The sequence below is a fragment of the Lactuca serriola genome, chromosome 3, assembly GCF_051521515.1.
Source record: "Lactuca serriola cultivar US96UC23 chromosome 3, Lser_US96UC23_V15, whole genome shotgun sequence".
NCBI classification, from domain to species: domain Eukaryota; kingdom Viridiplantae; phylum Streptophyta; class Magnoliopsida; order Asterales; family Asteraceae; genus Lactuca; species Lactuca serriola.
Window position 1 is genome coordinate 295,087,088 of NC_136410.1, and position 72,089 is coordinate 295,159,176.

General features: G+C 39.0%; 2 protein-coding genes across 2 annotated transcripts in view; one reads left to right on the top strand and one right to left on the bottom strand.

Annotated features, from left to right (window-relative positions):
- Positions 1–10,043: 10,043 nt before the first annotated feature.
- On the bottom strand, positions 10,044–32,102 carry LOC145094086 (BEACH domain-containing protein C2-like). Its single transcript, XM_079032357.1, has 32 exons — positions 30,365–32,102; positions 28,066–28,850; positions 27,138–27,782; positions 26,778–26,912; positions 26,582–26,686; positions 25,839–25,952; positions 25,571–25,647; positions 25,382–25,463; positions 24,828–25,079; positions 23,498–24,129; positions 23,318–23,402; positions 22,993–23,187; positions 21,578–22,132; positions 20,493–20,636; positions 19,912–20,361; positions 19,228–19,346; positions 18,722–18,791; positions 18,541–18,624; positions 18,355–18,411; positions 18,180–18,248; positions 17,118–17,204; positions 16,930–17,046; positions 16,639–16,788; positions 16,137–16,221; positions 15,932–16,052; positions 15,761–15,857; positions 14,947–15,060; positions 13,411–13,777; positions 11,929–12,656; positions 11,728–11,850; positions 11,412–11,569; positions 10,044–10,317 (listed from the first exon to the last, which is right to left on the bottom strand). Exons 1-31 carry the CDS (start codon positions 32,067–32,069, stop codon positions 11,459–11,461), a joined length of 8,460 nt encoding a protein of 2,819 aa, XP_078888483.1. The 5' UTR covers positions 32,070–32,102; the 3' UTR covers positions 10,044–10,317; positions 11,412–11,458.
- Positions 32,103–68,596: 36,494 nt separating this feature from the next.
- LOC145096300 (calcium-dependent lipid-binding protein-like) overlaps positions 68,597–72,089 on the top strand; it is a 6,152-nt gene continuing 2,659 nt past the window's right edge. The window contains exons 1-8 of the mRNA XM_079034048.1: positions 68,597–68,786; positions 68,936–69,000; positions 70,128–70,253; positions 70,441–70,542; positions 70,720–70,770; positions 71,168–71,288; positions 71,364–71,485; positions 71,585–71,683. Coding sequence (XP_078890174.1) covers positions 68,597–68,786; positions 68,936–69,000; positions 70,128–70,253; positions 70,441–70,542; positions 70,720–70,770; positions 71,168–71,288; positions 71,364–71,485; positions 71,585–71,683 — 876 coding nt within the window. The remainder of the gene's footprint in view (positions 68,787–68,935; positions 69,001–70,127; positions 70,254–70,440; positions 70,543–70,719; positions 70,771–71,167; positions 71,289–71,363; positions 71,486–71,584; positions 71,684–72,089) is intronic.

Consider the following 72,089-nt stretch of genomic DNA (forward strand, 5'->3'; position numbering starts at 1 on the left):
CATAAAGGAAGATGACAGGCATTTGCGTGTCGTAAACTTATGACGCACATTTACGACTCGCATTGCGTATCATTAAAGCCCCTGTCATGAAAGGTCATGTCATAAATGAAGATGACACACATTTTTGCGTACCGTAATTTTAAATGTTTTAAAAAAAATATTTGTAACCGCCCGGATTCCCAGGTATGATTCATTTATTTATTTTGGTAATTTGTGAGGAGACTCGGCGAGTTGGAGCCTACACTCGCTGAGTATGATCGTGGATTTGGACGCGGGTTCGCGTCCGGACTCGGCGAGTCCATGCTGTTTAATGAAAACCTAATTTCTCGGGTTTGAGGCATATTTATAGGGCCTTATGGCCGTCATTTGCGCTCATCAGTCCCTAGAGTGAAACCCTAGAGCATTTGAGCGATTCAAGTGAGGGAAGGAGCCATTATTGATCTTGGAGTTGTTGCCTAGCAAGGAAAGAGGAGATCTAGCCAAGAGGAAGCAAGAGAGGGGTGGATTCCTGAAGAACTGAGGTCCAGGACATCACAACTGAGGTACAATCTCGAATTATTCTCTGTTATTGTGATGTTCATGTAGATTTAGGGCCTTTGAACCCATTTGTGGCTAGATCTAGTGTCCTCATGGTCCCTTAGAGAGTTAAGGTCCTGGATCTGGACCCATAGAGGTCCAGAGCACCTCTTTACCAAAGCTTTATATGCAACCATGGAAGTTTTGGCTTGGGATCAATGTATTTGAGGCTAAAACACCATTCATGAGCTATTAAATGCTTGATGAGCATCAAGACTTGGACTTTACGTGGTCAATAAGCTTAAGGAGACTGGATCTATGAGTTAGTGAAGCGGATCTGACCTCAGAAGGTCGTTTGGGTTTGTGCATGGAATGCACTCGCCGAGTCCATTCCCCAAGCTCGGCGAGTTGGTGCGGGTTGTTCAACGATTACGAACTAGGGGTTGAGTAACCGAGTCGGGTGAGTGACTCGGTGAGTCGAAAGAGATTCAGAGGGATCGGGTTCCTGTAGGAACTCGGTGAGTCCACGCCAGACTCGGCGAGTCGGGTTGACCGTTGACTGGTTTGACTTCGTGGTATTAGTCAGCCAGAGTCAAGGTAGTATTAAGTAGAAATATGCTTGTGTTGTAGGAGGACGATAGCTCGGGAGATCGAGCACTAGTGGTTAAGAGATTTACGAGTTACTGAGACACGCGAGGTGAGTCTTCTCACTATACATTACCTTGAGTGGTATTTCGAGTTGACCAGAGGGTCTTATGTGTTATGTATGAGATTATGTGTTGCCTTAGAGATTTCGTGCTATGTGTTATTTGTATGCTGTATGGTTATATAGACCGGGCCAGAGGGCCCAACGATTCTGACTGGGCCGGAGGGCCCAACGATTCTGACCGGGCCGAAGGGCCCAATGAGCTGTGACTGGACCGGAGGGTCCGACGAGCTACGGGACTGGAGGGTCCCGCTGAGACATCTAGACTAGAGGGTCGGATTTAGCCTTGAGTGGCGTATTTGTGGTATGTGGTATTTTGGGAACTCACTAAGCATTTATGCTTACAGTTGTTGTGTTTGATGTCTCAGGTACCAGCGAGGACCGTGGGAAGGCGACGGCTTGACACGTACACACACCGATGGAGTTTATTATGTGTAGAGATCTTGGGATTTGTTTTGAAAACAGTATTGATTATGGATTTGAAATTGTGATGTGATACATTATGTGATTTTGAAAAAGAAAAATTATTTTGAAAATTTACGGTGTTACAATATTATTTATAGATTTACTAATTTTCAAATTAAATTTGCATTTAATATCTCATAATAGAAAATAAAATATCATATACAAAAAATACAATCCATTGCATAAAATTTAATGTCATTCAAATAATCGTTGCATGGAAAGATAAAACAAATCAATAGAAGTTGTAACATAAATTTTCAAACTAATTAGATACAAGAAATATGAAAAACTTGAAATCCTTGAGATTAATAGTTCAAACAGAAGCTTCACGTGAGATACATACATTTGGACCAGTAAGCAAGGATGTTCCCGAATCCACAATAGCAACACAAGAACACGTACACTATATCATTTGCTAGAAGGTGTCGATCCAAAACTATTGTTGAAGGTTGCAATGATAGCTGTTAAGATTTAAGCATAACAAGAAACCAATCAGTTACTATAAGAAGTTAGATAGCGAGAAATCCAACTTCTCAAAATTATCACAATGATAAATAAAATATTCTTACATGTTAATCTTTGTGATGCAGAATACACTTTAGGTTGATGCATATAACTCAAAGAATTTGTCATTTTATAACTGATTGAAACATAGAAAAGATTCTTACCTGCTAATCTTTGTGATGCAGTTTTCATGAATGGCCTTGCTAAGCAGCTTTGCATAAGAATGTTTCCTGAAGTATCAAGTGTTACTCATGTTATAGAAGTGAATGATAGGATAGAACCTCTACAAATCAGGCATGAAACTTCAATGGAATAGTCATACTTGGAAAGGGAACATAGAGTATATGCATTTTTAGCAAGGGATTTAACCACTTCTATGAGAAAAGATTGCATATTGGAAGCCATTGTTGCATCAAGCACTGATAACTATCCTCAAGAAAGCATCCATCACACATTAGAACCAGGTGATGCTATTGGTCAAGTGAAGGGGCAATTGACCCTGCAGTTCCTGAAACATTAGTATATAAACTTGTTGCAAATCTTTTTATGATAACTGAGATCCACATACACCCATTTCAAGGTTATTCTTGTAATTTGTCAAGATAGTTGAGTTTTCTGCTTTTTTTTTTGTACCGATGAAATTTTGTTGGTCTACCAGATTCTTAAATCTTAGTAAAAAACGAATATATTTGTTAAATTGGCATTAGTTTGTGCATCAATTTAATTAGTTTTTTGTATAAGATCATCTAAGTTTATATAATTCATGTATATCAAGAGAAACTAACTAATTCTTGTTACCGTGAGATCCATCCATGAAGCATATGATGGTAGTCCTCGAACAACAGCTACACAAAACAAAAAACTACTGATTATGAAAAAGAAAAAGAGATAATTCAATAATTACAATATTACCCTTTGATTTCACTGAGATTGTCAGCGACTTCATAATTGAGAATCACCGAGCACAACCCTAAACATTACCTCTGGTTCTTGCAACAGAGTTGTTGTCGTTTTTTTTTCTGGTTTACACACAAGGCATTCTTTCTGTTTTACGTGCCCTGAACAATATATAGTAGACATTATGAGTGATAAAAGATAAGGATCAAAACCTCTACTAAACATTAACTTATATTTTACCCTAACTTACCTCTCCAGATTTTGGTGGATTGATATTGGATGGAGGCAAGAGCAAACAGATAGAAAACATGGTAAATTAGGGTAAAATGGAGAGGTAATTTGGAGAGGTAAGTTAGGGTAAAATGGTAAATAAGATGGAGAGGTAAGTTAGGGTAAAGCTAACAACATATCCTTAGGAAGCATCATGAGGTCACTAAATGCATTCATCAGGTCACTGAATGCATTCAGGAGATGAAAAGATTTGAATGATGAATCATCATCATCAATACCAAATAAATCAATCAGCCACCTCGACCAATTTCCAATCTACACATTGCCAAAAGAACAACATTTTAGAGTCTTGGTTGACATAATTTATTTATATATATGTATACAGACAAAGACTTACTACTTTTTTGAGTTTTGCACCAGCCCCAAAGCTTGGTTTCCCTGATGAAACAAGAAGAACTCTTGCATCACTAATTGGGTCTGATACAGGATCAGTTGGAGCCTCATCAACAGATTCCCGAAGAATAGCATTAAACATAGCCACATCTAATCTCCCCATGCACTCTTCCATTACCTAGTAAACATTATCAACCAAAAAACAAATTACTATTAAGCTCTATGTATATTGTATAATCTATACACATACATATAATGTAATCAGATGAAAAGTTACCAATCTAGAAAGCACAGGCAAGCAACCACAATCATGTCCAGCAACTCGAACAGTACAAATCCTTTCACAAGCATCCATGAAAGCAATCTTCCATAGCTCCATTGAGAAGTTTGCTTGTTCTTGCTCACGTGATGTTTTTTACTACATTCTGAATCTACAATTCTAACAATTGCCCTTGCAGCCGTTGATTGCATATGTGGAGTAAGTGTCTGCAACAACTCAATCACCACATACTTATACTCTTATATAATAAAAAAAGAAAAGTCATTAATATTTAATATTATGAACCAAACCTACCACCAGAGTGACTCGATAATTCGTGAAAAGATCCAAGATTCAACTTTTTCCAAAGCAGAAGTGAATTTACAAGGGCTCTCCCATTCGTTTCTACAAAGATTTGAGTGAATCATCATCATCATCAATACCAAATAAATCAGTCAGCCACCTTGGCCAATTTCCAATCTGTAAATTGAAGAAACAACATCATTATCAGTAGAGTTTTTTGTTTATATATATATATATATATATATATATATATATATACACACACACACACAGAGAGAGAGAGAGAGAGAATTACTTCATTTTTGAGTTGTGCACCAGCCCCAAATCTTGGTTTCCCTGATGAAACAGGAAGAACTCTTGCATCACTGATTGGGTATGATACAGGATCAGTTGGAGCCTCCTCAGCAGATTCACGAAGAATAGCATTAAATGAGATGCGACAAACTACTCCTATCTTTTAATAGAAATAAATAAGAACTATAATAACCATCTTGTTTGACTTTAGCAACTTGACATATGGAAAACCTGATTCTCGATAAGGATTACTGAAACATACCATATATGCACTGATAAAGAATAATAACCCACACAAAAGAAATAAAGTTACGTTGTAGTTTTAGAGAGGAAAGATCATACCTCTACTTTCATTCAACGACTACAATCTCATGACCAGACTCATTTTAGGAGACCAAAGGTTTACACTTTTGGCATCTTTGATCAAAAGAGATGTAACATCATCTTCTGACAAAGATTTTAAAAAAAAGCAATACTTGTAAAAATCTTTTAACATGGGAAACTAAACAATAGACGACACTTTTTTTGCTCTAAATGATTTTCAATTAGTTTATGACCATTGCAAATGAGTTGTTAGCAAAACAGAAAAAGATTTAAAGTTGGAGGTAAAAGTCAGACTGACTATATGAAGGGCAATCAAGTCATTTTACTTGGGACTAGGACAGGGGATAAAATTGTTATGAAAATCAAAAGTACAAACTGATTCCTTTAAGAATTCATTGGATGGAATAATCTTTTCGATTGATCTGTCAATTTCATATGTAATTCAATCATATTAAGAAAGGACCAAACATTGATCTCATCTAAAGTAGGAGCAGCAGGGCACGAGTACACGAGTATCTTCTACTTTCTAAACTCAAGCATGTGATCTGAAAGGATAAAAACAAGCTTTAGTTGGTTTACTATTTTTTATCTCATAAAGTAACTAGTTAGATATAGATAAAAAGGATTATGTGTTTGTTTAATAAGAGTTTTATGTGGAATCGTGATTTCTTAATCAAACGATAAATTTGATAAAAAAAAAACATTATACCTTCTAATACTGGCCAATAGTAATGGTTGTCACATGACAACAATAGAGACGTTGACTTTATCTCACACCACATTCATGTACCTCCAATCCACTGATCACAGCAATAGAGATGTTGACTAAGAATTGAGAAGCTAAACATAAAGATTTTATCGGATTCCCTACCGTGGGTGGTTCAAATACTTCCAATTTGATTCTTGACGAACTTTGTTTTTCCCCATCTCCTAATACCACTTGTGCCCTAATTTCTTCGGATGCTTTTTTTGCTGCGCGAAACTAACATAAAACTTGTCAATTAAGAGCATGAAAAGTTTGAAGATGGTTCTTGTAACGATCAATTGTCTAAACTGTATACCTCGTCACCAAAAGGGCAATTGATGTTTGAGGAAATCTTAGAAGGGCTAACAGTAGACGTAGTGCTAGAGCTGTTTGACCACCTGTTAGGCCGGAAAATATGGTGAATTTGGTTTTCAGTGAAGAAACAGATGAAATCGGATGTATATGGAGATGGAGATGGTTATCTAAGCTGATGCTGCGATTAATGGCGCCAAGGAACCCTGAACTGGATAAGGAAAACGAATTGGACTTTAGCCGTGGTTCGATCTGTGTGGGAACAGAGGGAGTGGTGATGAGAAGAGAGGGTTGGAGAACGCCATTGTTGATAGAAGTAGAACCTCTACTTTGGGACTTGGGTGTGGCTGCTTTGGACTTTTATCATTATTAAGGTTAAAATTCACCTTAATAAGATATGGCTTGTAAATTTGAGCAATAGAAGAAGTAAGCCTAAGGTCCGACAAGGGGAGGCGAGGTATCATGATTAGGGTTTGCAGAGAGAAAGGAAGAAGAGAATGAAGCGGTGTATTTAAAAATTTTAGAATTTTAGGAGGATTTCATTTCCCCCTTTTGAGATCGTGCGTTTTGAGAAAAATTATAAAGCGACATTCACAGAGGACGCACACTTAAAAAAAGTGCCCTCCGTGTTTGTAATTTTTTGTGGGACAATAATATTAGGGCACACACAAATGCGTGTCCTCTATTCTTCAAAATTTAGAAGTCTGACATTAATTTTTAGGGCACGCACAAATGCGCGTCTTCTATAAGTGAGTGTCATTATTTGCGTGTCGTAAAAGGCTTTTTTTTTTCTAGTAGTGTAGGTATCATTATACTAAGTATGGTAATTATACTTGTGCTTTTCGGTATTGGAACGATCAAGACTACAAATCGGTTTTATAGAAAATATAGGATTTTCTATGATAAACATCATATTTACAAAAGGTTCAACACTTATTTACAAACTAGTATAATATAAGGGACATGTAATGGTTAATTATATAATTCCTTAGTTTATACGTCAGAGTTATATATAAATAATATCTAATAGGCAGTGGAATGTGTGATTTCCGCCTTACTTCTTGTTCCTTGTTTGGTTGTGGGCTTAGGGCAGATTTACACATTCAACTGTCCATTCGATATTAGATTATATATAACTAGTATAAACTAAGTGATTGTAGAAGGAACTATTGTGGTCACCATTTTACCAAGAAAATATAGGATTTTCTGAAGGAAACGCTTTCATCATATTTAAAAGAATCATTAATGTTAACTTTGTGATTACTTAGTGAATATGTTAGAATTATATATAATGAAGATCCGATGGGCAGTGGAATGTGTGATTTCCGTCTTACTTCCTGTTCCTTGTTTGGTTGTGGGCTTAGGGCAAATCCACACATTCAATTGTTTATTCGATCTGTATTATATATAATTTGTATTCACTAAATAATTGCAGAAGGAACGGGCACAGTCATATTACTCATTAAGATAATATAGAATTTTCTGGAGAAACAAGCGAACTTTTCCAAAGAACAAAGAATATACTTTTTATAATAAAAATACTTATGAACTCACCAACTTTAATGTTGACACTTTTTCAAACCACTTGTATTCTCAGGAACGTTAGTAGATAGGTACCCTCTCAGGTGTTGCGAAGACGGAGCTCTACGTCTTAATTTTTGTTATAGTTTTAATGTAAATCATGAAATGTTTTGAAAATAATGTAAAATTTATATTATTAATACGATGGTAGCTGCTGCTTTGATTACTATTATACAATTGTTGTGATACTGTACATGACGTCCTCCGTCCCCAAACGTTTCCTCCGTTCCGGTTTGGGGGTGTGACAGGAGATACCATAACCTTGACTAACGATGTGATGATGTAGTCATCTACCAGAGTATATAGGTGGCGACCACAGACTATTCTAGACAGTCATGTGGAAATACCAGCAAGCTCATAACATGTAGGTGATGAATTACGAGTTCAGGCGATGTTGTAACTACGTATTCATGTAATGATACTCTAACCCTTACTATCAATTACGAGTTCAGGTGATGTTGTAGCTACGTATTCATGCGACGATACTCTAACTCTTACTATGAATTACGAGTTCAAGCAATGTTGTAACTACGTATTCATGTGATGATACTCTAAACCTTACCAGACACGTATCGAGGGAGTAACCCCCGAATCAGTACTGTCTATGCGATGTAGGCAGTGATCCTTTGGAACAAATATATAAGAAAATGCGATGTAAGGAAATGAGAGGTAAATACGATGTAGGAGATGACCCTTAGGATGAGTCTTTAGGGAAGTTTAAATGAAGAAAATGGGGATGGGTAATCGTGTTAATTATTTGACATAAATTATGTGAAGAAACAAATTAACTATATTATTGTGGGTTGAAAACCCTATGTACTCACCAGGTTTCCCAACCTGGCCCACTCAGTTTATTTGTATCATATGTGTCGATACGAAGCTACATTACACCGAGAGATTAAATGAGATGTAAATCACTAGTGTAAATGAATGTAAGGTTTGTTGAAGCTTATGTTTCTATATTGACGATGACATCCCAAAGTTTTAATATAAATAAAAAAAATGCATTTCTTCGGAAATGCTTTGATAATATATTTATCATGTTTTCTGGGAATAAATTCCGCAATATTATTCTTTAAAATGAATACTCTGATTTTCAAATACGCATAAATAATTTTTTTTTAAATGACCGTGAATTTGGGAATGTCACATTAAACTCCTAATCTCCATAAAATCAAACCATAGTTAACTTGTTGTGGGGATTAGTGCGAAAATTAAAGCTTACAAGCTCCATCTATGATGGAATATTAAGGGTTTAGGGTTGATCAATTGTAATAATCAAGTTAACTTAATTTAAATGATTTAAAAACAAATCACATGTTAAAATTGGAATACTTAATATTCATGGTTGGTTTTTTTTAAGGAATGAAATCTATTAGGAATTTAAACAGTATGTAATTTGTATGTTGGATTAATGATGAATAATTTGTTGAAAGTATTTTTTTTTAGAGGTTGAATGGAATTTGAAGTTCACAAACTCAAGGAATCATCAATTCTAACACATGAATCCAATGGAATTGGGCATTACAAGGTTTAATAAGAGATTTGAGAGGTTATTATGAGTTTATTAGTAGTTAGTAAAGTTTATTAAAAGAATGGAATGTTTGGTAATGAACTTGGAAACTATTAGGAGCTTATTTAGTAATGAAGATGTTGGATGTCTACATAGGCTTTCTTTTAGCTTTTATGATGTCTAAGTAACTTAACTATCAAGACTTACGGAATATAAAACTTAAATGAGATTAAATAATGGTTATGAAATTTATTGAGGTTGTTTAGACTCACTTGTAAAGTTTGATAAACATATAAAGAAAGTATAATAGTCAAACGGGGAAAAATGTTATTTGACTTTTTTCCCATATAATATTGAGCTTAAGCATTTAGGTTTTTTTTTTTTTTTTTTTTTTTAAAGAAATGTTTCTTTAGAATTATAAGGTGGCAGGGTAGCAGGTTTGAGTGGGGATGATGATTCCCAAACTTCTTTCATTTTAGGTTAATAAGTGGCTAGTTGGGGAGGAAATCTCAATGGAATCAAGGATATATTTCTATTTTAGAGAGGTGCTTACAGAAATAGTTGAACACTATGCTTATTTCTCTTCTTCTAATGTCCCTTGATAACACTATGCTTATTTCTCTTCTTCTAATGTCCCTTGATGCCAATTAGTTGCCTGAAACTTGACATGATGAAGGCACTTTGAAGCCAATCAGTTCCTACAACACAAGTACAAGCAGGCTAAATGGAGCCCTAAATGATCCCGGGTGGGCCTAAGTCCAATACCCACACATCTAACCCTCATTTTCAGGTTTTATCGTATTTGTCTAGCTAAAGATCGGTTTCAACAATATAATTAAGTCACCTTTTAGTAACCCCAGGTCACTTCACTTGAAGTTTACAAAATTCAAGAAAGAATCTAACGAAATCCATTAAGTGGTGTAAAGTTACCTTTTAGCCATGTCACCAATTGCTACCTAAATTCACATAGAAACAAAACTGAAGATTGGTGTTAGCACTTTTTCTTCTATTTCTAACATATGAGAATACATGTAGTATTGCATTAGAGTAAAAATGTACAATTTACAAGGTCAAAGTCAAAATTTACTCAAAAGCCCCTCTAGTGTACATCTAATACTCTGCAATTCATATATACGAAGCCGGGAGAAATATTTGTACACGATAACTCAAGTCAAGATACTGGCCAGCTTGCTCTTCCGGTCAATGGTCAAAAAGTTGACTTTCCCCAGAAATTTCATAAAATTAGCATCTCATCCACCATATTCAAGCTCAGCCTACATGCATTGAAGGTTAACTTTCAAATATTGAAGTTTCGTTCACATCATTCGAACAAAATACTCTTATTAGAAAAAAATTCCAGATAAATTACTCATTTTTCTATTATTGTTATTATCATAAAAAGGAGACCATGTTTACTATTAAGGGGTACTCTAGGCATTTTACTTGTAGGGAATTGTATGGTATCAATCAATAGAAATAGGATTAAACATACATTTTATGCAAAAACGTTTCAAATTTTGTTTTCCAATTTATGTAACCATGTGATTTTTTACATGAAATATGGAACGACATTCTATTTTAAGGCCAAAAGAATGTGAAACATCATTGTAAAAACTAGTAAAAATGTGACCGAAATTGGTAATATGTGAAACATCATTGTAAAATTCACAACAATGACCAAAATTGGTAATATGTGAAACATCATTGTAAAAACTAGTAAAAATGTGAAATGTTATTGCATAAATTTGTAAAATAAATAAATAACAAATTATTGCATAAATAAGGATAACCACATCATAAATTGATAAATAAAGTGAAATGTAATTGCATAAATTGGTAAAAGAGTAACACATTGTTGCATAAATATGCATTTAAAATGTTGCATATTTTGGTTCGTGAATAGAACTTACAACACATTGTATATTTCGTCTAAAAAAGCACTTTGTCGCATAAATTTGAAAAAAAAAAAAAAAAAGCGAAACTTTATTGCATAAAATGTGTATTTAACCCTAATCAATAAGGCTATGTCTGAGACGCCATAGTTAGCTTATTTTTTGAGTTTTTTTAAGTTGTCATTTTTTACAAACAAAAAAATAGCTTATAAGCTATCTTCTTAAAAAGCAACTCAGAGTGCGTTTCAACGAGCTTATTGAACTTTTTTTTTCCACATATACCCTTTAGCAATTATGAAAAACTTAATCTTCTGCATGCATTTTATGTCATTTTACATATTTCAGCTAGCTTATCTGCTAACATCTAATTCTCCAGCTAGCACTAGCAGCTAGCTTTTTAATTAGTCTTCCAAACATAGCTTTAACTGTTGCAAATTTATCATACAATAATTGTTTGATATAATTACGAAACGTACCTCTGACTTGGTCAAAGTAGTAAGAAACCTTCTTGATGTGACACTTGCTATTCATCATCACTGGAAACACTTGCCAAGCTCCTCCTTGATCTCCTCCTGCCCCTGGTCAATCCTATAAGACTGCTTCCTGCCCTCCGAACCACCGTTGTGAACTTCACCTGAAAGACCCCCGAATTAATTCTCTGGAATAATAACAGTAACACCAATCAACCACTAATCATGATACCACTGCATGTGTTTACGTTCAAATAAAGAAAGTTTTTTTCGGGAAAGAGAATAGTCTTTTGAAGATTCCGGATTGGAATTGTAAACTTACAGCAGGATCTGTGAAGATTATTAACTTTTTGTCAGATGTTGACACCAATAGATTAGTGTTGTCCTTGTTCATCGTGAGTGCTGTTATATCTTGCCCTTCTTCAAGTCTCATTGTGTGAAATACCTGTCAAAATACGTTAACAAACTCCAAATCCGAATGAAAAAGTATGTATCATGAATCAACAACATTCTCAATTTTTACCTTCAAAGTATGCAGATCGATGAAACAAACAGAAGGAGATGGGACATCTAATCTCTCGATTTTAGAACCTTCATTCAATTCAACATTTTCCGAGCAAGAATTTATTCCGATCAAACCACTCCGGCCATCGAAAGAAATCTCCATGCAATGAACGCTACACGAGAGAGGAAGACGTGATTGAGCAATTAAGATCCCGTTAAGCGTGAAGCTTGAGAGAACACGCAGTGAATTATTCCAGGTCACAATAACGCCATGTTTTGAAAGCCTGACAATATCAGCCTTCACACCATGAAGCTTTCGAAGCAATCGACCTCTAATCACCGAATGAAGCAAAACATCTGATAAATCAGAGCACGACGCAACAGCTCCAAGATCTGAGTTCACACAACAATCAATAACTTCTCCGAGATGGCCACGGATTATCTGTATGGGACCTTCGATACGTCTTCTTCTGTTTTTATCAATGAAGCTACTAGCGGCGGTGGTGGCGCTGACTGAAGTTGGTGTGACAGTGCCGGTGGGCGGCTCTGAGATGTTGCCTGACCGGAATCGTGGTGACCGGTGTATTCTCCAGATTAAAATGGTGGTGTCTCGGGAACCACTAACGAGGTATTTGCTATCGGGTGATAGAGATAAACAAGTCACCGGTGCGCAATGGCCTTTTGCTATCTCTAGGGTTTTTGCTCCATCCGGTGAAATCAAGCGTATACTGTTGTCCACGTGTCCACCTGGTATGAAAAACAATATATATATATATATATATATATATATATATATATATATATATATATATATAGAGAGAGAGAGAGAGAGAGAGAGAGAGAGAGAGAGAGAAAGTAAGAGCTTCTACAATGCATGGTTTAATAGGAGAATTGAAGATATGTCTAATTGACATTCAATGGATTAAACTTTATCAGGCGTTATGTTGGAGTTCAATGCATATGAAATTTAATAACCATTGAACTCTTGAACTCTTCAATGATAAAAATGAAATTCTCTAATAAACGATTTCTTTTTTTTTTTTTTAAATATGTCACATTTAACTGTAGAGTTCAATGCATTGTATGAAAAATTAGGCACAATTATATGAAGAATAAATAAATGATGTGACAATCCATTAAACTCTAAAGAATCCAATATATTGTGCCTTAATACAACTTTTAGCAACCCTAAACTATAGGAAAATCTTCATTTATAGTCTATAAAACATCTTAAACACTGAAACAAAATATTAGGAATATTGATTATTGACAATAAACTTACATATTTGGCTTTTAATTATCATTTAGGAGGTGTTTGGCATAGCTAATTTTAAAATAACTTATTTTTTTAAAGTTTCTTATTGGATTATGTGGTATCAAAACAATATAGTGGCTTAATCACTACAGAAAATAGTCAAGTGTCTAAACCATTAAGATTGTGAAAGTACGTTGTGTTTTTCCATATATTCCGAATTATCGACGTAAAAAAATTACTCCTTACCTGTGATAACTTCATTGTTATATGTGATGGAGACGATCGAAGAGCTTCTAATCCCGGAAGCTGCATAGGCATGAGCTTGGGGAAACGTCCGTGAGCGGGACCTACTTTTTCCTTTAAACATACGCAAAAAACCACCACCGCCACTTGAGCTTACACTACTTTTTCCATGTTGAAATATGAAGGGTAGTCCATGTTCATCAGGTGTATTTGGATGCCATTTATGTAATGCTATGTTTGCTGAGGGGGCATTAGTGTCAACTATTACAAGAGCATCTGAAGTTGCATGAATGGCAGATGCAGGTAGATTGCAGTGTTGTGGAGATGGAACATGATAGGGTTTGACTTCTTTGGGATTCCGAAAGATGGTCTGGCATTAGAATAGAGTAAAATCACTTATTTATCTTTATCTTACATTTCTATTAGAGTAAAGTGTATTAGATTTTTGGTCCCTAAAAATTTGTCTTGCAATTTTGATCTTTATTTGAGCTTTTTTGTAATGTTTCGGTCCATATTTCAGGTAAACCAACTATTTTTGTTCCCCAAGTATAGCTGATTTTTTTTTTCCAGTTTGGTCCTAAAAATATAGTCATATTTAGGGCTTTAAACGAACTGAACATTTAATGAACTGTTCGTGAACCATTTGGCGGGAAGTTTGTTTATTTAATAAATGAACGAACATGAACACAAATTCTCATTCATTTAGTTAAATGAATGAACATGAACAATGGTCTCATTCGTTCAATTATTTTCGTGAACGTTCGTTTATGTTGTTCATTTATGTTCGTTCATATAAGTTCCTTTTATGTTTATATATGCTTAATTGTGTTTGATTAGATTACTATAATATATGTTCATTTATGTTCATATATGTTCAATTATGTTTGTTTATCTTTGTTTATTTATATTCGTTTAGCATGTTCACAAACATAAATGAATGAACATGAACAATGTAATTTGTTAAACAAATGAATATGAACAAGAAAACTCGTTCGTTTATCTGTTCGTGTTCTTTCATTTGTTCGACTAACTTAAACGAACGAACATGAACAAGCCCCCGTTCATGTTCCTTTGGTTCATTTATAGCCCTAGTCATATTATTTGGAAGGACCAAAAACATTACAAAAACATCAAATAATGACCAAAATAGCAAAAGAAAACTTTTTGGGACCAAAATTACAAATTTTGGCTATACTTTAGAGCCAAAGATGAATTTTAACCTAGATTAAATTACCAAAAAAAACAAAATAAAAACAAAAGATCATGTGCTTTTTATTTTTACCATGTTTTGTCCAAAACTGAATCCTTCTTCAGTTTGGTCATATATCAAGGTTTCATATCGATTTTGGTCACTGGAACTTTGAGATAAGGACCAAAATAAAAAATTCCCAGGGACCCAAATCCATATGAAACTTTGAAAAAAGGACCAAAATCAAAAAACGTTTTAATTTAGACAAAACACAGTAACAACAGTAAGTAAACAGACCATATATTGTAATTTACTATTTTTATCTTTTACTTTCTTAAATAAGAGTTTACCTGCATATGAAGAACATCTGCAACTTGCATCTTTTTTATATGAGGGATCGCCAAAAGACGTGATGGAGTTTGTCCAACATAAGCAATTTGATCTTGTACAGCACGTCTTTGAACCTTTTTAATGTTCATTCAACAGAATAAGAAAAAGAAATACAAATCCAACAACAAAATACAATAAATGTGTTAGCAGCGGTAAACTGGTCATTTTATATTGATCTGGTGGTGGAAATCAGATAGTGTTAACTACAGGGACGAAAATCGTTTCAACTTCTTCTTTAAGGGATTAAAAAGCTTAAAATTGAAGTCGAGGACCAAATCCGTAATTTTCACATAACCATAGGAATGATTTATGTAGTTTATCCTAAACTTGAATCGGGGACCCAAATCATTATCACAAACTTCATAAAAAGTAAATGTTGCAATTTTCAGTCGAGACTTCCCATATAAGGAAGAGTGCCAAGTTTCATGGGACAATGGGGCAATAATAATAAACAAAATCATAAACAGACTTAGATGTTGTTTCTTTTTTTAATTAATGAATTTAGCAGAAAGAGACATGACTTGATCCAGTAAGCTATATATAAGTCTTAATTAATGTAGAAAAAAAAACAACTTAATAGAGAAAGTTAAAAATGACTTACTAAGTCCTAACTTGTCACAAAATTTTGTCCTCCCATTTCCCAAGTGTGATGTCACTTTCTCAAATATTTTAAAAAGTAAGTTATATTTATGGTTCCCAAGTGTGATGTCCTCCCATTTCCGAACTTTTAAATGTCATTTATTTTGATGGAGAAAAAAACAAAAAGGGTCTTACTGGATCCTGAATTTTGTCTATATCAACAGCTCCTTCATACGTGATGTGAAAGAACACATTGTTTGCTGCAACAGCTTCTTTCCCTTGTTGCTTATACCTAATATCATAAAACCATCAACCAAAATTGCAATTTTTGAAAATAAAAGATAATCAAAGAAAAAAGAAAACTACCCAAATATGAGATCAATCCACTCATGCAGATGTGCAGAGACATGTTCACTCTCGAGAGCCATTCGATGCTTATGCATGAAATCAACCGGGTTTTCAGCCCATGGAGGAAGCTTTACAGAATCTGAGAACAAAAGCAATATTAGGAAAAAAAAAAGATAGCTTTCAAAAGTGAAGGGCGAAAATGGAAAGTAATTGAAGTTTATACCTATTCTATCTCCATGTTGTGTCGTACCAAAATCAATAGAATTCTCATTCGTCAACATTTCCGGAAGGTAAAACATCTCAGGGACCTTTAACATAAAGAAAAGCAAAAAAGATAATATAAAATATGTTTTGTAGAAATAGAGACATTGATAGATTGGGCTTCATGCCTATAAAAGAGTACAAGGCTTTGGTGTCATAGTGCCACAATCAAATACACTTTAAGTATTTGATTCCTTTCTTTTCTTCTCTTGTTTTAGAGTGTAGAGAAGAGAATGGAGATGTGGATGTAATTGGGGGGATTGGCTTAAGATAATTGTCTATGTGATTGTAAGAATTTGTCATATAGTGAATCTTTCTTTGTGGATCACCGGTTTTGGAGTTTTCATATATATATTCTTTTGTTCAGTTTCCTCAACAAATATACTCAACAGAAGCTAATCAGCTTTAAAAAAATAAATAAATAAATAAAGCGATAATTTGTACAAATTTAAACAAAGTCATACCAATTCCTTCACGTCATTCATATCCTCAAGAACTCCATTCCAGGTGGCATTGATATCAGAGAACATTCTGTCTGCATGTTCAAATTTGCCACCTTGTAATCGAATTGAAAGGGTAGTAAATGGTTCGACTCTCATGAGATAATACAGCACCTGTCATATAGGAACACGAATTAATTTTATATTTGCATGTCATAAACTCATAATCTTGTTAAAAAAGACTTTAGAAACAATTTGTAGGGTATTTTGGGTATAACATTCACAAAATAATGTGCAAATAATTGGAAAACCTACTGTCCCAGCTGTTGAGTAATGTGAGCCATAATGGTACTTGGGTATGGCAGGATTGTTATAGCTGGAGTAGTTTTCCTGGAACTTTTTAAATCTTTCATCATTTAGTTCTCCAATGGGCTGAAAAGTAATTTTGATCACTTTGTTAGGGTAAAGTTTGAAATGCAAATTATAAAAGAAAAAAAAATGACCTTGGAAAGATCTCGGTAAGATGAAGGATTGGATAGATCCAAATGAGTTGACTTGTAATCTGAAAGAATCCAGGGGAAAACAGGATACTGCAGTGAAATGCAAACTTATTAGCATAATCAATGAAAATTTAATTCCAATAACACGATTAAAATAGGGACTAATCACAAAAATAACCAAAACTGAGAAGGTAATATCACAAAATGACCATCAATTACCACCTATTTCGTGAAATACCTTTTATTTTATTTTTTGAAAAGGGATAATGACTTAGGAGACCATCGAAGTTTCACATTTATTCAAAAAACACCATTCAAGTATTACATGTTCAAAAAATACCATCAAACTAAAACATATGTTTAAAAAACACCAACAAAGTACATATTCTGTTCAAAAAACACCATCTCCATGGTTTGGGGTAACTTACATGTTTGGCCCCTAACTTTTTTTTTCTTAACTCGGACGGTCCCTAGCGTTTATATTTATTTTGCCTTCAGACCATGATCGAGTTAAAAGACTAATATACCCTTATTAGTTTCATTTAACATTTATTTTATTACTTGTTAATTATTTATACAATTGATATATTTATAAAAAAATAATAACATAAATTGTATAAATAATTAATAAATAATAAAAATAATGTTAAATGAAAGTAATAAGGATATATTAGTCTTTTAACTCGATAAGGGTCTGAAGTCGAAGCAAATTTAAACTAAAGGGACTGTCCAAGCTAAGAAAAAAAGTTAGGGACTAAATATGTAAGTTACTCCAAACCATAGAAATGGTATTTTTTGAACAGAACATGTATTTCGTTGATGTTTTTTGAACATATGTCTTAGTTTCATGGTGTTTTTTAAAAATGTAATACTTGAATGGTTTTTTTGAACAAATTTGAAACTTCGATGGTCTCTTAAGTCATTTTCCCTTATGAAAATTGCTTCTTCGGTAACCCCCAATTGGGGACCACTGATAAAGCAGTTTGGTAAAAAAAAAGTTATTTCACCAAAAATAGGTGGTCATTTTGTGATTAACCTTAAATATTTATTTTTGGTGATATTCACCTGGGTGATGTCATTATAACTACGCCCAGCCAGTGTATTGAGCTGCATCAAATATTCAAAGTTGCTGATCTGTAACAGAAATAATTAGCAATTTTCATTATTTAAAGTCAAGATATAAATAATTTTTATAAAAAAATGTGACATAAAAATTAAAATATATTATTTTCTATTGTACCTCCCAGCGTGACCACCTTTCCATAAGTTGAGCCCGTTTGAGAAGTTGTTCAGGTCTCTAAGACAAAAATAAAACAAATGTAACATGGTTCTTAAATTAAACTATTGTGCGTAGTAAAAAACTGCAATTTTCTTGAGACAAAAGGGTATATTAGTCATTAACAACGTTTGTTGGATGCAAAAAAACCTGAGTTGCCAAGTAAATATTGTTTAAACGGGGAGGGCGTGCATGAACAATAGCTCGATACGCGCTCATTCTTGCCTCAGCATTCTGAAAAAAAAAATGTCAACGAAAAAAAGTTTTTATAAACTAAAGTCAACATCATGTTCTTCAAGGAGCATATTGAAATGTTAATAAAAAAAAATACCCCAAAATCGAAGAAGAAGTTTGACCGGTCTAGCATAAATAACTCCAGAGCACTTCTTCGTAGGAGATATCTGTAACAACGGTACAACTGTGAAGCTAGTCAAATGTTGTTACTGAAGGGTATTTTAGACATTTGTACATACACAATCCACATTACGGTTTGTTTATTTTTTTGACTTAATGGGTATTTTATTCATCATTGGAATGACTTAATGGGTTAAGCCAAAAAACCTGGCTTAATGTATTAAGACACTAATCATCCTTTACCTATTTGTCTTTTTTCTTTTTTCTTTTCTCCTCGTAGCCCCTCTCACGTTAAAAATGATGAATATTGTGAAATTTGTTTTTTGGAATCAAGGATAAATGGTCATTTAGTCTCATTCAAAAAAATTATTCAGTCTAGAAAAAAAAAAAAAAAAAACAGATCTTATATGTATACATTAGTTAATCTAGATAAACATCATTACTCATTCAGTCACTTTAACCTAAGTAGTCTATTTATCTGACCTTCTATTGTGTACTTGATGAAGTAAAGACATCAACCAACTTCGGTCCTTATCTTCACCTTTATCTTCGGTTTTTCTCTCAGATTTATCAACAAGAAAGTTAAGTCTCCTAGTTGTTATCTGGAAACAAATAATGTACATATAGTTAAAAACACTTCAAAAAATGTAATAATGTTGCCATTTTGGGTAAAAAGTTTGAAGTAAATTGCTATTATAGTAGAAACAAGAGTATATTCTTTTACCTATAATAGCAACATACTTTACCTTTGTTACCAATATGGGCAATGTACTTTACATTCTTTACTGATAATAACGATGTACTTTATTTTTTTTACCTATAATTTATAGTAACATATTTTTATTTCTTTACTGATAATAGCGATGTACTTTATTTTTTTTTACCTATAAGTTATAGTAATAGCATTGTACTTTACCTTTATAACCAATACGACAATGTACTTTATTTTTTACCCATAATATCAACATACTTACATTTTCATTTTTTATCTATAACATCAACATACTTGCATTTCGTTACCAATATGAGCATTGTACTTTATACGTTACATATTCCTATTAGCGATAAGAAAATATAAGTATGTTGTGATTATAAATATTGTTCTTATGTGCACAGAAAATGTAAGTATGTTGTGGTTATATATATTTTGGGTAAAAAATAATTTACCTGAAATGTTCCTTGGCGAACTTTTAGTGGTCGAATCATTGATGCAGGAAGCTCAAGAATAATTATTTCATAATGTTCACTAGCAATGTATCCAGGGCCAGCTGCTGATGGACTTTGTGGAAAATCTTGATAATTTGTAACTTGTGATTCTGTAGAATCCATTGGAATCTGAAACTGTTGTTCTGCAGTTGTAGATGATCTAGTATGAATATCTTCATACAACCACATATCATCTGTGTTTCCCTCTATGTTAACAACTGTGTCTTGTTCATCATCTTCATTTGCTAGTTCTATTGTGATAGATTCTAGGGCTAAGATTGAGGCCTTAGGATCTTTATCGTGGTCTAGCGAAACCGGAGGAACATTGGAATGATCTGATCCTTTGTAGTCTCTTCTTAGACATCTATGCATCCTTGAAGGAGTTTCCATGTAGTCTACTTTCCAAAAAACCTATAAATTGGAAAAGTTCTAATTTTATAAACTTAGAGCTAATCTTATGGCTTGAAAGTGGACTCAAATGCGTGAGATTACAATTCATTGAGTGGTGTATGTAACAATGATGATAAATGCAAGTAACATACACGTTTGGGATTGCAAAGCTTTTTACTCAATAATCCAAAAAGACTTTCTGTCTCAATTAGGTAATGGATGAGTTTGCGCCACGCACGTATACCAGTAGATAAACGATGACGAGCAACAAAATCAACTCGAGCACGTCTATCAACCTAAAAATAAGAATTTTAAATTAGAACTTCATTTGAATTTAGAAAGAAAAAAAAAATAGAACGAAAGATCAAATTACAAAAAGAAAACCATTACATATTGGGAAATTTTGCACTTTAACCGCTTCTATTTTTTTCCCAATCAAACCATAAAAGTTTGACATTTACGTGTCAAAAAGGTTAATTAGAAAAATTACAGGTTTTGGCTGATATAACAAATTACGTGTGAAACCTTATATAACCGGTCAAAAACACTTATAGCTTATTTTTCTAATCATAGCGTAAGAGTCTCAAATTTTTTTTTTCAAATTAACCATTTTGACCTGCTAAAGCAGATTAAAATGGTTAATTTGAAAAATTACACGTGAAACCTAATATAACAAAATCATTGGTGAAACATCATACAACATGTCAAAATTTGTGGAACTTTTATTGTTGATTGATTAAAGTTTAATATTACTGATTAAACCGCATAGCTGCCCAAAATTTAATAGTTTCTTTTTCGTAATCTGTGTATGGAAAAAAGAGGGAAAATTACAAAAAAGTATTTATATTTTGAACAATTTTGCGGTTTAAGCACGTATACTTTTTTTTTCCAATCAAACAATAAAGGTTTTAAACATTTTTTTTTCCAAAATACTCATTTTTACCGGGGATAAAATCAGTCAAAATGGTTATCTTTAAAAGTTACTGGTGAAATCTCACATATTAAAAGTACCGTGCAACCTAATATAACAAGTTAAAATGGTTAATTTACAAAGATACCGGTAAAAACCTGATAGAACAAAATTACCGAAGAACCCTAACATAATGTGTCAAATTACCGATGAAACTTATACAATTTGATTAGAAAAAGATAAAGTATTAGTGTTTTAGTCGCAAAACTGCCCAAAATATAAAGTGTTCTTTTTTTTAGTAAGTTGTCTAAAGAAAAAGAAATAAACCTCCGATCGTTGCATGTTTCTGGCAAAAGCTAAACTTCCAACAAGCAGAGCAACAAATTTATACGACAATGCATTAAAATCTTTCCCATAAACCGATTTCGTATCAACCGACTGCAAACATTCAGTCCAAGCAGTTCCCATTGCTTCAGAGACATTCCATCTCATTACACGTTCCATATCACTTTTCCCTCGCCTCTGTCCAGATGTAGCCATAGCTATAGCACTCAATCCTCTTCCAGACCCTATTTTTGCATTTCTTTCAAGATCACGTGCAGCAGCCAAAGCAGCTGCTTTTGCAGTAGCTTTATCCTTTAAAGCAACTGTTGCTTTCTTGGAAGCGTCTAAGGATTCCTGAAAGCTTGAAAACGTATGAAGTTTGGCTGTTTTTCTTCCGAGTAAAGTAGAAGAATCGCGCTTTAAATGGACATTTACTGCAGGAGCAGGAGCCACTGAGTCCCCTCCAGCAGCACCTGCTGCAATCATGGCTAATGACATTGCAGCAGGTGGCGATGCAAAAGCAGCAGCCCATCCAGGAGCAATCATAGCAAGAGCACCCTAGTCACAGAACAAACAGTTTTTCATTTTTTACACTTCAATACATTATAAAGATATTTAGAGTATGCATGGCTTCCATGTGTTGTGAGATGTTGGTTAACATGAAAGAAAGAACTTGCCCCACATTGGTGGAGTGTAAAAAGGTAGAGTGGGTGTCAATTCTTTCCTTTTCTTCTCTTTCTTTAGAGAGTAGAAAAGTGTTGGTTAAATCTAGGGGTGTCAATTAATGACACAATACTAAATAAAATTGGGAAAAAACTGAAATTTAAGTTTGTGTTCGTGTCAAGTTCAAAAAAACACAACATCATGTTGGATTGTGTTGGTTTTCAAAATTCGATACGAATTTTACATGACATTACGCATGAATGTCATGTTTGTCTTGGTCTGTATAATTAGTCATAAATTAAGTAAACTAATTGTTATTTTTTTCATGTTTTCATTGAGTCATTTCCGTGTTAGCAAGAAATACACGACATTGTGTTGTGTTGCATAAGATATTGTCGTGTCAGATAAAAACACAACATAATTACGCAATCTGACACCCCTAATTAAATGTTTGGACTTTGGAGAGCACATATGTATTTGTGGTGGCGGTGAGGGGGGGGGGGGGGGGGGGGGGGGGGATTAGTTTGAGAGATTTGTCTATATGATCACAATAATTTATCATATAGTCACTTTTCATCCCCGGATGCCTATGGTTTTGTAGGTTTCTACACATATTTTTGTGTTCAAATTTTATATTATTATCCATTAGACGGATTGTTGGGAATCATTGAGACCATTTTCAAAACACGATGTGGGCTGCCAATGCATTAAAGTGAAAGATAATAAGAAAGGAAAGTAGGGGAAATTAGTTCAACCTCTATAGGTGTTGCATCAACGTCTAGGGCTGGATCATCAATAGCAAGGGGATTTAATTCATCAGGGGGACCAAGTTCATAAATTTTTGCCAAAAGTGGGCGCCACCTCCTTAGAACCGCAACAAGTGGAGGAACAATAGCCTCTAAATACTGTTTCCTTAAAGGGAGTCTGTCCTGGCTAATAGCATGCCACACCTACACATAACCAGGATACTTTCCAAATTAAGCAAGTGAAAACCTTGAATTCAAGATTACAAGTAACAACAATACAAGAAACACTTTAGGGAAAATTTTCTAAGGCTTTCTATTTAAATGTGAAAAAAACCTCAGAATATATAACGCATGATGCAACCAATACTCTTTGTCGCTTGGTCTCAGAAACCGGCATGTTCAAGATTGGTGAAAGCACACTATTGATCATAGATGAAAAAAGTGTTAAATCTGTTAGAAATCACATTATCTCAGATGAAATAGACGTAAAAAGAGGAGAATGTTAAGGAAGTACCTCCACAATAATTCTGAATGGGGTTGCCTCATTGATCTTCCAGGACTACTTGCTACCGATGATGGGGCACTTCCATCATCTCCATGTAATCTTTCATGCAATCCATAATCACCATTATTAACACTCCTCATAATCAACCCATTTTCGCCACCATCATCATCTTCCCTCAAAGAAAGAAGTGCCATACGAAGCATGCATAAAAATGGCTGATCACTATCTAACAACTGATAAAGAGCAGACATACCCCCCATTCCTCCACTCGTACCCACACTCATACCCAACCCCCCACCCAACCCACATTCATCTATCAATAAAGCTTGTAGCATGTTGACACATTTCTTTATTAATGGAATTTCAACCCAATTACCATTTGAATCTTTTTCTAAACAAGATTTCCAAGAGTCCCACCCACTGCCACCACCACCAAAGTCAACGGGGTTTGAGGGTTGACCAACACCATACCATAAGCGACTTCTGTATTTCCATCCTTCTGATAAATCTATCACACAACTTCCGTATGATACAAAAGCACATGAAACAGCATCATAAGGTTCAGCTGCTGCTGCAGCTGCAAGGCGTTCCATTTCAGATGCTGAAATTTCACCTTTACCATCAGCCATATATGAAAGATCCTGATGAAAATTATAAAAAAAATTACAACTTTAGCACTCAAGTGTAGATGTGGAAAAGCGTCCAGACATAAAAAAAATCAAAATGGGTTGAGGTCAGAACGAGTAATTTTTACACTTTTATCCATTTCTGTTGAGTTTTGTAAATAAGTAATATATACAATATGATTCCAATAAAAATAGTATTAAAATACAATATGGCCGATGTTTTCCATTTTAGCTGAACTATTTTTATTTGACCCGATGATATTTAGGGGTAAATGCCAGAAATAGCAATATAGTTTCATTGAGATTTTTCCTATTACAACATTGTAGTTTAAATAATCTACCCTTATAGCAATGCCATTCAAATACAAAGCAATTGTCACTACTTAATTTGGTAGATTTTTTTTCAATTATAATGTTCTAAATAGAAAAAAGAACCGAAAACTACGGTGTTATAATTGGGTAGATTCTACAAAGTAAGTGCCATAATAAGAAAAAATAATTAATGTGCAGTGCTGTATAGAAAAAAACGAATGTAGGTCTCCCTAATAAACAAAGAAACAAAAGTATGCTTTCCGTTTCAAGCAATTTAGCCCTAAAACATGACCCAAAAGTTGATCCATTTTTAGGTAAATGTGTCGAAATTGTGGTCTCTACTCAACGAACTGAATTATTAACTAAGGCATCTCAACAAATAGAACAAAATGAAAACATACATCAAAAGAAAGTCCTTCAAAGTCTTTAGAAGAATTCCCTTGTTCCAATGGTTTTAAACCAGCTTGAAAATGGCTAGAGCTAAATAGTTTGCTTTGAAGGCGTAAATGATCCTCAACAAGCATTAACATCACAATTGCATTTTCCACCAATGCCACAGAAAGTATGGCAGCATTTTCCACTTCTGCCCTCGAGACCTCAGGAGGTAACCCAAAGGATCCCAGACCAGCAGATGCTGTGGCAATAACTTGCGTCTGCAGTGAAAAAAAAATGAAAATACAATGCTATAATTGCATAGATTTTTCAAAGTACAATGTCTTAGTGAAAGTAGATACTAGCAACAATGCAAATACAAATAATAACGTTGAAGGTAAAGAGAAGCAAGGGTAGGCAGGTGAATACTGTACGAATACACAAATAGTGAAAGCAGATACTGACAATAAAGCAGATACAAGCAATGAAGCGGAAAGTAAAGAGAAAAGCAATTTCAGTCACCCATAATGTTCATAAGCCAAAAAAGAGGGAAAAAGGGAAGAAAATTGAATAAAACTTTGACCTGAACCCGTAGGTCTCTAGCGATGAAGTCCAACGACTCGCCCAAAAGCCTTCTTTTAAAGATGGGCAATGATTTCTCACGTCTAGAAGATTAAAAAAAAAAAAAAAAAAAAAAAAAAAAAAAAAGATCATTGTTAAATATTGGTTTATAATCATCTTTATTGTTACAAATCATGGTAATTTCATATACCTGGCCCTCTTCTCTCCGGTGCTTGATCCCCCTACCATTGAAAGCCATTCTGCACAATGAACTGTAGCTTCAATATCCTGTCAAGGGAAAGTATGATCAAAAACAATATAAATGAACTGAGAATGCTTGAAATTATGAACCACATATGCTTTATAGAAAATCGAAAGAAATAATCATGCCATGTTTTAGTGCAAATTGATAGTCTATTCTCTAAAAGATTAACAATAATTCATCAATAAGTTGCATGTTAATTAATACTACAACAAACCTTCCATCCATCCTTTTCACGCATTGAATGCTCTAACATGATGATGAGAAAATTGTGTACCAGGTCTTCAACCTCTCTTATGCTTGTAGACATTGAAGCGTTTGTTGCGCCCATCTGTAGGAACAAGAAATACATTTAAGGTTTGTTTGCCATATATAATGGAATGTAATCACAAAGGAATGGAATGGATCATTACATTCCATTACGTTTGGTAGGCTCAAGGGAATGGAAAATCATTCAAACACGTTTGTTATCTATAATTAGAAAACTAAAGTACTAATTTGATGAATAAAGAAAAAACATTATTTTATAAAAATAAACTTTACTCAAATAAAGATATATCTTTAAATAATTTTATTATAAACATATTTCATCTCATTTAATATATATATATATATATATATATATATATATATATATATATATATATATATATATATATATATATATATATATATGTATATATATATACTTCCAATAGTTAAAAAAAGATTATTTATCATTTTAAATAATTGAAGCTTTGATTTTTTTTTTAAAACAAAATTAATATAATTGAAGATTATTTAAGTAAGACTAATTTATAATTGTAATACATCAGTCTGTTCCTTCAAGGAATGAAAAAAAAATACTCCTCCCCCATGGAATTAAAATCAACTCAAGAGAAGAATTTGCATTCCATGATGAATGCTCCATTCCATTCCTTTGTGGCAAACAAACAAGATTTTCAAGAGGAAAAGTAAGACCTCGTAATTAGATATAAGAATTTCCAAGAGCCACTCGGGCCATTCCTCCATCTTAGTGAGACTGATTCTGTTTTCTGAATGACTGCAAGCCAAAATCAAAAGATCCTGAAACAAATGGAAAAGCAAATACATATAAAAGTGAAAATATAAACAAATTACACGATACTCTTGAAATGCGGTGAGTGAAAAGTAGTACCTGTAACGCTCGAATTTGAAAACTCTTTGTTGCATATGGGAGTGAATGCAAAAGAACCAACAAGAGCTCTAAATGCTCAAAACGATGTTGTGGATCATAGAAATTAAGTTCCTCATCTCTTGCTGATGAATTTAACTAAAAATGGAAAAAAAGACCATGTTTATTACATGGGAAAAGGGTCATAAAAAATGTTTGGAATAGCTTATGCAGTATTAAAACAAACGCAATAAGCTAATAAGTTGTTTTTAAATCTAATAAAATTCCAATCTGTTTCTATACTTAAGTCATCATCAAATCTAATAAAATGCCAATGAAAGTGCAAGTGTGCAACTACAAGATTACTAAAATAGTATGACATACCGAGGCACTTAATAAAGCAGTATAGACATTCCCAGTCATAAGCCTATTTGGTGCAGCTTGAAGAGTCTTTTGAAGAGCAAAATGTAGAAGTGAAACTTTATCATCAAACATACTCCCTGCACCCTCAAGCAAACTATGAAGGTTACCCGAAAGATCCGTAGGTGCATGAGAACCGAATTTTAAATATCCTGAGCTAACTAAAGCCCCAAAAAGCCCAACTATCGCAACAACAATTCCATCACCTTTATCAATGTTATAAATATTGGTTCTTGCATTTTCAGCATTTATTGAGAAACTTATACCACCCAAATTCTTGATGAGTTGACTTTCGGAAGCTGATAGTCTGCTTCCTACACTGGATGCCGCAAAGACACTGTTTTGTCTATGAGGGTCAAATGATGAAAATTCACTTCCATTGAAGGATGTGTTATCATCAGCATGAATATTATCTGGATACCCACTACCACTTTCGGCTTCATAATCGTGGTCTTGTATGTCATGATCTCCAGATTTTGCTTCCCGTTGTAACAAGACTAGAAGTGTTTCTATACCACCACATGATATGAATGCCTCTGCAAAAGTTTGAGCTCTAGAAGTGTTTGGTTGTACCACTAGTCTGTATATTAGGTGTAATGCCCTTGAAACCTGTATTGCAAATAAAGGAATCAAGAATCAAGGGATTAACAAAGCCACAAAGGATTAAAACCATAAATAATATTCAAGAACAACAAAGGAATGGAATGGATCATTACATTCCATTGTCCTGATGGAATGCATCATTCAAACAAGTTGTTTGTTAAGTATAACTAGAAAACTAAATAAAATTTAACTAATAAATAAAACTAAAGGAATGGAATAGATCTTTATGTGGGTTGAGAATTTTTTAGCCCATTTTCCCAACATGATGAGGACAAGGGTGGAATGTTACCTGATTTGGTTGTGGACAATCAACCAAGAAGCCAAGCAAACAACGAATATCATTCATAGCCATTGGAGGAGGTGCTGCCACCAAAATAAGCTCAATAACTACTAAAAGCTCATCAACTAAAGCATTCACTTCTCCAACTGGACGTGGTCCATCACTCAAAGAAAACGTATTCATTGAATCTTTTTCATGAATTGTCCAATAACATCTCCTACATCCATCAAGTAGTGTTTGAATAGCTTTTGCATCACGCATTACACTTGACTCTTCAAAAACCATATCTGCTAACGATGATAAAAGCTTCTTCTGTATCCCATAGCTACATAAGCTCCAAATCTTCAAATCCAACAACAACGTACTAAAAAGTTGTACTTTAAGCGTAAAATCACTCTTCTGAGATTGACATAAACTCACAACCGCTGCAACAATTTCCTCATCTGCAACAGTATGCTTGGCAACATCAACTGAAGATAAAGTTTTTAATAGATGTGTTAAAACTTTTGATAGAACTTCAGGGCCTCTTGCACGACAAAGTTCGTTGCTATTTCCAAGGTGTTTGATTGCTAGTGATATGATTCTGAATATTGGAGCAGCAAGAGCCGTTGATGCTAGACACGCATTAAGATTGCCTTCTTCGGGTTCCAGTGTATCATTGTTAACTTTGCTTACTACAAATGGAAGTAATGACATTGGGCCTCCATATGCTAAGGCCCACAAAGCTTCTGCAGGTCGCATTCTTGTAGTTACAGGAACATGCCCTATAACCTCAGCAGGTCTTTGGAGTAAACCTGAAACATAAACAAGTAACATATGTCAAAAACTTTTAAACAATAATCCAATTCTTCTGAAAGAGGTACTCCCTACGGATCATAAAACTTGAAGAGAAATGTTTATCCGTTTGCTTATTTTCAGAACTATCCTACAATAGAGACAGTATCTTGTGGATCAGTTTCTTTGTAATGATGATGGATTCCCTTATTCCCCCCCCCCCCCCCATTATGCATGTATACGTGATTTATGCTTTATTGTCTATATACTTGTTTTATTAATTACATGTATACTTGATTTGCATTATTTCCTGTATACTTGCTTTATGGTTGACTACCTGTATAATTGCTTTATGCTTGATTGTCTATATATAAATATACTTACCCCCTCTCCCCTTTTTATTGCATGTATACCTTCTTTATGCTCTATTGCTTGTTTACATGCTTTACTGCATGTATATGCTTAATCCCCCTATTTTCGCCATTGAGGCTTACATTTCATATGTCAAAAGCCATTTAATGGAAGCAACTACTCTACCATGGATGGAGGTATGACTGTTTATCCCCTCACCCGATTTCATTATGGGGTTTTGAGTATTGTTGTTAATAGGTCATTTAAACATGAACTTTGCAGTTTTCAATGGACATGGAAGTGTATATAGATATTGCGCTAATTCTATTCCCTAGCATATGATCAGTGATGAGCCCAGATTTTTAACCTATGTATGCACTGCAATTAAAAAAAAAAAAAAAAAAAAAAAAAAAAAATCTATGTATGCACTACCATTACATTTTTATTAACTTCTGTACTACAAAAACTCAACGGTATGCTTGTGCATACCCTCCCGGATGCTATAGATCTGCCTAATTACATGTGATATCTGAATTTCTAATAAAAAATGTACACCCCTAAGGGTGTAGCAACTTAGACTCCAATAGATAATTTCTAAGAACATGATGATAAAAGAAATTTTCTCTATTTTATCACCATCTTTAGATGCTTATTTACCCACAAGATGACGAAATAATTTAGAGGGGTGATAATTGACCAAATGTGTGGAGCCTAAAAGGTCATAAAAGACATATTTAAGCAGTATAAAATGGAAATCTTTGTAAAAACATATATAGCAAAATTAGTTTTTCAACAACAATACCCAATCCGGTTAGAATGGAGTAAAGGGAAGGTAAGATGTAGGAAGCCTCTACCGAGGTTAGGAAGACTGAGTCATAAATGACATCATAAGGAAAAACATGATTCCACACTGATGATCTCCTACATATGTAATGTGAATGATAAACAATGGTGTGTGACTAAAGAAAGAAAAGCAAAAGCAGATACAGACAATAAAGTTGAAAAGGAAAGCTAGGCAAGGGTAAGTAAGTAAATATTGTACGAATACACAAACAGTAAAAGCACGGACTAACAATAAAGCAGCAAGCAGATACTAGCAATACAAGCTCAAAGTACAGAAGGGGACAATATATTTTGAATTCATTATTTACGATACATGAGAACAAGATAAATGTAAAAAAACCTGAGGGACCGGAGGGGGAAGCATCCGGACAATGACGACCACTAAGTAAAATCGGATGATAAAGAAGGTGAAGGTACCCTCCAATTTCTGTATCCAAACGCGCACTTTCCTCTTCGGCATTTTGCACATGTGGATTTGTTGGCAACCATAATAACCCTGAGGCATTACCAAATGAAGGAAGTGAATCTGGTCCCCTAGAAGCCAACCTACCAACCATTTCCGGCCCAATCGGTTCCTTAAAAATATAAATAGGCCCCATTTCTGCAAACAAGGGGCATTGTCGTAAATTTCGCAGCAAACCACCCTTTTTTGGTGTCGGACTTGTACCAATACAACAAAATGATAGCGGCTTTGTGATACGAGGGAGATCAATAGAACGAGTTTCTTGCAAATTCCCATCAATGTACAATCTCAATTCATTATTTGAAGTATGCTCCACACCAATAAAATACCACCGTCGTGCCTTAAACACATGAGTAAAAGACACATTTGCCCTTTTCCCCTTTCCACTTCCAATCTCAACCTCCAAAAACTGAGCTTGAAAATACACCTCTATACCCTGATTATTATCACCCGATATAAAACTAAACAAAAACCTCTTGGATTTAGATTCCGCATCCTTTGTTTTATGTGTAGTCTCTGAAAATGACTCAACAAAAATCCACGTGGCAAACGTGTATCCATGAAGAAAAGGCCAACGACCTTCACCCGGACATAACAAACCGGAACTTTCACCATCAAACTCAAACGAAGCTTTTGGGCCCCTCGACTCCTTCCCACGTAATGCCTTTTCTAAAGAAACCATTAACCTTAAAGCCCATGGAGTTTTAATCATTCGTTTAACTAACCGAAACCACGTCTTCAATTCGGTTACAGTAACCGAATGTCCTGCCAAATACTGCAAACACGAACACAACGGGCCCCCATTCCAATGTAACTGCTTTGTGGACCCCACATCATCTAAAAATATCTTCTCAGCTGTTTCCAAAAGTACCATTGTCAAACCAGCCGAACAACACAAGGATCGGTTTCTTGTACATGCGTGTAAAATAGTACGCAAACCACGAACTAATCGAGTTCTAGGTGACATGAAACCAACACTGTCTGTTAACCATGGAAGCCATGGAATAAGCTCGCCTGAAATTATAGCAGCTTTTGAGTTTTTCATCACACTCGGTTTATTATTATCATCATCATCTTCATCAAAAGATTCAACTCCCCCCATTGTTGTGAGAAGTGTATCAACTAGTAAAAAAGCAACACTTTCTGGATCAAATCCATCTCCACAATCCTCTACACCACTCACCATATTCTTTATGGAGTCCATACTACCGGGTTGACCCATGATTGCAGAATCCACTAACCGTAGGATTTCTGTGTTCATATCAAGTGGGACGGATTTCGGTTTGGGTTTTGGTGATGAGGGAACGAAGTAAAACTGTTCGGTGAAAAAAGGTGAACGACCCTCTTCTAGATTATTAGGATCATGGTTTGCTTTAATAGCAGCTAGTGGAGATCCGTTTTTAATAGGTAAGTCATACGTGTCATCCGTAACAACACCGTATGGATTCATTAATTTATCCAAATCTTTCTCTCTATCTAAACATGCTTGCTTCCAAAGAGCATCCACATCATTAGTATCGGTATAGGCCTTGTTATTTACACGGCCATTATCACCACCACTTTTTTCTTTTCCACCGTCCATGATATCACTTTAACTAGTTGTAAAGAAACAAATCTTTATGCATGGTAACCTGAAAGATATCATTTTATTCAAAGTGTCAATTACAATCACCTAAGGAAATCAAATGTAAGCCAGAGTTGATCAAGCATAAAACAAGATAAAGTAATCTTATAAAATGAATAAAGAAATTAATTACTTAGGAGGTGTTTGGATGTGTTAGATCCCATACTAAGCCAAATGGTCCGTACAAATTGTAATCATCAAATATAACATCATAATTGTGAGACTAACAAGATGTCCTTCTACCGGTTGAAGCTGTAATAATCAGTTTTGATGGTATCGACTATTAAGCAGATACTAATTATAATGAATGGAATAAGGGCATATAGGTAATTTTAATTGCCCTTTGATAATGTAGAGATGGATGTGGCTTGAAAGTAATTGTGGTGGTGTTTGGTTGTGCTTTTATTGCTTGAAGTTCTAATAATCATGTAATTTAATGGCATTTGATGTTTAACAGATTCTGATATAAGGAAGAAATATAATGAGTTCTATCAATGTGACCCCAAGTGGCCAAGTTATAGAAGATGATCATACGCAGAAAAAGATGATTACTTTCATGTTGAAAATTTTAGAACAATAGAGTTTACAAGTGAAGCTCAGTCATGCAATTTAAAGAAAGTAAAGAACTACTTAAAAAGGTTTGAAATTGGAACAACCCCATTTGCAGTGATCCAAAGAGACAAAGAAACACAATTTGAAAGATTAGCAACCACATTGTAACGCAAACTAGCATCTTTAAATTCCAAACTTAATTCTCATCCTACAAACCCCCAAATGGTATCAATATCGTAGAGAATTTCTCAAAATTTCCATACAATACGCAAAATTCCCATTTGGGGACAAGAATGGAATCAGGGTTTTCTTCATTTTTTCCAGCAAATTATCGAAGAAAACAGTAGAAAAAAATCAGAACATTACCTAATCGTCGTTTCTTAAATGCTATAACAGCTCCGTCTTGTTGGTATCATGGATCCATACGGGTTTGATGATATGAAATCGTAATCTTCTGTGGGTTTTTCGTTTTCGTGGATAATTCAAAATCCCAGTTGATGAAATTGACATGAGGAACGATGAATCAAGGCGGATTGCGGGATTAATTTTGTTCCGGCAATGTTCATATCACCGAATTTCGAGCGTCGTAACTCGTAAGCCACCCCGTCCATGCAACGGTTTGTCGTTAAAGATTTGGGCAAATATAATTCGTCAACTTTCGTCAAATTCATACGCATGGTCTAAAATCTAGCATAGCATGAAGGGTGTTTTTGTCTTTTTATCATTTTTTTTCTTCAATCTATCATGAAATTAAGTGGATAGTCATCTAATAATTTCTGCTTCCACCTTTGGCACGGTGATAAAACAGGTGTTACTATACGATACCCTCTCTTACTAACATAAGAACTCAAACATGGACGATATACATAGACTCAAACACTCACATGTAGGGTATGTATAAAATTAACCATAAAAACCTACAAAATATAGGTTAAATACATAATTATACAAGACATATTAAACTAACCATAATTTCAACTATGTTTAATCAAAATAACCTGTTTTTTTGGTAAACCGATGAAATAACCAATAAGTTTGGAACATATCATTTTGTACTAAGTCCAGTCTTAGCTATTATGAAATAGTTACCTGACAGGGTGGGACCCCTATTTTAAAGTAATTCCAGAATGCACACTAAAGCATTAAATATAGAACTTATTCGCGAACTACAAAAAGTGAACTCGATCATGTTGATATTAAGACTTTACAGGTTAGTTCTTATTTGTCATCGTGTTTTTTAGGGAGTAACAACTTAAAGAAGATGGTTGGAATTTTGAAATCATGTCCGGAATGCATAGAATATGTCCGAGATAAATTGTTATTTTGCATCCAAAACCTTATATATTTATTTTTCATTAGCAACATTTTTATAAATTACAAAAGTAGTATAAGGTCTTTTTTGTTGCCTTTAGCCGACCTTTTGACTACTCTTGAATGCTCTGCCTATTCCGGAATATGAAGAATAGTCTGAATATACTCTTGGTGGTATATGGTCTTTTCAGGCGAATCCCCGTGAACCACATATGGTAGCTATGAAATAGTTACCTGACAGGGTGGGACTCCTATTTTAGAGTAATTTCAGAATGCACGCTAAAGCATTACATATAGAACTTATTGGCGAACTACAAAAAGTGCACTCGATCATGTTGATATTAAGGGGGTGTTTAACTTAGCTTTTCACAACCCAAAAGTCCTTTTTGGAAAAATTACAAAAAGTCAAGATTTTCTGACTTTTCCAAAAAGTTCATTTTCCTTGTATAAAAACTTCAAAAGTAACTTTTAAAACTAGTTTTGTCAAACATCTTTTGCTTTTTTTTCTTTTCCAAAAAGGACTTTTGGGCTGTGAAAAGCTAAACCAAACACCCCCTAAGACTTTACGGGTTAGTTCTTATTTGTTTATGTGTTTTTTAGGGAGTAACAACTTAAAGAAGATGGTTGGAATTTTGAAATCATGTCCGGAATGCGTAGAATATGTCCGAGATAGATTGTTATTTCGTATCCAAAACCTTATATATTTATTTTTCATTAGCAACATTTTTATAAATTAGAAAAGTAGTATAAGGTCTTTTTTGTTGCCAGTAGCCGACCTTTTGACTACTCTTGAATGATCTGCCTATTCCAGAATACGAAGAATAGTCTGAATATACTCTTGGTAGTATAAGGTCTTTTCAGGCAAATCCCCGTGAACCACATATGGTAGTTGTAAAGAACATATTATGATACCTCAAAAGAACAACATCTTTCGGAATTTGGTATCCTTCTAATTATGGATTCTTTGTGCAAACCTATTCTGATGCCGATCTTGGTGGATGTGGACTTGATCGTAAAAGCACTTCTGGGGGTTGTCAGTTTCTGGATGGAAAACTTATAAGTTGGCAATCTAAGAAGCAAACTTATATCTCCCTATCTACAGCTGAAGCTGAATATATAGCAACAACATCATGTACATCACAAGTGGTATGGGTTTAGAATCAACTTAGAGATTATGGAATTAACATGAAGTGAATCTCATTATACTGTGATTCTGAAAGTGCTACAAGGATATGTCACAATCCAGTGCAACACTCAAAGACGAAACACATAGCATTGCCATAAGATTTTATTAAGGATCACGTCGCGGATGGAAATGTTTAAGTTCATTTTGTTAGTGTAACACCGTAAATTTCAAACCAAAATTTTCAATTTAAAAACACATTTATCACAATTATAAAATCACAAAATGTCACAATTTCAAATCATTAAATCTCATATCCAAAAACTGTATATATCAAAACTCTAGGATCCTCTCAATTTAACTCTATCTCCGATGTGTGTACAATCAAGCCGATGCCTTCCCGCAATCCTGATAAAAACCTGAAACACATAACACATAACACGGTAAGCACGAAGCTTAGAGAGTTCCCCAAAATACCACACACAAATAATTAGCCACTCGAAGCTATAGCTTTGTAAGATCCTCTGGTCTAAGTGTCTCAGTAGGACCCTCTAGTCCCACAACTCGTTGGACCCTCTGGTCCGGTCTAAGTGAGAACCCGTCGGTCTCACTGCTCATTGGACCCTCCGGTCCGGTCTAAGTGAGGACCCTTCGGTCTCATGGTTCGTTGGACCCTCCGGTCCAGTCTCAGTATCACATAATATAGCACACAACATATATCACATAGAAATGCATAACTCAAGCAAGCACATAAGACCCTTTCTGGTCTCACATAATTACCACTCTAGGTAAAGTATAGTGAGAAGACTCACCTCGGATGATGAACAGTTCTTATAAATGTTGTTGCTTCCCTCAGGCCTCTAACACTGTGCCAAACCCGCAATTAACCCAATTAGGATATAAGACCATACCCTCACTCGTTAGGTTTAAGGATAGTCACCAACTCGGTCTGTAAATAGCCCAAACCCATTGGTCCCACCAAGGCCCAATACAAAATGGGCCCACCCAAGGCCCAACCCTTAAACTCAAGTATAAAAGGAAAGCCCAACGCAAGGGCCCACTAATGGTCCAATCTTCCTAATTGGGCCCAACCTTAAATGGAGCTAACTCCCAAGCCCAATAATCCTTTACTAAACCCCAAGAGGGTGAAAATACCATTTTTCCCCTCAAAATCCACATTTGCTCGAAACCCTAAAAGTCAACGGGAGGTCAACACTCGCCACGTACGCTGGGCGTACGTCTCTCTACATTGGGCGTACGCCTAGCCACGCATGCAACAGGGGTGGCTCGGTGCTACGCTACGCGTAGCTGGGAGTACGCTCGGCGTACGTCCGCGGCTTGCTTATCTCACACAAGTGGTCTTAACCCATTAAGACAAAGGCTACCATCCCAAATCTCGGTCAAATGAAGTCTCTTATAACATAAAGTTGGTGACTTTAAGCTCTATCAAGGCTGGACAAGTCTAGATCTCATAAACTCTCACTTTTTCACCATAAAATCCACATATCTCATAGATGGGAAGATCTTGATGACTAAGACTCCATTTTTATGAACTTTTACCGTCCAAAGACATCAAAGAGGACAAGTATAAGGCTCTGGGGTTGACCAACTCATAAAGCTTCAAGCTTTGGGGACATAAACCCTAAAATGGACCATTAAATGAACTATACAAAATAAGAGCAAAGTTTTGAGCTTGATACCTTTGAATGATACTCCATCCTCAAGGAAACTCATATCCAAAAGCTTGAATGACAACTCTTCTTCCCTTAAGGTTCCTTCTTCTCAAAAGAATCCCACAAGATCACTTCATAAGCCTCCAATGCTCACACAAGCTAAGAAACGAGATTTAGGGTTTTGAGGGAAGTAAGATGCTAGAAAGGGTGGCTGAGTGTGAAGGCATATTGTTCCTTAAATAGGGATACTTCAAAACATTAGGGTTTTCTTTCAGGACCTAGTACGCCCAGCGTACCCTCTGGTATGCCCAACGTACTAGGTGGCCTTCGCGTCCCATCCACGCACATGAGTACGTCAAGCGTACACATAACTACGCCCCGCATACTCAACTGCCACACATCTCAAAATAAGGACTAAAGTTTCTAAAACTTCAAACTGTCGTAGCTTCTTCGTTACAAGTCCGTTTCTAACGAACTTTATATCCCTGGAAAGGTGGTGAGAAGTCCTACGCTTCTAGTAACTCTTCACAGCCTCAAAGTTCCACGAATAAAACTCAAATTTCATAAATGATCTATCAGGATGTTACAGTTAGATCCTTAAATCAGTTGGCAAACATCTTTACAAAAGCCCTACTTGAAGCAACATCCAATCGGACTTTACAAGGGCTAGGCATGACTGAAGCGGACTCAGTTCAGAAATCCCCTTCACAATCGGAATTTATTGTTCATGTTCCAAAATGTTCCGATCTTTAGAATGCTTCGAAATTCATTTTTCAAATTTCGATCGATTTCGAGCTTCAGAATGGTTCGGAATCTACTATTGATCAGAGTTTTAGAATTCTCTGTACCCTTTGTACATTAAGTCGCTTTCGATTAGTTCCGAGCTTCAGAATGATTCGGAAGTTACTGTTCACGTGTTTCTGGATTGATTTATCTTTAATTTTTTTTCTCTATTTCTATTTTATCTTTTTCAGAAAATCAAAAATTACAAAAACATTTTTCTTTATTTCTGTTTAATCTTTTTCAGAAAATCAAAAATTCATAAAAATATTTTCTTTATTACTATTTTTCATGTGTTTTCTTCAGAAAATGCTCTTTTCTCAGGTACACATTCTTTGTAATCTCAATTCAAAACGACGGGGCAGGTATAATTCTGAATCTTTGTACTAGCTAAGTGTCCCTAGAAGCATGTTGTTGCATGTTGACCCAAGCCTCTTAGACTCTATGTTTGAATCCTTAATGAAAATTTCATTTCGATTGTTTCTTCCCAATCAGGCTATTTATTCACATAAGTCATCAAGCTACCTTACTCTTCTCACATTGAGTTAAGAGTTGACTGCTTTGTCATTTATAGTAGAGTTACACTTTCTTCTTCGGAACCAATCTACAACTTATCCATCAAATTTGTGTTCATAAACGTAACCCTTGTGACTCTCAACAATTACCACTGAGGTTTATGGTTACACAACATCCGTATTCATGATCTTAAAAAACATTGGCACCATGATTTTAAGTGGAATCCAAAATCCAACAACTATTTTTGAATTGACAGTGAACAATCAAATGTTCTAGATATTTTCACCACGGAATTGATGCATAAAACCTATTTGGTTTGTACCATTACATGTATGAAATCTCATTTTTTTTTTCTTTTTGAGTGATCTTAATGAAATGTTCTAGACCTAAGACATTTCTTCCCAACAAGATCTAGTTTTTTTTTCTGAGATTTTCATCATATCTAGCCACTTAAATAATATCCAAAGCTTACTTGTTATTATGCCTACACTGGTCAAACAAGTACTTCTCTCAGATCTTCGTACTTATGTCAAGTTTTGGAATTTGATTGAAGCTTAAGCCACCCTTATAGCCTACTTAAAAGAAGCCTTTCACTATTTCTCAACAAAGAGATGATCGTAATTCAACGGGATACCACACAAGCACGTTAGAGTCTCTCATGACTCAGAAGGAAGAGATCGTTGCCCAGGATCCATCTGAATTTCATGTCGATTTTATTTGACATCACATACTCCCTAAAATTTTATTTGTTTTATTTCTTTATCTTTGGCAAACTCTTGCACAAAAATCCTTATGATTTTTCCAAGTCTAGTTCTAATTCTAAATGGTTACTTTCAATTTGAGAACATGACATTATTGCAAATTTGGTGGGTTGGTTGATTATTCTGAATGTGTCAATACCAAAATGGCAATTTCTAGGAGATCAATTTTCAAAATAAGTGTGTCTTTTGAATTACCTAACATTACGTGTGTCTGTTACAACGACGTCTGACACATACATCTGTCACGATGTTCAAGGCTGATTTATCGGGATATGGGAATGTGGAACGGCGGTTTTCTCTCGCCACTTATCACTGACGTTTAAAAGGGTTATCGATGGTTTGTTTTTCACTCACTGCTCACATAGTATTCAAAACTCTCAAGGCAAAAACCCTTTTCTCTCTCTACTGTTCATCATCTTACTCAAAGCAACAATGGTTGGATCATCTGAAACTACTTCATTTCCTAACCAATCTGCATCAGTCATCATGCTCAACGTCAAACCTAACCAAAATCTCATTCTCGATCTCAAACCATCTCGCTACTGTAACGATGTAAATTTTGAAACCAAATTTTTCATTTTTAAAACACATAAAACTCATATATTATATTTCATAAAACCACAAGTGTCTCAAATGTCAACATAAATCCACAAATAAAAGTCAATCCCAGAATCCTTAACAAAGTCTCGAACAGGTGTGTACTATCATGTCGGCGCCTTCGTGCGGTCGTGAGAAGTACCTGAAACACACATCACACAACACAGTAAGCACAAAGCTTAGTGAGTTCCTCAAAATACAACATACACAAATAATAAGCCTCTCATGGCTATAACTCGGCATGGACCCTCCGGTCTCATGCGTCTCGGTGTGGACCCTTCGGTCATGTGTCTCAGTGAGGACCCTTCGGTCTCACAGCTCGGTTTGGACCCTCCGGTCCCACAACTCGGTTTGGACCCTCCGGTCCTATCTCAGTAAGCACAGAATATAGCATATATATCACACAGTCAAAATACATAATATCACATAACTTAAGTAAGCACATAAGACCCTCTGGTCACTCATATATACCACTCATGGTAAGTGTAACATCCCGAGTTCAGGAGTGCAAGTTCAGGGTTCAAAGTGAAAATGTGGATAGTCAACTCGGCGAGTCCATGGGTGGACTTGGCGAGTAGGGTCGCGATTCTGGTCACGTGTTAAGTGGCAAACTCGGCGAGTCGGTGGTTGGACTCGGCAAGTTGGTGTTGTGTGGAGAAAACCCTAATCCCAGGGATTGATCCCTATATAAAGAACATAATACCCTCTCCCCAACCTCTTTGCTCTCCCTTGAAGTCCAGAAACCCTAATTTTCGTGTGTGAAAGAATTAGAGAGCATTTGGATCTTGAAGGAGTGTTTGTTGAAGAAAACTTTGAAGATTAAGAGGCTTGGAGCAAGGGGCTTTGCAAGGTTTTGGCTTATTCTTCTGTTGGAGTCTACTTTGGAGGTAAGGATTTGTTGCTTGAGCTGTTATCCATCTAGATCTATTATTTGTGGGATTTTTTGGAATTTATCTAGTGTTATCTTGAGTTTGGAGGTTGGATCTGAGGTTGCTACCTCAGATCTAGAGTAGTGATGATCCAAAAGAGCATAAAGTTCTTGTTCAAGAGCTGTTGGTGAAGCCTTTTAGTCCTAAACCTTAGCCAAGAGTGTATTATGCTTAGATCTCCTTGGATTCACGTAAAGTTTGCCACTTTACGTGATGGATGGCTTGTATAAGAGTAGATCTATGGATTTGAGACCCTGCATGGCTTGGAAAGCCTCTGTATGGGTTAAGAGCTAGAGGTACTCGGCGAGTCACATGAGTGTACTCGGCGAGTGGCATGAAGATAGGCAGCAACTCGACGAGTTGGTTGAAGATAGTCTTGGACTCGGCGAGTGGACCAGGCCGACTGAAGGCTCGGTGCGTGCGGACCAGTCATATTGTAGACTCAGAGAGTGGACCATGTGGATTGAAGGCCCGGTGCGGGCGGACCAATCACACTGTAGACACGTTGTATATGGCTAGACTCGGAGGGTGGACCAGGTGGACTGTAGGCCGGTGCGGCGGACCAATCACACTGTAGACCTGAAGTGCATGACTGTTCTGTGTTATGTTATGATATGGCATGTTATGTGTATGGTATATGTGGTTGGTATTTTGGGGGTATCTCACTAAGCTTTCGGGCTTACAGTTGTGGTTTAAATGTTTTTAGGTTCTTCAGGAGACCGTGGCAAGGCAAAGGCGTGATCGTACCGCTCCTCATGTTTAGGTTTTATGATATGGTTCTGGGGAATACTCTGATAATAAAAGTGTTGAAAACCTTTTTGTAATAACTTTATGAATGTGGATTGTTTTTGAAAAGTTTTAAATTGGTTGAAATTTTTAGAGTGTTAGAAGGTAAGTATAGTGAGAAGACTCACCTCATAAGAAATTTGATAACCTCAAACTCAAATCACCGATCTAGCCTCTACCTAACACATACGATAATTATCCCTAATTAATAAAGGCTCTCAATGAAGCTAGACTAACCCTTCTACAAGCTCACAGAAGGGTAAAATACCATTTTACCCCTCCATGGCCTTAACAGTCCACAAATTGACCAAACCCCAAAAGGCAACGGCAGCACGTACGCCGTGCGCACCAGACCTCTACGTTGGGCGTAATCCAACGATATAGCATGCATCGGGGATTCCCGACCCTACACTGCGTGTACTGGGATTACGCTCAGCGTACGTCCCGGCTTTGCTCTTCTTACTCATTTGGTCTAAATTCGTTGAGACCTTAGCTCATATCAGAGATCTGGACTCCCTAAAGGCTCTTACTCCATAAAGTCTGTGACTTTAAGTTTTTGCATGGTTGATAAAGTCACAAACACCCAAAACTCTCATTCTCTTATCTCCAAATGCTCATATCTCATGCATGGGTTGGTTTACACATCCAAGTCTCAATTTTTATGACACTATATCACTATAAACACTCAAAGGAGTTGATCATAGTCTATGGAGCTCGATATCTCATAAAGCATCCAACTTTGGGACCAAAACCATAAAATGATCTAACATGATGTACAAATCAAAAGAGTGAGAAAGCTTTGAGATTTATACCTCAAATGAAGCTCCAAACTCAGGTAAGCTTAGATCCAAATCTTGGAATCCCACTCCTTCTTCTTCAAGGCTCCTTCTTCACTCCAAAGAAACACAAGATCACTCAATAGCTCACAAATGGACACACAAGCTCAATGGATGAGTATTTAGGGTTTGAGAGGGTTCTTTGTCTGAGGATGGTGGCCAGGAATGAGGCCATCATATCCTTTATATAGAGCCACACCCCAAATTAGGGTTTTCACTCTGGGCCTAGTACGCCCAACGTACTAGGTGGCTTCCGCGTCAAAAACACGCATATGAGTACGCTGAGCGTACACACGCGTACGCCCCGGATACTCATTTACCACCCTTTTTTTAATAAGGGCTAAAATTGACAACTTACCAAAAGAACAAGGGTTTATAAGGTCTACCTGGTTTTGGGATGTTACAATTCTTCCCCACTAGAATCATACATTGCCCTCGAAGTCAGGATCTGAAAATAACTCTTGATATTGTTCGCGCATCTCGGACTCCGGCTCCCAAGTGCACCCGGACCCCTTCCGATGTTGCCACTGGGCCTGAACCAGGGGCACCTCCTTGTTCCTCATAACCTTCACTTTCCGATCCAAAAATGCAATCGGCCTCTCAATATAATTCAGGCTCGCATCCACCTGAATGTCCTCTAATGGTACCATTACCGTCTCATCGGCTACACACTTCCTAAACTAAGACACGTGGAAGGTGTTATGAATCTAGCTCAACTCTGCCGGTAGCTCTACCCGGTAGGCTACCCTACTTACTCTGGCGATCACTCTGAAAAGACCAATGTATCGAGGCCCTAGCTTGCCCCGTTTCCTTAATCGGATCACCCCTTTCCATGGGGATACCTTAAGGAGGACAAAATCTCCAACTTAGAACTCTAGCTTAGATCGTCGCCGATCCGTGTAACTCTTTTGGCGACTCTGTGTTGTTAGTAACCTCTGTCTGACCTGCTGAATCTACTCGGTCATCCTCAACACTATCTCAGTACCACCCATCACTCACTGCCCTACCTCTCCCCCAACAAATGGGAGTCTGACACCCCTTCCCATATAGAAGCTCAAAGGGAGGCATACCAATACTCGAATGATGGTTGTTGTTGTAAGATAACTCAGCCAAGGGAAAATATGTGTCCCAACTCCTCTGAAGTCCATAACACGTGCACACAGCATGTCCTCAAGCGCCTGAATCGTCCGCTCGCTCTGCCCGTCTGTCTGCAGATGGTATGCGGTACTAAAATGCAAACGGGTACCCAACTCCTCATGAAATTTATTCAAGAACCTGGAAGTAAAGCATGCATCTCGATATGACACTATCGAGATTGGCACTCCGTGCCGTGCTACCACCTCTCTCACATAAATATCGGCCAGTCTCTTTGCAGAAGAGCTCTCACTGATAGCGAGGAAGTGAGCACTCTTCGTCAGCCGGTTGTAACACCCGAAATCATAAAGGTCAAGAAAGGAAAGGAAAACCCTAAGTTAAAGAGGGTTGACTCGTCGAGTCCAGGGAGGAACTCGGCAAGTCGGAGCGGGATCCGGGTGTAAAGCAAGTGACCGACTCGGCGAGTCGGCAAGCGGACTCGGCGAGTCAGGTCTGGGTTGGGAAACCCTAATTTCGGGACTTGGTATCCTATTTAAGCGTCTTTGTAACACCGTGATTTCCAAAAATAAAATTTTCATTTAAATAATCAATTTAATATTAAAAACACTTGTTTAGAATCTTATTCACATTCGAATTTACAAAACATAGTTTCATTTTCATTATAAGAGAAGACCAGGATCCTCCAAAACACAACTCTTTCTTCGGTGTGTACAATCGAACCGTTGCCATCCCGCGTTACTGTAAGAACCTGAAACATCATAACGTAAACAACGTAAGCACGAAGCTTAGTGAGTTCCCCAATATACCTTACGCACATACGCCCTCCGGCCCGGACCTTTCAGTCCACATAATATTGCCTTCCGGCCCGGATCTTTCGTCCACATAACATTGCCTTCCGGCCCGAACCTTTCGGTCCACCAGATAATTGCCTTCCGGCCCATACACATACATAACACATAATACAAATACTCTAACACATAAAGCACATATATCATATATCATACCTGACCTTTCTGTCACATAATACCTTGCCTTCCGGCCCATATATAAGCATGTATATCACGCGTAGCAACTAACTTTCCATTCATAGCATATATACATAACACACAACATACTTGACCTTCCGGTCACGCAATCAAACCCTTCCGGGTGAGGTATAGTGAGAAGACTCACCTCGCGGTCACTGGGAGATAGCAACTCCCGAAATCCCTTGCACTTGATCCTCCGAGCTCCAAGCTCCCTGTCTCATCATATATCCCTTTTTAGCACTTCTATCTTCCACGCTAACTGACCCTGAGAAATCACACCAGTCAACTCTGGTCGACAGTCCATTGTCAGCTCGACTGGACTCAGCGAGTTCCCTGGCGACTCGGCGAGTCTGGTCGTCCTCATCAATTCCTGCGGAATCCCTTTCTACTCGTCGAGTATCCCTCTTGACTCGACGAGGTCCTCGTGGAAGAATCGCGGGGCCACCCCGACTCTACTCGCCGAGTCTGAAGAACAACTCGGCGAGTCCCAGTGAATCTTCAAGCTACTCGCCGAGTCCGATCATCCGACTCGGCGAGTCCACGCCATGCAGTCGATCAACTGCTTCCTGAGATACGTATTTTCCCGAAATACACACTCATGGGACTTCTGGACCTCTAATCATCCTATTACTAGGGTATAAACCTTTGTATAACGACATAGTAATCCATCAAATCACCAAAAGGGTTTCACAAACCCTAATCCCATAACACATCAACATAGCAGAGGATAATTCGAGTTCTTACCTGAATAATGTATCCTCTGTGTCCCCAAACTTCAGAGTTCAATCCCCTTGATCTTCCTTTGGCCAAAATCCTTCCTCTTCTTGCACTATAATCTCCTCCAAGTCACTAATGGCCTTCAAGCTTGCTCTAGATGCCACAATCGTTTAGGGTTCTCCATAATCGGCCAAAAGACGAACAATGACGACAATACAACCCTTATATACGACCCAATACGAAACGGTTAGGGTTTCTGCTGAACAGCGTCGACTCGCCGAGTCCATACCTGGACTCGTCGAGTCCAGTCGCGAACCCGCGACCAACTCTGCGACCCTACTCGGCGAGTCTGGCTCCAACTCGCCGAGTCTCCCCTTTAAAACACCCCAAAATGCAATTTAACAATACTTGAGATTTTGGGCTGTTACAACTCTCCCCCACTAGAATTAGACTTCGCCCTCGAAGTCTCACTCTGAAAATAGTTCTGGATGCTGCTCCCGCATCACACGCCTCGGCTTCCCTAGGCACTACCGATCTCTTCCGAGGCCGCTACTGAACCAATACCAGAGGTACCTCCTTGTTCCTCAGAGCCTTGATCTTCCGATCTCCGACGGCCACTGGCCTCTCACCGTAACACAGGCTCGCATCCACCTAATCGTTCTCTAGAAGAACCACTGCTGACTCATCCGCTATACACCTCTTCAATTGCGACACCTACCAGTGTCTCGGATCCGCCCCAACTCCGTTGACAGCTCCAAACGATAGGCCACCCTTCCTACCTTCACACCTTCACGAAAAAGACCCAACATACCGGGGCCCCCCATTTACCCCTCTTCCTAAATCGAAGCACCCTGTCAGAAATACGAAGTCGCTGACCTGAATCACATACTCGTAACGGCGTCTGCCTGCATAACTTTCCTGTTAACTCCAGACGATCACTAACTCTCTTTAACCTGCTGAGTCTGCTTTGTCAACTAAATACGAACTCTGAACTGCTCATCACTCTTTGTAATCGTAAATTACCCAAGATGCACTCTGCTCCAAATTTCAACGATCACTCAGCCCATAAGGGTTAGGAAACCCTGAACCACCGGATCCCCGATCCAAAGTCCGCTTTGTCCATCCCAGACCAACTGAGAGATCCATTCTCACTCCCGAAGTAACTCTCACAAATTCTCCTCTTGCCATCATATACACACGCTGAACTAGCCCCAACACTCGTAGGTTGGATGACCCGATACACTGATGATATCCTCGAACATCTCCCAAGATGAACCACTACATCCACCCTACACTCTGATCAGATTCACACTGAAAATTTAAAATTTTCTCTCTCCATGCATCCCTTCTGAGCCTCAACAGACATCCCAACCGGATGGGTTCCTACTCCACTGCCGCGAACACGATGCTCAGAACCATACTCGAAGTACTCTAACCATAACTCTGCTCTGCAGCTTTCACTTTCGTGAACTTGCACCCCCTTCGGAGTTACATACCCTCCTCTTTTCCTTTTTCCACGGAACTCTCTTGAACATAATGTCACTCCAACCGGTGCCACGGTGCTCGCCCCAAGCGACACCACCCTTTTTGCGCAACTGCTATTCACATACTCTGGTTCTCATTGCAGGGGCTCTCAATCCCATGCACTCCCCCCACTCATCAAAATCACTGCCTCAGCTAAACAAGATCAACAACCCCGGGCCAGACCTTCCAATGCAATCACACTGCAACATACGTGATCCGCAAATCTCAAACTAATCCAGCAATACCAACAGAGTCTCCAGTATGACTGGACCGACTCTCATAGCACATACTAGCCACTCGAGGCTATATCTCCGTGGGTCCGTACACCCAAACTCTGCGAACCCTCAGGTTCTAACTCTGGGAACCTTCCGGTTCCAGCTCTAGAAACATGCACGACATAATCCCGTGAGATTAATGCAGTACAACCCATCACGTACCTCAAACGTACCAATACTCTGATCGCAAAATTCCGATTACTTACTCAAGCTTGATCCCGACCTCCTCTCAGGCCTCCACAATCAAATGCCCTAGGTCTGTATCTCGCCCCGCATACCCAACACTCGCTCTCGTCGGCCTATACTTTGCGCTGACACACTGCCGAATCCCAACAGCTAAGCACCCTCACATACTCATCGATCTCCCGGAGAATTTTACAATTCTCCCCCACTAAAGCACTGACTAGCTGCCACCGATCGTCATTAACGACCTTACAGAGCAATCCTGTACAAAGAGAATACTTACACCCTGTCTGCTTCCCACCAGCACAAGCAACCCTCAGCAAAACACACCTCCTCCCTGATCAACCCACTCACAAGAATCTAGTCCTTCAATCATCCACTCCACAACTGCAGATGCTACCCGTCATTCAACCCAGTGCCGCATCTCCACTATCAACCCTCACGAACGATGACCACAGGAATCCTCGACAATAACCCATAACCAAACTCACAATCTGCCCAAAGGTTGAACACCACACCGAAAACCGCACAAAACTACTGACACCAAAACATCAAACTATAATCATGCTAAACCCTCAGGGAACAACGAATGCCAAGCGAAAACCTGAAGCATCAATCCATAACCATGCCAAACCCGCAAAACAACGAATACCGCATCGAAATCCACACTACCAGCACAAACAATACGCCACAATCAACGCAATCTACTCAAGACATCAAGAGCATCATACCCGCAGTTGCCTCCGACACTGCTCTGTCTCCCTCTGCCGCAATCCGATAAGCACAACCCTGAGCCCTTGGACTCTACTCCATCCTGTCCTCCTCCTGAACTCCTCAAGGTGGCCGGTGCTAGAGCCTACACCGATCCTGCAAAAAAGCTGTGGACAGTTGACCCTCAAATGTCCAACCTGCCGACAATGACGACAATTCCTCAAATCCCGAACCGGCACTAACTGCCGACAATCCCGCGCATAGTGCCCCTCTTTCCCGCACTTGCAGCATGCACCACCGGACCAGGAATTCCGGTGTGACTCCTCCCACGCTTTCCACAAGTGTGGCCGCTCCAATTCCCCCATTCCAACGTCTACGGTCCTGAACCGTTTCGGCGCCGACTGCGACTGCATCGGGGCCTGCCTCAGCTCACGCGACTGCAACTCAACCTCTAAATCACGTCACATGGCGGCCTTCTGCAATACCAACATGGTTCGCGCCTCTGCGCAGACATGAACTGTCTGATACCCCCCCCCCCTTGAACATACTCAGATATCGGGGCATCTGAACCTGCTCCGAAACGAACTCAGGGCAAAACATCGCCCTCCCAATGAACATCCTGGTGATCTCAGTCACCGACCCCAACTCCTGCTTCCGCTCAAGGAATTCCCGAGTCAATCTCTCCTTTTCATCTCGCAGAACATAGCGAGTACCGAACATCTTTATGAATTGATCCCATAAAACCGCAGCCCCCTGCGCATCGGAAAATGACATCGTGGTCAAGCTCCACCAATCCTTCGCCCCGAGCCTCAACAGGTTCAGAGCACACCCCCACCCTCTGATCAGTAGGGCATAACTCGTGGAGAAACACCCCTCCATGTCTGATAACCATCTCATAGTAACAATCGAGTCCTGAACTCCATCGAATGTGGAAGGCTTCGCATAATAGAAGTCCCGATACTGAAAACCCCGACTAGCCCCTTTCTTTGCCGTTGCTACAGCCCTTGTAACCGCCGCGGCAGCCGTCTCTGCAAAAGCCGCATATCGCTCATCAAACTACTTCAATCATAGTGGTCCTGATCGACCCAAACAATTCTGGCGACCCAGCCCGCAACAATGCATCAACCTCATCACGCCGGATCTCGCGAATCCTCGCATCCCGCTCGCTCGTGCTCGCCCGACCGATAACCGGATAACAAGATAGCCACAAACATCATCCACTACGAACCATGGTACCCATTTCATAACATCCCTCCTCAACATGCTTCGGTGTATAGTACCTGAACCATAGCACCACTCCCCAATCTGCTCCAATGGATAGCACTCGAACCACAACATCTATCTCAAACTGTTCTGATGTATGGTGCCCTGACCATAACATCACTCTGTATCCGCTCCGATGTATGGTATTCGAACCATAACATCACTCCTCAATCTGTTCCTTAGGACCTTCAGGATGCCCCCTGTATCAAGTATGGGTCCTCTGCTTTCAGTAGTACGGGCCCATACTACCTGCCACATCTACCCATACTTCCACACGGACCATCCCGGAGTTCCTAAGTAGCTGATAAACCTGCTCTTTCACCCATCTCATCGCGCGTGCTCGCTTTCCAGCGAAATCCTCTACTCTACCAGCGCACTCATCTGGCTAGATTTACTCCCTAGTCCCTTCTGCCGTCCTCCCGCTTCTTTGCTATCAGCTGCTGAAGAGTTCTCTATGATGCCAGCCCTCTACCTCCTGAGTATCGTCATACCCACTTAGTAGCTAACTCCCATCATCGACAACTCCACAAAGCACAAAGCAAGCAGCATTCGAGCATTGAAGCATACATAGGACTCCCCATCTGTGGTAGCTCCACCTTCTCGGCTCATCCTCAGAAGTATCTCTGTACCCCGTAGCTTTACCCCTTGTGCGTTCTAACTAGATACTCTCACTCATCACATACACATAAAAGCATAACGCACATATAACAGCAAACCCTAGACTAAGGCATCACAAATCAGGCCACTCTAGTCCTAAGATGTGAAGTACCTAGCCTGTCTCTAGCATGCAATAATGTCTCATAAAGTGCATAATAGATATTTCATAATACAAAGTAAGAGTATTTTGGGAAATCACCGTTTGGCTCTGGCTGATTGTACACACTGCTCTTTCTTGCTTTCTCTTTGAACTTTTATTCACTTTAGGAAACCATTTATTTGGAAAACTTTTTCTTACTTCCTCAGTTTGAGTCCAGATTTACCCGTAGGCGCGTCCGAATCCCTCAAACCAAGGCTCTGATACCAATTTGTAACACCGTGATTTCCAAAAATAAAATTTTCATTTAAATAATCAATTTAATATTAAAAACACTTGTTTAGAATCTTATTCACATTCGAATTTACAAAACATAGTTTCATTTTCATTATAAGAGAAGACCAGGATCCTCCAAAACACAACTCTTTCTTCGGTGTGTACAATCGAACCGTTGCCATCCCGCGTTACTGTAAGAACCTGAAACATCATAACGTAAACAACGTAAGCACGAAGCTTAGTGAGTTCCCCAATATACCTTACGCACATACGCCCTCCGGCCCGGACCTTTCAGTCCACATAATATTGCCTTCCGGCCCGGATCTTTCGATCCACATAACATTGCCTTCCGGCCCGAACCTTTCGGTCCACCAGATAATTGCCTTCCGGCCCATACACATACATAACACATAATACAAATACTCTAACACATAAAGCACATATATCATATATCATACCTGACCTTTCTGTCACATAATACCTTGCCTTCCGGCCCATATATAAGCATGTATATCACGCGTAGCAACTAACTTTCCATTCATAGCATATATACATAACACACAACATACTTGACCTTCCGGTCACGCAATCAAACCCTTCCGGGTGAGGTATAGTGAGAAGACTCACCTCGCGGTCACTGGGAGATAGCAACTCCCGAAATCCCTTGCACTTGATCCTCCGAGCTCCAAGCTCCCTGTCTCATCATATATCCCTTTTTAGCACTTCTATCTTCCACGCTAACTGACCCTGAGAAATCACACCAGTCAACTCTGGTCGACAGTCCATTGTCAGCTCGACTGGACTCAGCGAGTTCCCTGGCGACTCGGCGAGTCTGGTCGTCCTCATCAATTCCTGCGGAATCCCTTTCTACTCGTCGAGTATCCCTCTTGACTCGACGAGGTCCTCGTGGAAGAATCGCGGGGCCACCCCGACTCTACTCGCCGAGTCTGAAGAACAACTCGGCGAGTCCCAGTGAATCTTCAAGCTACTCGCCGAGTCCGATCATCCGACTCGGCGAGTCCACGCCATGCAGTCGATCAACTGCTTCCTGAGATACGTATTTTCCCGAAATACACACTCATGGGACTTCTGGACCTCTAATCATCCTATTACTAGGGTATAAACCTTTGTATAACGACATAGTAATCCATCAAATCACCAAAAGGGTTTCACAAACCCTAATCCCATAACACATCAACATAGCAGAGGATAATTCGAGTTCTTACCTGAATAATGTATCCTCTGTGTCCCCAAACTTCAGAGTTCAATCCCCTTGATCTTCCTTTGGCCAAAATCCTTCCTCTTCTTGCACTATAATCTCCTCCAAGTCACTAATGGCCTTCAAGCTTGCTCTAGATGCCACAATCGTTTAGGGTTCTCCATAATCGGCCAAAAGACGAACAATGACGACAATACAACCCTTATATACGACCCAATACGAAACGGTTAGGGTTTCTGCTGAACAGCGTCGACTCGCCGAGTCCATACCTGGACTCGTCGAGTCCAGTCGCGAACCCGCGACCAACTCTGCGACCCTACTCGGCGAGTCTGGCTCCAACTCGCCGAGTCTCCCCTTTAAAACACCCCAAAATGCAATTTAACAATACTTGAGATTTTGGGCTGTTACAGTCTTAATCTCTTCCCTAGGGCTCATTTTGCGGCCCTATAGTCCAGAACCGGAAACCCTAAGCCTCCATTGTGCTCATTCAAGCTTTTGGCCATTTCCTTGAGTGATTTAAAGGAAGAAGAAGAAGTGGGAATCTTTGAAGCATCAGGGTGTGGCCTTGGATCTGAGGTTTGGGGAACATTTCTGAGCATTTGAAGGTATTAAGTCATTTCTCTCCTTTAGATCTTCTTTGGTTATGAGTTTTGGAGCTTTTAAGCCATGTCTAAGATCAATCTCAAGCTTGAGGTCCAGATCTGGGGTTGCTACCTCAGATCCATGCTTGTTTTGGTTTAGAACCCCGTAAAGTATCAGCCATTGAGTGGATTTTGTAGCCCCTTGGTCTTAAACCCTAGTTTATGGTGTATGGTGCCTAGGTCTCCTTCTCCACACGTAAAGTTTGCAACTTTACGTGGGGAATAGGCTTGGGAAGGGTAGATCTGCAGTATGGAGTCCATGCATGACTCAAAAGTCCTCTGCATGTATGAAGATCTGAATAGACTCGACGAGTCCTTCGAGTGGACTCGGCGAGTAGCTTGAAGATGAGGAGGAACTCGACGAGTGGGATGAACAGCTCGTCGAGTCGGTTGAAGATGGGCATGAACTCGACGAGTTGGATGAACAACTCGGCGAGTTGGTTGAAGATTGCCTTGTGCTCGGCGAGTCTGTTCTTAGACTCGGCGAGTCAGGTCGAGTAGTCCCAAACCCTTTGAGTTAAGACTCGAGTCGGCGAAGTCGAGCAAGGACTCAGTGAGTTGGACAGGTCAGGACTCGGGAATAGGGAATGACTCGGCGAGTCAAGTCGCGAATAGAAGGACCCTGAGCATATGAACTCGGCGAGTTATTAGGTGGACTCGGCGAGTAGGGTTGACCTGGAAGGTTGACTTTGACCAGGATTTTGACCTTGACTAGAGTTGACCTGGTTGACCTTTTAGAGGACTGTCAGACTAAGTGTCATATTGTTATTGATAGCTCGGAGAGCTGGAGGAGCAGCGGCTCAGGGGATTGTCGATCAGCAGCCTGAGGATTATCGGCGGAGCTCAACAGTTCAGGTGAGTTTCCTTCCAGTAGGAACGGGTCTAAGGCCACAATGCCGGCCCATTTAGCTAGCAGTAGTTTCCGGATTTTGATATGATGTAGTAGTTAGTATGTTTGATGCCTTCGTGGCTCAGACAGGATTTATGTGTTATGTGTTCCGGGCTACGGCCCGATGCAGTATGCAGTATATGTGTGTTCATGCTAGTTGATATGTTTATGTTATGTGATGTTCAGTTAGTTCCGGACTTCGGTCCGATGCAGGGGCCAAGGCCCCAGTTAGTCCGGACTTTGGTCCGATGCAGGGGACAAGGTCCCAGTCAGTTAGTCCGGACTTCGGTCCGATGCAGGGGACAAGGTCCCAGTCAGTTAGTCCGGACTTCGGTCCGATGCAGGGGACAAGGTCCCAGTCAGTTTCGGACTTCGGTCCGATGCAGGGGCAAGGCCCCAGTTAGTCCGGACTTCGGTCCGATGCAGGGGGGAAGGCCCCAGTTAGCCCGGACTTCGGTCTGATGCAGTGGGCAAGGCCCAATATGTGCTTTATATGTTATTGTGGGGTATGTGGTAGATTGGGGGAGCTCACTAAGCTTCGTGCTTACGATTTTCAGTTTTGGTTTCAGGTACTCAGTTTTCAAAGGAGGAGCTCGGGAAGATTGCAGTGCACACACCATAGTCAGTTAACCTGGGAATGTTTGACTCTGATAATGATAATATGTTTTGAATTTAATACTCGAAGATTATGTTATAACTTATGTTACAGTCTTTATAAATATGATTTAGTAAGGTTTTTAAAGAAATTTTTAGTTGTGATTTTTGGGTCGTTACAAGTTGGTATCAGAGCCTTGGTTTGAGGGATTCGGGCGCACTCCCGAGTGTGTCTGAACTCAAACTAAGGAAGTGGTATAGAATTTTCAAGAGAAAAACCATAGTTACAAAAGGATTTTGAGAAAAGAAAACAATTTTAGAAAAATATAAGGAAAAGAGTTTTAGAAAAAGCAAAAAGAGTTTTGAAAAGAGAAAAGGGTGTGGTGCATGCAATCAGCCGAGCTCAAGTAAGTACTCCCAATTTACCCATACAAGTTATGTTATGAGTATCAGTATCAGTTTCAGTTTCAGTTTCAGTTTCAGCTTGAGTTTCAGTAGAACAACATGCTAGAATAGGACTAAGGATCTAGGATGATGCCTTATGTGCCTGCTTTATGTGTTTCAGCTTGATAAGAATTTCATGCTAGTATTGAGTAGACAGCAGTAGGATAGCCTGTTTAGGTTATGCTTGGTAGCGCGAGCTTAGCATTGTATGCTAGTGCAGTTTCTTGTTATGAGAGTAGTTTTTCCTGAGTATGTTTCCTTTATCCGAATGTTGCTTGCTTTGTGCTTTGTGGGATTCTGAGTGATGGGAGTTAGCCATTAGGTGAATACGTCACACCACATGTGATCAGGGTTGAATAATCTCAGAGTGCTGGATTTGGCCCTATTGCGCAGCTCTTGTTTGAGTCCAACCGTTGTAGGGACGAGTCTTTTACTTGAAAGATTATCTGGGCCTCGTCACATGTGATGGTATTCAAGTGGTGGCTAATTGGCATTACAAGGAGGCCTTCAGCAGCTGAGGACTGTTTGGGTAGAGTCAGAGGTTCCCTAGGGCAAGCCTAGGATGAGAGTAGCAGAGATCAGTAGAAGAGTAAAGGGGACTTAGTGGAGTTGAGGTAACTCTTGAGGAAAGTACGGATAGATGTGGAAGGTAGTATGGGCCCGTACTACTGAAAGCAGAGGATCCGTACTCGATTCAAGAGGGGCCAAGACAAAAACCAGGGAACTAGTAGAGTATGTGAGAGATTCCGCAGCAGTAGTGTGTAATTGATGAGGGATTTCATTTCCACAGAGATCATGCGCAACATCATTGATCAGATTCCAGTGATTTTCGGTTCGGGTAGAGAGGCCATTGTGGAGCTCTTAGACAGTCATCTTGAGGCCTTTAAGGCCGGGATAGTTTCAGGACAGATCGGGGCTCGTCTAGGTCCCGATTCTTATGGAGTTCAGGGATCCATCGGGAGGGGAGATCCCATTTCTAGTTTTTGCCATCAGGGGACAGGAGTGAGTGGGGCACCCTGTCTCCAAGAGAGACCTTTGTGTGATTGGATAGTTGAGGAAGTTTCGCGAGCCATTCGCGAGGATCTTCCCGACATGGTCGTGAGGATCACTGATAGATTGATCGAGAGGCTCCAGGGTCAGACAACTGTTGTTCAGTCGACGGGCAGGGAGTCGGAAAGGAAGAGGAAAACGGATGAGACTCAGGTAGCCACAGGTTCGGGTAAGAGGCCCAAGGGTTCGGATTTGAGGACGAGGAACTATCAGAGCCGCAGTTGATGCGGGAAGTGCGGAAGGACGCACATGGGTGTGTGCAGTCATAGAAGTGGTGGCGATGCTGGATGTTTCAAGTGCGGCCAGATTGGTCATTTTAGCAGAGACTGTGTTGTTACCATCGCCCAGGGACTTGATCCGTTATGTTTCCATTGCAGTCAGAGGGGCCACAAGAAGGCCCACTGTCCGAGTTTGTATACAGCAGGGCAGATGCCAGCTCCTGCCCCTGGGACTTCGAGAGCCACCAACGGACATCAGTGCCGGGCAAGGGCGCCTATGGCTCGGAGCCGAGTTTTCCGGTAGATTTCAGCAGGGATTCAAGCAGCACTGAGTGATGGAGGTATGTATCTTTTGCTTTGCTGTCATCTATTATTGTGATATTATTGTTATGTTTCTGCATTGTTATCAATAAGCTTAAGTGTTGGGGTATTGTATTACCTGCTTGTGGTTGAGTTTTATGCCATCTACATACCTTGGAATTGAATGGTGAATTGGAGGTCGTCCCCTCTAGATCATGTTACTTCGGATACAGTAACTGTAGCATGTATGTGTAAGATGCAGTAGTGCCTTACTACTTGCGGAAGGCGTTAGTCGGGTAATGATCAGCTATATTTTCAGTAGTGATAACCCAGATTTTTTAGTTGAGTAGCTAGCGGTCAGTAAGGAAGTGGTTCGGGGAGGTGCACCCCAAACGCAGGTTCTCGGGATGTAGTCCCTAAAGCAAATGCAGTTAAGGATCGAAGGGTGTGGATCTAGTAAGAGTTAGTTGGAGCGCTGGCAAGGGTAAACGTTGGCAGATAGCGTATCGCCCTTTTAATGGAAGGAAGGGTGGGGAATCCTTTCGACCTGTGAGCAGTAAGGAATTAGCCGAATCCAGGTGGGGGAGCGACTAAGTGAGGAGTCCTTTGACTCCACAGTTGAGTTGGAACTCAGTGTTTCAGTCAGTTTAGTGTTTCAGGCAGTTCAGGGTTTCAGGCGGCTCAGTGTTTCAGTCAGTTCAGTGATTCAGGCAGCTCAGTGTTTTAGTTAGTTCAGAGTTTCAGGCATGTTCAGTATTGCAGGCAGTTCAGTGTTTGGATAGTTTCAGAGTTTTGGACAGTGTTAGTATTTGTGTTGGAATGCAAGTGCTGATGGTATAGTTGGTTGGTTTGGTAACGACAAATCCCTCTCAGCAGGATCAGTTGAGCCCTTCTGCCAAGTATAAGTGATATGTAAGGATAGCTAGGCAGGTATCTTTTCTTTCAGGATGAAAGGCTCGAGTTAGTAGGAGTTAAGTAATCAGGTGAGAGATAAGCAGGCTGGTTCCAGCCGCATCGATTCAGTATGGATGGCAGAATGAATAGAACAGTTATAGATGGTCAAAGTATCTTCCGGAGTCGCTAAGAGCGACTAGGAGATTGCGATGGAGTGTAGTGACCGGTGGGAGTCCGGTAACTCAGATATTGGCAGAATAGTTGGACCAGGGTGGTCTCAGTGCATCCGGTAGGCGAATGAGGGGCAACAGGATTTTCAGTCGGAGGAAGTAACGTTGAGTAAATTATGGAAAAGAGAAGGATTCAGTATGTACCAGCAGTAGTGACCAGCACTGTGAGTGGCTAGAGTGATGGACAAAAGGGTGTTAGTTTTCCCAGGCAGAGAGTTGGAGGCAGTTCGCAGGACAGTTGGCCATAGCAAACTTCGAGGACGAAGTTTAGTTTAAGTGGGGGAGAGTTGTAACACCCGAAATCATAAAGGTCAAGAAAGGAAAGGAAAACCCTAAGTTAAAGAGGGTTGACTCGTCGAGTCCAGGGAGGAACTCGGCGAGTCGGAGCGGGATCCGGGTGTAAAGCAAGTGACCGACTCGGCGAGTCGGCAAGCGGACTCGGCGAGTCAGGTCTGGGTTGGGAAACCCTAATTTCGGGACTTGGTATCCTATTTAAGCGTCTTAATCTCTTCCCTAGGGCTCATTTTGCGGCCCTATAGTCCAGAACCGGAAACCCTAAGCCTCCATTGTGCTCATTCAAGCTTTTGGCCATTTCCTTGAGTGATTTAAAGGAAGAAGAAGAAGTGGGAATCTTTGAAGCATCAGGGTGTGGCCTTGGATCCGAGGTTTGGGGAACATTTCTGAGCATTTGAAGGTATTAAGTCGTTTCTCTCCTTTAGATCTTCTTTGGTTATGAGTTTTGGGGCTTTTAAGCCATGTCTAAGATCAATCTCGAGCTTGAGGTCCAGATCTGGGGTTGTTACCTCAGATCCATGCTTATTTTGGTTTAGAACCCCGTAAAGTATCAGCCATTGAGTGGATTTTGTAGCCCCTTGGTCTTAAACCCTAGTTTATGGTGTATGGTGCCTAGATCTCCTTCTCCACACGTAAAGTTTGAAACTTTACGTGGGGAATAGGCTTGGGAAGGGTAGATCTGCAGTATGGAGTCCATGCATGACTCAAAAGTCCTCTGCATGTATGAAGATCTGAATAGACTCGGCGAGTCCTTCGAGTAGACTCGACGAGTAGCTTGAAGATGAGGAGGAACTCGACGAGTGAGATGAACAGCTCGTCGAGTCGGTTGAAGATGGGCATGAACTTGACGAGTTGGATGAACAACTCGGCGAGTTGGTTGAAGATTGCCTTGTGCTCGGCGAGTCTGTTCTTAGACTCAGCGAGTCAGGTCGCGTAGTCCCAAACCCTTCGAGTTAAGACTCGAGTCGGCGAGTCGAGTAAGGACTCAGTGAGTTGGACAGGTCAGGACTCGGGAATAGTTGACTCGTCGAGTCATGGACTGACTCGGCGAGTCGAGTTGCGAATAGAAGGACCCTGAGCATATGAACTCGACGAGTTATTAGGTGGACTCGGCGAGTAGGGTTGACCTAGAAAGTTGACTTTGACCAGGATTTTGACCTTGACTAGAGTTGACCTAGTTGACCTTTTAGAGGACTGTCAGACTAAGTGTCATATTGTTATTGATAGCTCGGAGAGCTGGAGGAGCAGCGGCTCAGGGGATTGTTGATCAGCAGCCAGAGGATTGTCGGCGGAGCTCAGCAGTTCAGGTGAGTTTCCTTCCAGTAGGAACGGGTCTAAGGCCACAATGTCGGCCCGTTTAGCTAGCAGTAGTTTTCGGATTTTGATCTGATGTAGTAGTTAGTATGTTTTATGCCTCCGTGGCTCAGACAGGATTTATGTGTTATGTGTTCCGGGCTACGGCCCGATGCAGTATGCAGTATATGTGTGTTCATGCTAGTTGATATGTTTATGTTATGTGATGTTCAGTTAGTTCCGGACTTCGTTCCGATGCAGGGGGCAAGGCCCCAGTTAGTCCGGACTTCGGTCCGATGCAGGGGACAAGGTCCCAGTCAGTTAGTCCGGACTTCGGTCCGATGCAGGGGACAAGGTCCCAGTCAGTTTCCGGACTTCGGTCCGATGCAGGGGGCAAGGCCCCAGTTAGTCCGGACTTCGGTTCGATGCAGGGGGCAAGGCCCTAGTTAGCCTGGACTTCGGTCCAATGCAGTGGGCAAGGCCCAGTATGTGCTTTATATGTTATTGTGGGGTATGTGGTAGATTGGGGGAGCTCACTAAGCGTCGTGCTTACCGTTTTCAGTTTTGGTTTCAGGTACTCAGTTTTCAAAGGAGGAGCTCGGGAAGATTGCAGTGCACACACCATAGTCAGTTAATCTGGGAATGTTTGACTCTGATAATGATAATATGTTTTGAATTTAATACTCGAAGATTATGTTATAACTTATGTTACAGTCTTTATAAATATGATTTAGTAAGGTTTTTAAAGATATTTTTAGTTGTGATTTTTGGGTCGTTACACCGGTCCACAATCACTCATATCACGTCCACCCCACACGCAGTTTTTGGTAACTTGGTGACAGAGTCCAGAGAAATATGTTCCCACTTCCACTGGGGAATCTCCAAAGGTTGTAAAGGACCATATGGACGTTGGTGCTCCACCTTAACCCGACGATAGGTCAAGCACCTCCCTACAACCCATGCCACATTCCTCTTCATACAAGGCCACCAATAGTCTCTCTTCAGGTCCAAATACATCTTAGTGGCCCCTTAGTGGATTGAGAATCTCGATCTATGGGCCTCCTTCATCAATATACGCCGAGCTCCACCTGTATATGGCACCCAAATCCGACCTCGGAAATTCATAAGTCCCCGACTATCTAACTGAAACTCGGAAACCTGATCGACCGCACGCTCTCTCTTGCGGTTCTCCGGCCTCATAGCCCCTACCTGAGCCTCTCGGATGGTATCTAAGACTAGAGTCATCACCGTCATCCTTATACACACATCTCGGATCGGAGCACCTCTCGGCTCTACGACTCAAGGCATCAGCTACCACATTAGCCTTGCCTGGGTGATATAAGATCTCGCAGTCGTAGTCCTTCACTACATCTAACCATCTCCTATGCCTCATATTCTGGTTGGGCTGATCCATCGGGTACTTCAGGCTCTTATGGTCCGTGTATATGGTACACCGAACACCATAAAGGTAGTGGCACCAAATATTGACGGCGAACACCACCGCCTCCAACTCCAAATCATCGGTGGGATACCTCGTCTAGTGAGGTTTCAACTGCCTCGACGCATATGCTATCATGTGACCCATCTGCATCAACACTGCACCCATCCCTAAAATAGATGCATCACAATAGACTACGAAGTCCTCCACTCCCTCCAGAAGGGCTAACTTCGGAGCTTCGCACAACCTCTAGCGAAGAGTCTCGAATGATGCATGCTGCTCAGGCCCCCAAACAAAAGTAACACCCTTCCGGGTCAATCTGGTGAGAGGAACCGTAATCTTGGAGAAATCCTTGATAAATCTCCGATAGTAACCGGCCAATCCCCGAAAACTCTTGATCTTGGATGGGGATCTTGGCACCTCCCATCGCATAATTGCCTCAATTTTGGCCGGATCGACCAATATCCCATTCTGATTAACGAGGTGTCCCGAGAACTGGACCTCCTATAACCAGAAATCTCACTTGGAGAATTTGGCACAAAGCCTCTCTGACCTCAAAACCACAAGAACCTCTCACAGATGCTCCTCATGTTGCTCTCTGGACCTTGAATACACCAAGATGTCATTGATGAACACAATCAACGACCGATCCAACATAAGCCTACACACCCGGTTCATGAGATCCATGAATGCTACCGGTGCGTTGGTGAGCCCGAAAGGCATCACCACAAACTCGTAATGCCCATAATGAGTTCTAAAGGCCATCTTCTGAATATCCTCCTCGCATACTCTCATCTGGTGATATCCAGATCTCAAATCAATCTTGGAAAACTAAGATGCACCCTGCAACTGATCAAATAAATCGTCGATCCTCAGAAGTGGATAACGGTTCTTGATCGTCATCTTGTTCAATTCTCGGTAATCTATACACATCCGGTGTGAACCATCCTTCTTCTTGACAAAAAGGATCGGTGCTCCCCACGGATAGCTACTCGGTATGATAAAACCCTTCCCCAGCAGCTCCTAAAGCTGAGAGGATAACTTTTTCATCTCCGGCGGCACAAGGCGATAAGGTGCCTTGTACACCAAAAAGCCCATACAGCCCTGCTGTATACTCTGTCTCGCTCTGGCAGCAGAGCAAAAAGCTGATCCGGACCTGGTACCCTCGTCGTACACGGCAAGCACTCCCCCACTAGGGTCTCGTATAGTCACCATCTGTTTCTCACTGTCGATCATAGCCCCAAATCGACTAAATCAGTCCATGCCCATAATGATACACACATCACCCATCGCTATCGGCACTAGATCTATCAGGAACTCCACACCAAAAATCTCCAAAACACATCCTCGGGAAACCTTGGTCGCATAAAATGCATGCTCGTCGGCTATAGAAACTCTCAGAGGTCGACTCAACGCCTCTCGCACGACACTAATGTGACGGCTAAAAGCTAAGGACACAAAGGATCGGCTCGCACCCGAGTCAAATAACACCGAAGCAGGTACATAACTCACAAGAAAAGTACCTATATATAACACAATATAATCATGCACAAATCTCAAAATAACAGGAAAAGAGGGAAATACGTACCAGCTACAACATCTGGTGTTGCGCGTACCTCCTCCGTTGTTAGCTGAAAAGCTCTCCCGCGAGCCCTCGATGTCTCAGCCTTCACTGGCCGACTATTTGTAACACGAATAGCAGCAAAAGCAGAACCCTCGACTGATCCCTGAATGAGCTGAGGGCACTCGGCCTTCCGATGGCCCGTCTGGTTGCAATGGAAGCAAATAGAAAATCCCTTGGGGCAGTCCCTCACCATATGCCCCTCCTTACCACATTTGTAGCAAATCCCCGACCATCAAGATCCCTCGTGGACCTTGTCGCACTTGCTACACGTGTGACCCTTCTGGCCTCCAGCCCTCGAATCAACGGGCTTAGACCGCTTAGCCTCCGGCTACAGCTGTATCGGTCTCCTATCTCTCCTCTGCTGCTCTGCCTCCTCTCTGGACTGAATCTCCAACTCAATCTCCATCCTCCTGGATTGAGTCTGCAACTCAGCCAATGTCTGATAAGACGAGTTTTTCACGAACTACTGAATGTCTCTCCTCAAGATGCTGAAATACCGACTCACACGTGCCTGCTCAGTGGACACGTGCTCAGGGCAGAACAATGCCCTCTCATGGAACATCCTCGTAATCTCATTCACCGACTCTGTCTTCTGCTTGAGAGACAGAAACTCCTGTACCAAACGCTCCCTCTCCACCTGGGGAACATACTCATCTCGAAACAACTTGGTGAACCTCTCCCAATTCACTGCAGCATGATCTTCTGGGGTAAAATCAATCGTTACAAACTTCCACCAGTCCTTCGCTCCCAAACGAAGCTGGTTCAGGGCGAATCGGACTCTCAGATGCTCTGGGCATGAACAAGTATAAAATCATCCCTCAATATCAGCGATCCATCTCTTGGAAACAATCAGATCCTGTGTCCTATTGAACTCTGGTGGCTTCGTGTTGCTGAACTCCCGAAACAACAATGAGTCACCTCCATGTGGCCAAGTGGAAACAACAGCTGCAGTGGATGTAGCAGTAGCAACCTCAGTAACAGCAACGTATCGCTCATCAAACATCTCAATCAGTGTGGTCTTAATAGACCCAAACATCTCTGGTATAGCCTCTCGAATGGATGTAGCCACCTCGTCATGGATGATCATGCGGATTTCCTCATCACTGGTCCCACTGCTCTCAGGGTTGCGGTGTGTACCCACCATGATGTCTCTGAAACACAACACAAAAATCATCAGAAACTCGCTCGAGTATACTTACACTCGATTCCCACCCCTACAGGCTCCTTAGTACCCTAAGGATTCTTACTTAGGCTGCATACAGATCCGGTGCTTTCAGTAGTACGGGCCCAATACTACCTTCCACACCAACCTGTAGTCATCCCAAGTCCTATTCCTAGGATTCTAATACACAAGTACACTATCTCTCACAAATATCAGGCTACTCTCTTAGTAGGCTACTCATATGCTCATCTATGTATCTCTTCCTAGATTATCTCTCGACTCAGAACTCATCACATACTCAGAGCAAATAATAGATAACATTGATCAAAAGCATCTCCTAGGCTAAGGCATCACGAATCAGGCATCTCTAGCCCTAAAATATGAAATACCTAGCCTACTCTCTAGCATGCATTTCTAATATCTCATAAACATCTCATACATATCTTAGAAAGTAAACAATTAAGGGTATTTTGGGAAACCACCGTTCGGGCTTTGGTTGATTATACACACTGCTCCTTCTTGTTTTCTCTTAGAATCTCTTATTCGGCTTAGAAAAATCATTCCTTTTGAAATTTTTTCTCAAATCCTCAGTTTGTGTCCAGGCATACCCAAAGGTGCATCTGAATCCCTCAAACCAAGGCTCTGATACCAACTTGTAACGATGTAAATTTTCAAACCAAAATTTTCATTTTTAAAACACATAAAACTAATATATTATATTTCATAAAACCACAAGTGTCTAAAATGTCAACATAAATCCACAAATAAAAGTCAATCCCATAATCCTCAACAAAGTCTCGAACAGGTGTGTACTATCATGTTGGCGCCTTTGCGCAGTCCTGAGAAGTACCTGAAACACACATCACACAACACGGTAAACACAAACCTTAGTGAGTTCCCCAAAACACCACATACAAAAATAATAACCCTCTCATTGCTATAACTCGGCATGGACCCTCCGGTCTCATGCGTCTCGGTGTGGACCCTCCGGTCATGTGTCTCAATGAGGACCCACCGGTCTCACAACTCGGTTTGCACCCTCCGGTCCTATCTCAGTAAGCACAGAATATAGCATATATATCACACAGACAAAATGCATAATATCACATAACTCAAGGAAGAACATAAGGCCCTCCGGTCACACATATATATACCACTCATGGTAAGTATAGTTAGAAGACTCACCTCGTAAGAAATCGGATAACCTCGAACTCAAATCACCGGTCTAGCCTCCACCTAACACATATGATAATTATCCCTAATTAATAATGGCTCTCAAAGAAGCTAGACTAACCCTTCTATAAGCTCACAGATGAGTAAACGACCATTTTACCCCTCCATGGCCTTAATAGTCCACAAATTGACCAAACCCCAAAAGTCAACGGCATCGCGTACGCTGCGTGTACTAGGATTACACTCAGCGTACGTCCCAATTTTGCTCTTCCTACTCATTTGGTCTTAATCCGTTAAGACCTTAGCATATATCATAGCTCTAGACTCCTTAAAGGCTCTTACTCAATAAAGTTTGTGACTTTAAGCCTTTGCGTGATTGATAAAGTCACAAACACCCAAAACTCTCATTCTTTTATCTCGAAATGCTCATATCTCATGCATGGGTTGGCTCACACGTCCAAGTCTTGATTTTTAGGACACTATATCACTAAGGACACTCAAAGGAGCTGATCATAGTCTCTTGAGCTCAATATCTCATAAAGCATCCAACTTTGGGACCAAAACCCTAAACTGGTCTAACATGATGTACAAATCAAAAGAGTGAGAAAGATTTGAGCTTTATACCTCAAATTAAGCTCCAAACTCAGGTAAGCTCATATCCAAAGCCTGGAATCCCACTCCTTCTTCTTCAAGGCTCTTTCTTTACTCCAAAGAAACACAAGATCACTCAATAGCTCACAAATGGACACACAAGCTCAATGGACGAGTATTCAGGGTTTGAGAGGGTTGTTTGTCTGAGGATGGTGGCCAGGAATGAGGACATCATATCCTTTATATAGGGACACGCCTCAAATTAGGGTTTTCACTCTGGGCCTAGTACGCCCAACGTACTAGGTGGCTTCCGTGTCAAAAACACGCATATGAGTACGCTGAGCGTACACTCGCATACACCCCGCGTACTTATTTACCACCTTTTTATCAATAAGGGTTAAACTTAAAATTATACCAAAAGAACAAGGGTTTATAAGGTATACCTGGTCTGGGGATGTTACAGCTACAATGAAGCCTTAAGGCCTATGATGGAATGCTTACGGTTCTCGCCACTGGCTCAAGCTTTAACCATAGTGGAATCAGTTCCTTTGGTCCATCTTTCTAAGGCTTATTCTTCTGCCAAATACAGTCAATCTGATGGAGTCAATCACTTCGAGGTAGCTTCTCACAAGACCTCGATCTCCAAATCCTATTTTTGTAGACTTTTAGGGTTTGGTTCATCTGAAGGACTCGTGGATCCAGAACCGATTTCAACTTCTCCTCTCATCAATATGTACTACCAAATGGGATACATTGGAGATATTTCATTATTGTCAAATTTCTGGAAGCTCTTTCTTCATCCAATGTGGAATGGGTTGTTCACTCTTCTGTTCAAGAGCTTCTCAAAAAGAGTTGCAGGCTCTAACAGTGCAACCATGTTGTTCTCTACTATTCTCTATGGCCTCTACCATTGAGTAAATCTCGTTTTTGGTTCTATCTTATGGAGTCAATTGATCCAAAGCACAATCGCCACCACTCGTCACACTGAGATCTCCTATGCTTGCTTTTAGTCTATTGTGGTCAAACGAGCCCTAAGCCACTTCAAGGTTCCATAGTTGGATGATTCGATAATTGTTTCCATTCCAATTCTGCAAATATCAACTTTTATGATCTCCGATCCGAGCAAGTTCAGCTTTGTTGGTTCTACTCTAGAAGCCATGTTGGTAAAAGTTCCCACAGACAATGCGATAGTGAATGAATACCACAAGTTACCTACATCTGGTGTTCGCCCTATGACAGAGGAATTGCGAAAGGTCATGTAAGAAGGTAACAAAACAAAGAGGAGAGGCAAGAGAAAAGTGAAAGTTGCTCCTTCTGAAGTAGTGAAATATCCAAAGAAGGTCAAGAAGCAGGCTAGGAAACCGAGATCTTCATCTCCGGTTGCTCCAGAGCATTCGGAATCCCAAACGATTTCGAAAATTCGAGGGAATGCCACAGTTCAAAATGAAGTTGAGGATATTGTTGCAACTTTGGAACTTGTCCCTAATGATTTGATTCTGAAGGTATCCACTCCAACTCCTTCTTTCGTTCCTTTTTCAGACAACTTTCAGATTCCCACTCCACCATCCTCTCCTATCACCATAATTATTCCGATCACTTCCATCCCTCCATTACCACCAAAATTTTTTGTTGGAATCTTTCTTCCTCGGATCTCTATTCCCTTAATCTCCACCATCTTTTCTTAATCTACCCCTCCACCAGAAGTCACTATTACCAAGTCCATTACGTAGGAGGTACATACTTCCAACATTCATGTCAACATATCTGATACGGGGACAGATGTTAATTTTGGTGTAACTATGGGTCCAGGCACCTCTACAGCTTCTACATTGCGTGATGACAATCTAGACATCCTTGTTGCGATGATCCAGGGTCTTTCATGGATTTCGTTTTTAGCCCGTTCACTGTCAATGTCAACAGTGGTGATGATGATGCCCCTATGACGAAAGGGCAGTTCAAGCAACTCAATGAAAAATTCGATTCACTCTTAGAGTCTTGCAAATCTTCATCATCATCTTCACCCAATTAGGAGTATCTGTTAAAAACCCACAAGGCTACAATGGAAATGATTACCAAGGAAAATGCCATAGGACTTGAAGCATCGTCCAAGGCAATTAAAGAGTCCAAACAGACAATTTTAGAAGCGACCGAAAAAGTCGAAAAACTACATGAAGAAGTAAGTAAGTTTATGGATGAGTTCAGAAGATCCTCTGACTCAAATACTGAAGCCATGAACAAAGTCATTGCAGGATTTCGTTCATCTGTACAAGCTGAGAAGGTGGCTCGCTCACTTGTCCGTTCTGAAATAAAACTTGACAACGCTGAACTCAACGCCTCCATCATCTCAAAAATAGTTAATCTTCAGTCAAACCTTGCTATTAAAAAAACATCATGGATCAACTGGCAGAAAAGACACAAAAGGCCAGGGTTCTTTCAATAAAGTTGCAGTATAACAACAAGCGTGTTGATGACTTGGAATCCGAGAAGACAATCATCAAAAGTTGTGCTTCCGAAATTAATCAGTATCTGCAACGTCTTGTCGAGACTCGTGACTCCGTATTCACAGTCTCTGTTAGATATTTTTCGGATAAACTTCAACCAGTGTTTGCCATGTTAAATTAAATAGAATGTGTTTCGGGAAGTGGTGCTCTTCCGAAACAAGGGTAGAAGACAAAGAAGATAAAGGAGAACCCCAAGCAAAGCAAACCACTGGTGAACAAGAACAAGAACAAAAACCAAAGGAAAATGATCAGAAGGGTAATGAAGCTTCTGCATCAAACAAAGGGAAAGAGAAACTTTTTGATAAAGAAGAAGAAGAAGAAGAAGAAGAAGAAGAAGAAGAAGATCTTTCTGAATCCGAGAAGCTTGTTCGGAAAAAGAGAGATAAAGAGTTGGACGATCTTCTGAAAATTTGTATGGAGTTGGAAGCAAAGGAAGTAGAGACCAAAATTGCAAAAATGATGCTTGAAACTCAAAAGTCACTCTTTCCTTCTTGGTCGATTCAAAGAATTCAGAAGGAAGCTATTAATAATCCAATTGTTTATTAGCTTGAGCCACAGTATCTTTTAAGCTGAATAAAGAAGTAAATTTGCAATTTGATTTTCCAATAACTCCAAGAGCTTTTCTGTTTCGGTGTTTTGAGAAAATAGAGAAGGCTATGATTTCTGACAATGAGGTGAGTCTGAAACTCTTCAACTTCTACTTGAAGTATGCCAAGCCTCAATATCAGTCTTGGAGCTTGAAGAGGATTATGGGGTTGAAGGTTTACTCGGCTATGCCTACAAAAGATTTTATGAACATAAGGTTCAAGGGATTTGTAGGAGTCGATAGAGTATTGGATGAATTCACTTTGGTAGACATGTCGTTTATGAATCCATACGACTGGATCTCTTTGTTCAACGTTGTTGTGAAAGATTAGAAGAAATACGAGCCTATCGTTGCCTATCTAAGAACAATGCTTATCTGCTATATCCTAGTGATTACGAAGATGGATACAGAGATAACATTGGTTTTGCAGAAAAGAACCACTATGAAACCCGAAGAGGAGCCTACGAATTTTAAGAAGCTTAGGCTGGGAGTTATTCGGAAAGAAAACTAGAGTGTTGCTTATAACTTAAAGGTTGGTGATTTAGGTCAGAAGAGTATGTTCTTTCTGAGAGACAAACATCTTTACTCAACTACAGCTTTGAAGACTATCCTCTCCATGGTTGAAACCTATAAAGCGAGCTTAGCTGTGGATCTAAAAAGCTTCTTAGATATGATAAAATGTATCTAAGTGTTTGAAACGTTCTTCTGAATTTAATGCACAAAATTCTCAACACACAGAGAAGGCAACAGTGAAGACTCTCCTTTGGAATTTGACAAAAAGGGGGAGATTGTTGGTTTATTAGTGTTGTGTCAGATATGTCTTATATAGGTTTATTTATTCAGAGATGGGCCTGTCCATTCTCGTTTTGGTCTTTCCAGGCTTAGCCTATATATAGTGCATGCATGTAACATTAGGGTTAATGATTTTTACGCTTTAGCAACCCTAACGGCCATTTGTACACTCTTATAGAGCAGTTCCTTAGAGCTCTTCTAGAGTTGTTTAATCAAAGCATTCAACACACGTTTGATCTTCATTGTTTTTTTTCTTTAATTCACTCCATTATTATAGAATCTTTCGATCTTATTTATTGTTCCTACAATAGGCTAGAAATGGTGCACAAACTCTGGATCTACAACCTCCTTCTTCTCCTTTTCTTCAAACTTCCTTCTTCTTCAAAACCACTAAAGAACACCCAAACACTCAAGGTAAGCTCAAAAATGCACTCAAGAAGGCTATGGTTTGAGATTGGCACTAAAAGGGCAATGAAGGCTGAAAGGGTAATGTACTTGAGGGACTTAGGGACTTTAAATAGGGTGAAAACCCTAAAATTTGGGGTTTTCCCGTGACTCGAGTATGCCCGGCGTACGTCGGGATCAGCCCCGATGGGGCGCATGCACGGAGTACGTCGTGATTCGATTATACTCATAATAAGGAACGACTTCTCCCGGGGCTTCTTCTCCTGCATCGTCTTCTTCTTCAGATCCTGCACCGTCTTCTTCTTCAGGTCCTGTGATGGCATTTATGTGTGTATTTATTTTTCTACATCCAATAACCTTCCCATGTACAGAAGCAACACCCAAATCCACTTTTAATTACAAATGATTAACGCACTATGCACTCTATCCACGACTCAAAACATTTGCTAAAATCTAAATGGTTGATTATATTAACATAAAAGATACAAATGGAGTAAATAAGCGTCAACAACGACAGCAAAATAAACTTAAACATCAAGCTGGAAAACAGAGCACAACAACATCACTACATAAAAAATTAACTAATAAGGGTAAAATTGTCAAAATATTGGAAAAAACTCCCGCCAGTAACCGTGAACTCCCACCAGGTAACATCCCCACACCATAAATGGACAGTTACTGTTACTGTCAACTGTCAAGAAATGTTCCAAAAAAAATGATTATAACTCTTCGTGATGAACTTCTTCAAGATTAACTAAATGCTGCTATAACCACTGTGGAAAATTATTATGTACAGGGGATGCAATGTACTCACAGCTTGACCATTTTGCCCCTCACAACCAGGGTAGGGTCGGCCTTACTGTACAAAAAAATAAGCCCTTGCTTAGGGCCCTCAATTCTAAGGGGCCCCTTAACCCAAAATTAAATTAGGGAATTGTTTATTCAGATTCTTCATTCACCATTCGGCAGAAGCGGCGACTCGGCAATTGTTCTTCACTTCTTCTTCTTTCTTTGTCCTATGAATCTAGTTAACTTATTAGTCATTTCATTCTTGATTCTACCCAGAACCGCACAAAATGAGAAAATCTGTTTTTTAAACTTCTATGTAGATTATAGAATAGTCTGATTCTTTTTTCCGATTAGAATATCTTTTAGGGTTAATATGGCTTAATTTTTTTTTTCAATATTCGTTGTGTCAAGTTGGATTTTGGAAAGGATAAGGGTTTAATTTATAACATTAAGTATAGTAATGACAAAGGGCCTCAAATTTTTGTTTCACTTAAAGCCCCTATACTGGTTGAGTCGTCCCTGCTCACAACTTGACCATTTTGCCCCTCACAGCTGGACCAATTTGTCCCTGTTGTTATCCTCAGTTTGGTATAATGATTCACAGATGGATTATAAGGATTGCAATTGTTCTGGTGTAACTTATTTCCAACATCAAGTATTTTTTTTTTAAATAGCTGGAAAACTTCTTTGCCTTTTTTTAAACGTTTTTGAAACATCCTTAATAAAAAAACTAAAAAATTATAAAAATAAAAGGTATTTTTAAAAATAAAAAAAGTAATCCGGAAATTTAACTATTCGAGGCAACTTTGTTTCTCTTTTCTATTTTGCATTGTATTTTCATATTACCACAAAAGTTTCGTAAAAGCACATTTTTGTCCAGCATATTCTTCACGGAATCACAAATCATCAACAAATTTACATGCAATCAAAACTTTGATGTGAAACTAGACGAACATCTACAGCTCCTTCTCACAATCACTCGTCATCGTATTTTCATCATCACGCTACCCTTCACCCTTCATCTGCAGCAAAAACATGGATGCTTATTAACAAGAGAATGCCAAGAACCAACGAAACCGATCGGAATTTAGAAAGAGAAAAACATACACACATTGGATACACATAGTGGGTATCGATCTATCTTTCTCATTGTGATCATTGACTCGAAATTTTGATTTCCAATTAATTTGTGTTTACAGGTGATTCGATTTCGATCAAAAATGGGTTTCATGTCTGGGATGTTTCTTGGGGCTTTATTTGGAATCGGGATTATGGTGGGTTGGCGTCATATGATGAGACAAAGAAGCAAAAATCGTACTGCAAAAGTAATTAGTCACCTCATCATCAAATTTTTGTTATGATTAGTTGATATTATGAAGAATTTGATAGTTTTTTATTTTGAGTTTGTATTAAGTATTCACCTCTGAGTTTGTTATCATATTAATTTTAGTGATGATAGGGTTTATACAAAATAGTTTGAGCTTTATTGAGATGCTTTACTTTTATCATCAGGCAGGTGATATAAAGCTCCTGGGGTCTCTTGATAGAGAAGATTTAAAGAAACTTTGTGGTGATAATTTTCCTGAATGGATATCGTTTCCTGTTTATGAGCAGGTTAGAGTTAAATTTCTTATTATATATTTTAGGAAAAATTATATCAAGTTTTTATATTTTGAATTACACATAATACCCATTTGCCCATAGTAAAGATTACTATATGTTATTGAAACTTTGTGGTGATAATTTTTTTTTTTTATTTTTTGTCTCTCACCTTCATGACTAATATTTCAGGTGAAATGGTTGAACAAACAGCTAAGCAAACTATGGCCATATGTTGCCGAAGTAATTTCTTTACCTTTTTTTAAAGTATTTTCTATAGGGTTGAATGTACATGCATGCAACAATGTTTCACTTTTTTTTTTTCATTTTTTGTAAAATGTGGTTTTTTTAGATTAAATGTGCAATCATTTTCAATCTATTACCAAAATATGCAACATTATAACCAAGAACTAGTTACCTCATGATGTTTGTATCGGTTAAATGCTTATTTATGCAAATACCAATTTATGCAACGAAGTTTCATTTCTTTTACCAATTTATGGAATTAATTTTTCACTTTTTTCTTTAACAATTTATGCTACATGTATTATACAACCATGTTTCAACTGGTTGCATCTTTTGTTTTTGATTTTCTTGATTGATTATTTTATATGTATGTATTAAATGTTACATTTTATAGGCTGCTACGATAATAATTAGAGAATCTGTTGAACCTATATTGGAAGAATATCGTCCATCAGGAATTTCATCTTTGAAGTTCAGCAAACTTTCTCTTGGAAGTGTGGCACCAAAAATTGAAGGTATAATTTATAGGAAAATTCAAAAACTTACAACTTCTTTAACATATTTAATTCCTTCAAAAACTATATGTGTAGGAATCCGTATTCAAAGCCCTAAGAAAGGTCAAATATCAATGGATATGGATTTTCGATGGGGTGGTGATCCAAATATTGTTTTAGGAGTCGAAGCTGCAGGTGTTGCTTCATTACCTATTCAGGTAAACTACTTTTGAAATATTAATATAATGATGTTATTGAACTATATAATTAATTAATTAATTATCATCTTTTTTTTGTTGTTCTTCTATTTCTTACAGTTGAAGGATCTTCAAGTTTTTACAATTATTCGTGTTATTTTCCAACTTTCTGAGGAAATTCCTTGCATCTCTGCTGTTGTTGTGGCTTTACTTTCTGAGGTACATTTTTACGTGTGTTTATCAATTTGTTATATGAGACTGAGTAAATAAATGCTATTAATCATAGTCATGATGTGGAAATTTGAAAAGGAAAAAAGTTTAATTTGAAATAATGAACAACTTTGGACAAATTTTGGAAACATAAACTTGATTCTTTTTGTCCAAAAAATGCTCATTCTTGAAAACCTCGCCTTCTTTTTCATTTTAGAATAATAATGATTTGTCTGTAATAGAAAAATGATTATATAATGGCTTGAATGGTCAAACACTCAAGTATGATTGTAGATTAATGATCGTACATGTCACTTTTTCTCTAAATTGCTAATACTTGTAAAAATTTTGGCAGTTTTTTTTTTTTTGTCTTTTCATCAGAACAATTGTTTATTTGCAAGGAAATCCAAATAGC

Coding starts and splice junctions, on each gene's coding strand:
- LOC145094086 (XM_079032357.1), bottom strand. CDS start 32,069: ATGGACGGTGGAAAAGAAAAAAGTGGTGGTGATAATGGCCGTGTAAAT. Junction 25,648..25,838: donor GTGAAAAGGATGGATGGAAG/GTTTGTTGTAGT, acceptor TTCCCTTGACAG/GATATTGAAGCTACAGTTCA. Junction 17,047..17,117: donor CTTACCGAGATCTTTCCAAG/GTCATTTTTTTT, acceptor ATTACTTTTCAG/CCCATTGGAGAACTAAATGA.